At 34.5% G+C, this 71,496-nt stretch overlaps 7 protein-coding genes across 16 annotated transcripts; 2 read left to right on the forward strand and 5 right to left on the reverse strand.

Annotated features, from left to right (window-relative positions):
* The first annotated feature begins 9,388 nt into the window (after positions 1–9,388).
* Positions 9,389–16,845, forward strand: LOC107916647 (protein CROWDED NUCLEI 1). The gene is made up of 8 exons (XM_016845966.2): positions 9,389–9,896; positions 11,146–11,355; positions 11,675–11,928; positions 12,388–12,658; positions 12,914–12,997; positions 13,228–15,314; positions 15,757–15,904; positions 16,260–16,845. Exons 1-8 carry the CDS (start codon positions 9,681–9,683, stop codon positions 16,518–16,520), a joined length of 3,531 nt encoding a protein of 1,176 aa, XP_016701455.1. The 5' UTR covers positions 9,389–9,680; the 3' UTR covers positions 16,521–16,845.
* A 549-nt stretch (positions 16,846–17,394) lies between these two features.
* LOC107916648 (DNA ligase 6) lies at positions 17,395–21,638 on the forward strand. 5 transcript variants are annotated; one of them, XM_041106347.1, is made up of 4 exons: positions 17,395–19,867; positions 20,107–20,229; positions 20,334–20,698; positions 21,010–21,320. In XM_041106347.1, exon 1 carries the CDS (start codon positions 17,621–17,623, stop codon positions 19,493–19,495), a length of 1,875 nt encoding a protein of 624 aa, XP_040962281.1. In that variant the 5' UTR covers positions 17,395–17,620; the 3' UTR covers positions 19,496–19,867; positions 20,107–20,229; positions 20,334–20,698; positions 21,010–21,320. The 5 variants fall into 5 exon arrangements, with proteins under 5 accessions (XP_040962281.1, XP_040962277.1, XP_040962280.1 ...); XM_041106343.1 differs by lacking the exon at positions 21,010–21,320 and adding an exon at positions 21,439–21,638 and having other exon boundaries at positions 17,433–19,867; XM_041106346.1 differs by lacking the exon at positions 21,010–21,320 and adding an exon at positions 21,439–21,638 and having other exon boundaries at positions 17,433–19,867; positions 20,107–20,225.
* Positions 21,467–24,413, reverse strand: LOC107916649 (uncharacterized). 5 transcript variants are annotated; one of them, XR_005921179.1, is made up of 8 exons: positions 24,206–24,413; positions 23,701–23,898; positions 23,499–23,549; positions 22,643–22,887; positions 22,167–22,292; positions 22,011–22,073; positions 21,767–21,934; positions 21,467–21,607 (listed from the first exon to the last, which is right to left on the reverse strand). XR_005921179.1 is itself a non-coding variant. In XM_016845968.2 (7 exons), the coding sequence occupies exons 2-7, from the start codon at positions 23,879–23,881 to the stop codon at positions 21,869–21,871; spliced, it is 732 nt and encodes a 243-aa protein (XP_016701457.1). In that variant the 5' UTR covers positions 23,882–23,898; positions 24,206–24,413; the 3' UTR covers positions 21,687–21,868. The 5 variants fall into 5 exon arrangements, 4 of the variants coding, with proteins under 4 accessions (XP_016701457.1, XP_040962283.1, XP_040962282.1 ...); XM_016845968.2 differs by lacking the exon at positions 21,467–21,607 and having other exon boundaries at positions 21,687–21,934; XM_041106349.1 differs by lacking the exon at positions 21,467–21,607 and having other exon boundaries at positions 21,687–21,934; positions 22,031–22,064; positions 24,206–24,367.
* A 4,268-nt stretch (positions 24,414–28,681) lies between these two features.
* On the reverse strand, positions 28,682–31,802 carry LOC107916650 (E3 ubiquitin-protein ligase SINA-like 10). The gene is made up of 2 exons (XM_016845970.2): positions 31,404–31,802; positions 28,682–29,452 (listed from the first exon to the last, which is right to left on the reverse strand). The coding sequence occupies exons 1-2, from the start codon at positions 31,746–31,748 to the stop codon at positions 28,763–28,765; spliced, it is 1,035 nt and encodes a 344-aa protein (XP_016701459.1). The 5' UTR covers positions 31,749–31,802; the 3' UTR covers positions 28,682–28,762.
* Positions 31,803–48,130: 16,328 nt separating this feature from the next.
* On the reverse strand, positions 48,131–49,333 carry LOC107917479 (disease resistance protein RGA2-like). Its single transcript, XM_016846828.1, has 2 exons — positions 49,051–49,333; positions 48,131–48,273 (listed from the first exon to the last, which is right to left on the reverse strand). The coding sequence occupies exons 1-2, from the start codon at positions 49,331–49,333 to the stop codon at positions 48,131–48,133; spliced, it is 426 nt and encodes a 141-aa protein (XP_016702317.1).
* Positions 49,334–50,405: 1,072 nt separating this feature from the next.
* Positions 50,406–55,069, reverse strand: LOC107916652 (putative disease resistance protein RGA1). Of its 2 annotated transcripts, none has more exons than XM_016845971.2 (2): positions 54,814–55,069; positions 50,406–54,008 (listed from the first exon to the last, which is right to left on the reverse strand). In XM_016845971.2, exon 2 carries the CDS (start codon positions 53,994–53,996, stop codon positions 50,667–50,669), a length of 3,330 nt encoding a protein of 1,109 aa, XP_016701460.2. In that variant the 5' UTR covers positions 53,997–54,008; positions 54,814–55,069; the 3' UTR covers positions 50,406–50,666. The 2 variants fall into 2 exon arrangements, with proteins under 2 accessions (XP_016701460.2, XP_040962284.1); XM_041106350.1 differs by having other exon boundaries at positions 50,406–54,734; positions 54,814–55,025.
* A 9,690-nt stretch (positions 55,070–64,759) lies between these two features.
* On the reverse strand, positions 64,760–66,592 carry LOC107917480 (uncharacterized). Its single transcript, XM_016846829.1, has 2 exons — positions 65,442–66,592; positions 64,760–65,279 (listed from the first exon to the last, which is right to left on the reverse strand). The coding sequence occupies exons 1-2, from the start codon at positions 66,590–66,592 to the stop codon at positions 64,760–64,762; spliced, it is 1,671 nt and encodes a 556-aa protein (XP_016702318.1).
* Positions 66,593–71,496: the final 4,904 nt, after the last annotated feature.

The raw sequence follows: 71,496 nt of genomic DNA on the forward strand, positions 1-71,496 counted from the left end.
TCGATTGAAAATCATCTCTGTCTTAACAAAGCAATTTCGTTAGAGCCCGGAGATATCACATCATCAAGAGTAATAACGTGGCATGTATAGCTAGGCTCACATATGCTACGTTTGGTCCGAGAACCGACTAAACCGTAGCTCTGATACCACTAAATGTAACACCCCTTACCCGTATCCAACACCGGAATAGGGTACGAGGCATTACCAAAACACATGCACTTGTAAACGTATTTAACCGAGTTATAAAATTTCATCAAAATTAAAAATTTCAAAATAATTAACATGTTTCTATAACTTTTCACAATATATCCTCAAAATATTATAATCATAATAATTAGGGCCTGCGAGACCCGATACATACTCATGCAATTTAATGCTTCATTTCCATTTCATTCAATTCGCAATTTCTCATGCTCATAATTTAAATCATATCACTAGAAATTTCCATTTAATTCACGTACAATTCAATGACATCAAATTCAAAACTAATACGTATTTACCATTTAACTCAATGTTTATTGATTATACCATTCAATAACACATTTATGAAATTCTCAATTTAGCAATGAAAATATCACTTTAGTTTGAATAACAACATCGTCCTGATATAAATACACTACCACTTATCCATTTACTTTAATTCTTTTGGGCCCATTTGTCACTTACCATCCTTAATCAAATTAGGGAACGGTCACGGAAAATTGAGTACTTCACTTTCACTTTGCCATAGTATAACTATGGTCTTACGTATGATCACTTATCACTTGTCCCTGATCAGATAAGTGTAGCCACCTATCACTTTGTTTCTTGATCAGATAAGTGTAGCCACTTATCACTTTGTCTCTTGATCAGATAAGTGTAGCCACTTATCACTTTGTCTCTTGATCAGATAAGTGTAGCTAAAGCTATCATTTATCACTTTTCACTTGTCACTTGATCAGATAAATGTAGCCGAAGCTATCACTTATCACTTTTCACTTGTCACTTGATCAGATAAGTGTAGCCGAAGCTATCACTTATCACTTTGTCACTTGATCAGATAAGTATAGCCGAAGCTATTACTTATCACTTTCCACTTGTCACTTGATCAGATAAGTGTAGCTAAAGCTACCACTTATCACTTTGTCACTTGATCAGAAGTACTCAAATCCGGCGTTCCGCTCAATTTGATCATTTATTCATATATCAGGCTTACCAACATGTGTTAATTCATAAACCATTCATGGTATTATTTCATGCCAAATCATATACTGAATATACCATACACACATACTATGAAACTTTATTTTCACACATTAGCTTAAACCATGACCAATAATGCACAAAAATAAGCATCATTCATATTTCATCGTTTATGAGTTATAATCAAACATATGACCATTTATACACGAATCATTCATATATTTCCCAATTTTCCTCCTCCTCCTCTCCATTCCACATCCTTAATGTGTATAACACACTTAAACAACATTAACCATAATTTCAATATTCACTAACATGTATATTCAAAACTATTTATCCGAGTCAGAGTCACTAAATTATTTTTATCTGGAGCTACAGAGCTCCAAATTAAGATCCGTTAATTTTCCCTGAAACTAGACTCACATATCTTCATACCATAAAATTTTCATAATTTTTGGTTCAGCCAAATAGTACAGTTTATTCTTTAAAGTTTCCCCTGTTTCGCTATCTGACAGTTCCGACCACTCTTCACTAAAAATTAATTATCTCATTGTACAGAATTCGGATGATGTTTTAGCTTGTTTCTTATAAAAATAGACTCATTAAGGATTCTAACCATATAAACTATAACTCATAATCATTTTTGTACAATTTTTAATGATTTTCCAAAGTCAGAACAGGGGAACCCGAATTCATTCTGACCTTGTCTCAAAAAATCTATTATATCTCATGATTTACAATTCCATTGCTCACATCATTTCTTTTATAAGAAACTAGACTCAATAAGCTTTAGTTTCATATTTTATTCATCCTCTAATTCAATCTCTACAATTTTTGGTGATTTTTCAAAGTTACACTACTGCTGCTGTCCAAAACTGCTTTAGTGCAAAATGTTGATTTCCATTTTGCCCCAAATTTCACAGTTTATACAATTCGGTCCTTTCTCAATTAACCCCTCAATTAATCTAATTTTCTCAATTAATACTTTACCTAGACATTATAAGTTGTTTCACAACTATTGAAATTCAGAATTTTCACATATAACTCTATCTTCAAACTCTTTTACTATTAGGTCCCAAACATTCACTTTCTATTCAATTCTTTCAATAAAATCAGCATATGAACAATTTAAAGCTCTAATTTCATGCTAAATCATCATATACTTCCAGCACATATTCATATCAACTTTCAACTTCTTTCATAGAATCAAAAACTAATGGATTTAACAAGTGGGCCTAGTTGTAAAAGTCATAAAAATACAAAAATTTCAAGAAATAGTCAAGAATTGAACTTACTTGTAATAAAAATATGAAGAACCAGCTTGAAGAAGCCCTTCCATGGTGTTTTAGCTGATGAGAATTTAGAAAAATGAAGAGAAATCTGGATAATTCCACTTGGGTCCTAACTTTATTAAGCAAAATTTGCAATTTTCCAATTTTGCCCTTAATTCTCCTTACTTTCTTGCTGATTTCATGCCTCTGCCGTCCAGCCCAAATAGACCTTGGGTCTATTTTCCTTTTAAGCCCTCTTCCTTTTATCATTTAAGCTATTTAATCATTTCCCAAAATTTTGCATTTGTTACAATTTAGTCCTTTTTGTTCAATTAATTATCGGAACTTTAAAATTTCTCAACGAAACTTTAATACTAACTTTTTAACACTCCATAAATATTTATAAAAATATTTATGGCTCAGTTTAAAATCCCCGAGGTCTTGATACCTCATTTCGATTCTAATTATTTTAATATTTATTTCTAGTGCACTATTCACTATTTCAAAAATTTTCCTAACTTCATATTTAACTTATACTTACTAAATTAATAATATTTTCTACCCATTTGTCGAATTTAGTGATCTCGAATCACCGTTCCGACACCTCTGAAAATTCAAGCCATTACATTTTTTTTTCGTCGGATTTGTGGTCCCGAAACCACTGTTCCGACTAAGCCTAAAATCGGGCTATTGCACTTCTTCCTACCTCTAGTTTCGTTCTTATCAATTTTCTTATAGATTCAAACAATTTTGTGCCCCTTGGGAAACGAATTGGGCTTAAGCAATTGATCCACTGAAAGCCTCCATGTTATTGTTATGTTAAATTCAATGTCAATGGTGTCGTTTGTGAATATTCTTAGAGGTATTGGGGGAATTCTTTAGGACTATGCTAAGAAGTCCTCGTAAGCATACCCAACAGTAAATTATAAAGGAGTTTACTCCGAGAGTGTAAACCTATAACCCATTTTCGTTGCCAGATTAGGGTTACAAAGTATTATTGGATGATTCAGAACAATCAATAACAGATAGCATCAAGTTATCAAATTAATTAGCGAAATTTCATAAATAATTCAGATTGGAGTAGAACCTACACTTATGGGTCTTAAATCAAGCTTACGAGGCCTTTAAAATAGTTTAGGAACAATCGGGGACCAATTCGAGACAAAACAGAAGATTTGGGGTAAAAGTGAAAATTTTCAAATCAGGGTCATACAACCATGTGTCCAGGCCGTGTGACAGAGCCCAGACCGTGTCGGCCCAGACCGTGTCGGCCCAGACAAGGCCATGTGGCTATCCCACACGTCTGTGTGCTTAGGCCATGTAACTCACTGACTTGGGTTATACGGTCGTGACATAGGCCGTGTACCAGCCCGTGTAAACCCTGCACCTAATACGTTCGGGGCACACGACCATGTGACAGCCTATGTGTACCCAAAAATGGCCCAAAACATGCTCATTTCACATCCAAATGCTTACGAACCCAATTATACACTTACACACATGTTCACAAGACTTTGGAATGCATTTTAAAGCTCTCAAATCAAAGTTAATCAACCATCCTATGTGTCTAACCAATATGCCACCATTGACACCACATTTCAATCACATAACAAATCATTATCAAGCTAAACTTTCAAGTTATTAATGCATACCACGTCAAATAACAAAACTTACCAATTTATGCTTGATTAGAATCAACCACTCACCACTCATGCCTTCACAAATTAAGCATACGTGGCTCAAATAGCTACTTGACACAACAATGATACAAGTACATCAAGATACCACATATGTGCTTAAGACTACCACAAAACATCCACCATTAGCCTATTACATGCCATATAAGCCAAGCTTATACTCAAAGTCTACCAAAAGATTCTCGGATAGTGTGATTCTTCAATTTGATCCAATCTCCCGATTTCCACAAATACATAATCTACAAAGAAAAAGACAAAGACACAAGTAAGCTTACATAAAGCTTAGTAAGTTTTTCGATCAAACGATAAAGCTTACTAAATTAAAATAATAATTCAAATAACAAGGTTACTAACAGAGTTCCTGTCAATCATAGCTCACAACAAGTGAGTAATGCTCAACAATAGTACAAATCAATTTCTCACACTTCAATAACATTCAATGATCAATGAACATTGCCCGATAAATGATATATGGATACGAGTACATAGTTAACCATCCAGAACACACCAGGCATTCATACGAGCTAATCCAATTGATAACACACCTCGGCACCAAGTGCCTAGCCCGAAGGCTAACGTCTGCCCTCGTAACACACCAGATTAACACTTTAATATAACTCAATAGTCCACAACAAATGCTCCCACCTCGATATATTTAGTAAACAGAGGATATACAGAAATCATCGTCACATCTCATACCAATCCTGTACCGTGCACAAATAACTTGTTGGCATGCCAATTGTACTCTATCCAACGTTCATCTGGCTCAGGGCATTTCATTATTTCATTAATCAACATTCAATAAATAGGTTTATATAACAAGCATTTAAATTGTATTACAATTAAACCGGACGAACTTACCTGACCAAAACGAAGACGAAGTCGAGACAACGATCAATCTATTACTTTAGTTTTTCTATGATTTGAGTCTGATCGATTTATTTCTTAAGCTAAAATAATAATTCCATTCAATTATCAACTTCTAACATCAAAATTAACTCATTTTATGCAATTAAGTCCTTTTTACATTTTTACAAAATTACCCCTACTATTTTACTTTTATACAATTTAGTCCCTAAGTAAAAAAATGCAATTTAACCATTTTTAATGAAAAGTAAGTTTAACCAATTTACCTAGGGCCTCACTACAACCCATAATTGTTGTTATTTCACAACAAGTCCTTGTACTTTTACTACTTTCACATTTTAGTCCTTAAATATTAAATTCACCAAAAATCATTTTATAAAATAGTCCTATTTAACAATCAAGCTTAATAATCTAACATAAAACTTCAAGAACAACTCAAACTCATAAATGGCATAATCCATAACATTTTACAGTTTTACAAATTAGTTCTTGGGTTAACTAAATCAAGCTAATACGGGCTCAAAAATATAAAAGTTACTAAATATGTACGAGGTTTACTCGCCAAATTGAAGGACCAAAGTTGACTAAAGCTCTCTCTAGTTTCTTCTAGGTATTTCGGTTGTTTCTACACGAAGAAGAAAAGAAAATGTTGATATTATATTTTAATTTTCCTTAATTTAACTTACATTCTAACTTTTTACTAAATTACCCTTTAATATAACTTATAAAATTACTAAATCATGTCCATAAAATGTCCATAATATAAGTATATGGTATAATTACCATCTAAGGAGGGTTTAATTACACAACTGGACCTTCAATTATTTTAAAATTTAACTAAACAAGCTTAATTTCAATTTAACCTAAAACTAATTAGGACTTAATAAGCAAATAGCCCAAAATCTAGTGGATTAATCCTATCCACCACCGCTTGGACTTTTGGACCATGGTTTAATTACCATTTTGGTCCCTTTACTATTTTAAATCTATAGCAATAAACTTTTACCTCTTTTACAATTTAATCCTTTTACCTTAATTAAGCAATTAATCGTCAAAATTATCGGGCCAAACTTCAATTCACCTATAATATGACTCTGTAAATATTTAATAAAAATGTTTACGACCTTAAATTACGAAAATAATGTCCCAGTACCTCATTTCCAAAAACCACTTGACTTTTGGATTAAACCACTTATACTTATTTATTCGTTCAATTTATAAAATTATTAAACCAAAATTTAATATAATATTATAATTGACTCATAAATATTAAATAACAATACTGACTTACTCATTGGATTTGTGGTCCTGAAACTACTATTTTCGATACCACTGAAAAATGATTGTTATAAAGGGAATTCTTCAAAATGTCGTCTACCGAGCAATGGACTATACATGGATTATACATAGCTCAAGTGGTAGCATGTTTGTAGGTGAGTTGCCTATATGCATTGGGTTAGTAGTTCAAGTCCCTCTACGCGTAGGCAAGTTTTATAATTATTATACATCCTATATTGACACCTCTCCTGAGTTTTACAAGTATTGTTGGGGACTGGAACTTTTTTTTTTTTACTTAAGGTTGTATGTTTGTTGTGTATTTTTATTTTGACTTTTAATTTGTTGTGTTTCAATTTTTGTTTGTTTGAGAGAATATTTGATGCACTATATCGGTGAATAATAATAAAATAATTCATCATAAAATAAAATAAATATAGTAGACGACTTGTAAATAAATACTAATAGTTTTATTTGAATATAATTAAATAATAATTTATTATAAATAAATACTAAAATCCTAAACCTTGAACTCAATATCCTAAACCCTGAGCTTAAAATCCTAGATTTGAGAGTTATTAATAAATTACTATTGAGTTTAGTTTATTTGTTATAGTACTTAGTAGGTAAAGAAAATAAGAGAAAAAGATCATGGAAGAAAATGGAGAGTTTTAACATTTATAGTTTCGACAAAGAAAAAAAAAAGGAATTGCATTACTAAATTTAATTATTAGTTTCTTATGGTTTCAAGTAGAGGTGCTCATGGGCCGGTTCGGGCTGGGCCGATAAAAAAATTTCGGCCCATGTCTTAGGCTTGGGCCAGACCCGACCCGAAATATGGGCCTGAAATTTTGTCTAGGTTCGGCTCGAGAAAAAAAAACCTAAGCCCGAACCTGGCCTGGCCTGACCCATTTTTTAATAAACACCAAAAATTTATTTTAAAAGTAAAAAAAATAAAAAAAGTATTTTAAAAATATTTTAAAATTTTTAAAAAATATATATATATATTTATTATATATCTGGGCCGGGCCGGGCCGGGCTGAGTCCGGACCAAAAAAGTGGTGCTCGAGACTTGACATTTTTTTGCCCAAACCCATATTTCGGGCCTATATTTTTACCTGAATCTCTCATATTTCGGGCGGACCGTCGGGCTGGACTGCCCCATGAGCACCTCTAGTTTCTAAGGCAGAAATTTTTTTAATGCAGTTTTATAGTTTCAACAGGAAGAATAGCTATATATGGAAAGAAAAAGGTTTCTTCCCTCTCTCCATTATCATCTTTCTTAAAAGTGTATTAATTAATTTTTAATTCCCATATACAATTTTTTCCCCTTAAAAAAGTTAATTAATATTCTTAAAAGAATACTGTTTAAGACATTTAAATTTAATAAAAATTGTAATACATTATTTAGAAAATTTCAAATTATACCATTTAAAAATAACAATGCAGTTATATTGTATATGGTTAGAAGACGTTATCAAATTATGAACCATAATTTTTGTTTATGTTTGTAAAAAAAAATATTAAACCATTTTAAAGGACTTATGCAGGGATAAAACAGTAAAAATTTGTATTTTATGCGTGAAATTAGCATTGATTTTGTTTTATTGAATACTGAATAATAAATTTAAAAGATTGCAAAATATGCGTATTTGTGATCATATAAAAGTTCCCAAAGAGCTTTGCAATTCTTATGTCAATGCAATGGTGGAGATTAGCATTTGGAATATTAATTTATATTTGATAAGGAATTTAACATAATTATGAAATGGAATTTTGCATCAATCATTATCATTCATTAATATGGAAACATAAACAGGAATTATTATTTTTTTTCTTTTTCTTTTTTATCATACAAGGATTACTATTAATTTTCATTTCTCAAATCACCTATTTGATGCAATTTAAGGTTGAATTGGTGCTAAATTCTCTGTGAGGTTTAATCCATTGTCTACGGTATAGCTAAAGGATTTTTTTAAATTAAAATTTTAAACATAACCATTTTTAATTCAATATATTTTTAATATTTAATATTAAAGTATTATGTATTTAATTTTTATGAATATTTCACGGTGTATTTTTTTATTTTATTAGAGATTTTAAAAAGTTGACATGTGAATTTTCTTTTAGTATTCGTTTTTTTTAATAATTTACTATACATTTATAGAATATTTGTAAACTTTTAATTTTACTTGTTGAGTTTAAAAAATTTACTGGTAATGTACCAAATAATTGCTCTTTAATTTTTATATAATATAAATTATACAATGTATAAAATAACATGTTATAAAACTAATCGATTGAGTCTTAACTCAGTGTAAAATAACGTAAATTTGATCACTTTTGAACATATTTTTTTTTCAAATTAAGATTTTTTTTTCTTAAGCTAATTTTTGACATAATATCTTTATTCAAACTTGAGGAGTTTTGAAAAAAAAAATACATTTTAAGAATTATCTTTAATTTTTTTAATCAAAAAGATATTTTTTAAAGTTGAGGAAAAAAAGAGAGAGTACAATCTTATTTCTAAAAATAAGATTGAACCAATCGATAACTAATTAAGGTATCAATCTAAAATAAGAGTCAAATTACAAATTGATTGGATCAACAATTAAATCAAATTAAAAAAATTAAATTAGTAATTGAACTATTTTTAATGTTTTTATTATAATTTTTAAATAATTTATTAAATAAAATAAATCAATTAATGATATGATGGATTCCATCACCGGTCCACTTGAATGATTATGGATGGCCATGAATCCACATGGGACAACCGGTCAAAGAGATAATGCTAGTTTACTAATACCAACTTAACACAGCTCTTCCACACTTTTGACCAAAAGAAAAAAGAGCCAGCGCTCCCACAACGTGGCATTTCTTCAAAAATACCTTTTCTTTTTTTCCTAAAACACCCTCCCTTTACCTCCTTATTTATTCCTTCCCTACTTCTAAACGGACAGCTACCTGTCATGGGCAATCCCGTCCTTGACGACATACATCTTCAGACACGCACATTGAAAAATCTTCTAATTTCCCAAAATACCCTACCATGAAACATAAACATAAAGGGTAAAATGGTATGGACACCAAATATCGTTAAGTGATGATAACAAAAGGTGGCTGAAAGTATAGAGAATAAAAAAAAAGGAGACTATGCTGCTTCGAGACGTTATCGGATTTTAAACTCCACTCTTCGCCGTAATTTAGGGCTCTATTTCGAGTCCGGTTCTAGGTTTTCAAATTCTCGAGCATAGAGAAACAAACCAGAAACAGAGGATAAGATTAGGGCTCTAGTTTTCTCCAGAAAAAGTACTTCTGGAATTGGGTACTGGGTATGTAGTTGAAATTTAAGATCATTTGAGGGGCAAATTGAGGAATTCGACAAATGTTTACGCCGCAGAGGAAGGTTTGGTCGAGTTGGTCGTTTACACCCGGGAAGAAAGCAGACGGGTCGGGTTCTGATCCGAAATCCAATGGGGTTTCTGTTGGGAAAGGGAAAGGAGCGGCTTTTGCTGAGCCCTTGACTCCTAATTGTAAAGACGTCGGGTCAGAGGACCAGGAGGAAGGGTTGCGCGAGAAAGTGCTAAGACTCGAAAATGAGGTTATCTGCTACAATATATTTCTTAAGTTGCTATTTTAGGAGCTTTAAATTCGTTATATATATTTTTAGTATGCTTTTTTTCGGTACTTTTGTCCATATTGTTATAGATAAATATTTTTTTGATAGGTTTAGGTGAGGAATTAATATGATTAAAAAAGTTGCCTTTAAAATTAGTCGTTTTAAGTTAAAATGAGTGAGTGAGGAGGTGTTAGATGAAAGTAAACCCTTGATATGGTTTCTTAATTTTGTTAGATTAAACTAAAATCCATTTTACTGCAAGAAGAAATTTTCCTGTTGTTTTTCGCATAATTTTTTTACTATGTCAAAGTTAAAGCGACTTACCCAATTGCACAGTTCGTTTTGATTATTAGTTTTTGACCTTTCTTTAGGTAAACACTATTCGCTTATTCAAACTATAGTTCAGACAAAGATAACTTATTTCACCTTTATTGGTGACATAGCATCTTGCTATTCTATTTTCTCCTATGAAGCTCAGAAGCTTCTGTCAGAGGAGTTTCCAAGTGTCAAACACATTTCTGACATGGAAAAATACATGTCAGACATGCAGCACATAAAAATAGATAAAATAAAATCGAACATGGTCGAGAGGCACGGTTGGATGCTTGATGATTTTTTTTTTTGCATTTCTCCTAAATATGGAACCGACAATTAGTAATTTGATTCTAATGGGTTTTGAAGATTCAAAATTAATTTTAAAAAGTTGAAATGTTTGAAGATTAATATTTAATTGAAAAGAATCAAATTTATATAAAAGAATAATTTTATTGCTGTGCCTGACCATGCTTGTGTGTCGTTCGTAATTTTTAGAAATTCCCATCTCGCTAAGTCCATGTCATGTCATACCTGTATTATGAGTGTCCATGCTTCCTAGCTTTTCTCATTTATGTCTAACTGAAAATTGGGCCCAAATTTGTCACCTTTTTGTCAAGCATCATGTTGACTGGTATGAACTGCTGAAGGCTTTACTGGGAAAGTTGAATGTTTTAGGATTGCTGTCTGGGCTGTGCTTATATCTAGGATGGCTTTCTTGAGCATTCTTCATCTGTATCAAATTGAAAAGTTTGAAATTTAACATGGTTTTAGCTTTATAATGTGATAAACTTTTGCTGATGTACTCTAAAGCTATCTACTCAATTTGGTTGGTCTATCCTATATCATGGTAGAATGGTTTGTTCAATGTCCCACTGTCTCATCTGAACGATCCGTATTATTTCTGTTTCTTCTCCAGCTTTTTGAATACCAATACAATATGGGGCTTCTCTTGATTGAGAAAAAGGAATGGACATCTAAGTATGAAGAACTCAATGAGGCATTGATAGAAGCAAAGGATGCTCTCAAACAAGAACAAGCAGCACATTTAATTGCAATAAATGATGTTGAGAAGCGGGAAGAGATTCTACGCAAGGCCCTCGGTGTTGAGAAGCAGTGTGTGCTTGATGTACGGATCTTATGTCCTGCTTTAATTTTTCCCCTAAAAAGTTGAAAGATATTGATATAATTTCCTTGCATTGGTTTGGTTTTATCCATGTAAAATTTGGCTTTTCCTTTGTATTTTTCTTATCAGCAAGTTGAGGAAAGATTATTTTGGGGTACTTTCTTCTGCAAATTTCTCAGTATAATTTTGAATAAATTAAAATGTACTTCTATAATTTGATACCTTGGAAATTAAAGCTTTCTTACTCCATAAATTCTTTTTGATATTATATATGATGTAATATATTCAAATGTTTGGATAATGGTTCTTTGGTTTTCTACAGCTAGAGAAAGCTTTACGAGACATACGCTCGGAAAATGCAGAAATCAAATTTACTGCTGATGCAAAGCTTTCTGAAGCAAATGCTGTGATTGCTAGTGTTGAAGAGAAATCTTTGGAGGTGGAGGCAAAATTGCGTGCAGATGATGCAAAGCTTGCCGAGATTAGTAGAAAGAATTCAGAGATTGAAAGGAAGTTACAAGAGTTAGAGTCTCGTGAAAATGCACTTCGAAGGGAGCGACAGTCTTTTATTTCAGAGTATGCTTCAACCTATTTGTCATTTATCTGCTAGTGGGCTAGTGGGACTTTTCTGTGTTTAGTTCTCATCCATGCTACTCAGACTAGGGTATGAGTGTTAAATATGGGTATGCTTAACTTCTTAAAAGTGTTTCCATGTATTTTGGAGGGTCCCTGGTGGGTCATATCCCAATACCCATGTTCAAATGTGTTGGTGATGGGTGTTGGAACACAAGCACGTCAAAAAATATGAAGTGACATAGCAACGTAGGTTTTTGGTTTTTGTTTGTTTGTTTGATAGTTGGTGGGTGGCGGTTCCCCTTTTTTTTTTTTTTCTTTTTTCTTTTGTGTGTGTGTGTGTGTGTTACCTTTCTCAATGAATATATACTCTTGTAGAATTCTTTGTTTATTTGTTAATCCAAGAGTTATAATTCTTTTTACATTTAAAGTTCATTGATATTTTTTTTTCCTTTCTTTCAGGCGAGAAGCACATGAGACTACTTTGTCCAAACAAAGGGAAGACCTGCGAGAATGGGAAAAGAAATTACAAGATGTGGAGGAGAGGCTAGCTAAAGGCCAAACATATGTCTACCAAAGGGAGGAGAGAGCAAATGAGAATGATAGCCTCTTCAAACAAAAAGAGCAACACCTTGAAGAGACACAAAAGATGATTGATGCAGCCCACAAAACTTTGAAGGAGAAAGAAGATGATATAAACAACAGGCTAACAAAATTAACTTTGAAAGAAAAGGTAGCCTAACTTTCATGTTGAGCAGTTGCATTTATATGAAATAATAGTATTTTACTTTGTTGCTCCAACTCTTCATTTTTGTTGAAGCACCTATGTCCAACGCATGATATAGCATTTGACCTCCTAGTATCCTCCAAAATACGCGGAAAAACTTAGAAATATCAACCATATCTGTGTCGGACACATACCATATCTGATACTCACATCTGTGTCTGAGTGGCATAGGTATTATTTACCATTTCCATCTGGATGCAGGAATGGAGTGTTGTGAGAGAGAAGTTGGAGATGAAAGAGAAGGAGTTGCTCATTATTGAAGAAAAGTTAAACGCCAGAGAGAAGGTAAGGTTTTGCTAGTGTTTCTGAGACACATTCATTCATCTGGAATTCTTATTTTTATGTAAAATGTTGGTAGATCTATTTTTTTAATTTATGTTCACAAAGGTTCCTTGTCTTTTCATTTATTTGATATTTTTCTCAAAGAGCTCTATTTATTTCTCTTGGAGGGACAGATATTGTTAGAAGGCATCATTTAAGGTCATTTGTTTGATTTTTTTGTTTTTTTTTGGCAGACGGAGATTCAGAAGCTCCTGGATGAACATAATGCCATTCTGGATGAGACAAAGCGTGCATTTGAGTTGGAAATTGATGGAAAGAGAAAATCCTTAGACCTTGAACTAAAAAGCAAGGTGATTGATGTGGAGAAGAAGGAAGTTGAAGTCAAGCACATGGAAGAGAAGAATTCTAAAAGAGAGCAGGCATTAGATAAGAAATTGGAAAAGTTCAAAGCAAAAGAGAAGGAATTTGAATTAAAAGTGAAAAGCCTCAAGGAAAGGGAGCAGGTCATCAGATCTGAGGAAAAGAATTTAGAGATCAAGAAGAAGCATATGGATGCTGACAAAGAAGAACTTTTGACCCTTAAGGCTGAAACTGAGAAGCTAAGGATTGCAAATGAAGAACAATTATCAAAGATGCATGAGGAGAAAGATAGGCTCAGAGTTAGCGAAGAAGAGAGGTCTGAGTATCTTCGCTTGCAATTGGAACTAAAGGAAGAAATAGAGAAATGCAGACTTCAAGAAGAATTGCTTTTAAAGGAAGGTGAGGACTTGAAAAGGCAGAAAGAGAAATTTGAAAGAGAATGGGAAGAGTTAGATGGGAAAAAGTTAGAAATTGAGAAAGAGTTGAAGAATATCAACCTACAGAAGGAGAAATTTGAAAAAGAAAAACTTGCTGAGGATGAAAGGTTAAAGAATGAGAAGCAAGTCGCTGAGGATTGTATAAAAAGAGAGTTGGAAGCTCTTGAAGTTGCTAAAGAAACATTTGCTGCCACCATGGAACATGAGCGGTCAGTGGTAGCTGAGAAAGCTGAAAGTGAGAGAAGCCAAAGGCTTCATGACCTTGAGTTGTTGAAAAGTAAACTTGAGAGTGATATGCAGGATAAATTTGAGGAGATGGTGAAGGAATTTGGAGAGAGAAAAAAGTCCTTTGAGGAGGAAAAAGAGAGAGAACTGGACAATATTAATTATTTAAGAGAGGTAGCTAGGAGAGAGATGGAAGAGCTGAAACAAGAAAGACTTAAGATAGAAAAAGAAAGGCAAGAAGTTAATGCTAGCAAGAGTCATCTTGAAGGACAGCAAATTGAAATACGAAAAGACATTGATGACCTTGTGGATCTCAGCAAGAAGTTGAAGGACCAACGAGAGCAATTGATCAAGGAGAGGAACCGCTTTATTTCATTTCTTGAGAAACAAAAGAGTTGCAAGAATTGTGGTGAGATTACCTCTGAGTTTCTACTCTCTGATCTAAAATACCTACAGGAAATAGAGAATGAGGGAGTCCCTCTGCTTCCAAGTTTGGCAGATAACTATACCAGCGGAAATATTTTTGGGAATTTTGTTGCATCTGAGAGGCAGATGATGTCTGCATCTGTTGCTTCAGGATCTCCAATTTCTGCTGGAACTATGTCATGGCTTCGTAAATGCACCTCAAAAATATTTAAATTCTCTCCTGCGAAAAACATTGAGCCTCATGCTTTAAAAAAATTGAACGTGGGGCCCTCACTCTCTAGTCAACAAGTTAATATGAAAGGCATGTCAACAACTGAAAATGAGCCAGAGCTCACTTCTGTTGCGGCAACTGAATCTTTGGAGATTCATAGGTTCCAGTCAGACACCAGCACAAGAGATGTTGAGGCTGGTCAGGACTTGTCAGTTGATAATCAGAACAACATGGATTGTAAGGAACTGGAAGCGTTGGAAGATTCTCAGAATTGTGATCTGAATCATGGAAAGCAGGTTCACAGGAGAAGCAGGCCTAGAGCTAAAGTAAGACGCTCTGCGAAGGCAGTTGTCAATGATGCTGAGGCTATTCTTGGGAAAGCTTTAGAACCAAATGAACTTGAGCATCCAAATGGTAGTGTTGATTCTGTTCATGCCAATGCTTTAAGCAGGGGTGAATCTGGTCTTGCTGATGGAGGCACATCTAGAAATGAACGGAAGCGGAACCATGCTCAAACATCCCAAATATCAGACAGTAAGCAAGATGTTAGTGAAGGACATTCTGATAGTATTGCAGCAGGCCAGAGAAGAAAGAGGCATCAAAAAGTTGTCTCGGCTATATCTACTGGTCAGAAAAGATATAATCTCCGACGGCCCAAAAAGTAAGTTACTGTTGAGATGGTAGATTTTTCATCTCTTGCTTTATGTGTGTATGAATATTCATTGTGGTTATACAGCTTGATGGTTGATTTGTAATTAAGCTGAAGAACCACTACTTGTTGATTTGTCTTATCTGCTGTTAATCTAAGTTTAGCATAATTTCAATTAATCATTTATAGAATTGCCGGTCCACTTAATTAGAGATGGACTAGCACTTAGTGAAATCAATAATTCTGCAGTGACCGTAAAATAACTATATGGTAGGTTGCTGAATCATTTTATTTCAAATGTATTGTTTGTAATAAGTTGGATTAGATTACAATTTAATTTACTATGTGAAACCTGTGGATGATGTTATTTTGTTGGACAAGGACAACCCAGTATAAAATATTTCAGCAGAAGCAATTTTGATGCAACTAATATGCGGAATATGCTTTGATGTAGTGGGGTCACAGTTGCTAAAACCACATCTGACATGAATAGAGAAACTGAAGGTGCTAAAGATGCAGTGGATCAAGTTAACTACTCTCCAATGCCTGCAAGTGAAACTGGAGATGCAAGTGAGAATAGTGGTGCACACTTTCTGCAGCAGGTAAGGGGCCTTGAAATTTTAATTTTTTGTACTGTGGCATGTGCATGTTTGATGCAGATGGTTACGTGCATGTCAATGATCTCTGCTACAAATTTACGTCAGTTGTCACTTGACAGAATGCTTTGACTCGTTAGTTGAGTAAATTATCTATGCATGGCATGGTCTTCGTTGGTTTTCTGTTTTCTGAAAAGTCGATGAGATGATTTCATGATATCATCATAAATATGAATGAGCTACGAGGCTCATGTTCTAAAGCTGAACTTCACCATTTCAGATTTTGATGATTTATAAAACTCGTCTTAATGATTTTCACCATGTTTAAGTAATCTTGTTTTATATATCTTTTATGTTGCAGGGTGAGACAGGTCCAGACACCAAAGATGGTAATGCTGGTGCAACCAAAACATTTGATGCCAATATGGCATTAAGTGAGGAGGTGAATGGCACACCTCAAGTGGTTGGCGAGTACGGTGATGGAAATGACTACCAGAGTGAATCACACAGCGAAGGGCATAAAGATGAGGATGAGGACGAGACTGAAGGGGAGGAGAATAATTTAGAGCACCCTGGTGAAGTATCGATAGGAAAGAAGCTGTGGAGTTTTCTGACCACATAATGATGCAAATCATATATTGTAATTTGCCAAATTCCGAGCCCAGTTGTGCAGATTTCCTCGTAGGAACAGCTAGTGTGTATTAAAATATAAATGTAATTATTCGCCAGAAATTAATTCAGGTGGTGGTTTGGGGGGGGGGGGTAGGGTTTTCCTTTTGATTCTTTTGCAAGACGGTCCTAGATTAGATAGATAGATACATGATTTATTTGTTGTAGAAATGAGTGGTGGACTGTACGGCTTCCACGACCAAATTGTTTGTATCGGATAGTACTTGTGTATTTCTAAACTTTTCTGGAATTATTGTTTGACTTTTGTCGTCCGTAAATGCCCAACCGTTTTACCCGTCCAGAAGAGTCAAACTGAAGCTCGAATTTTTTATTTTAATATTTGATTTCAAGTAAATTTCTCATAAGATGTTCTTCTTGATCATGTCGCCCTCAAGGCAAGGCTAGAACGTGCTTTTAACATCACTTCTGAAAAGTAAGATCACATTATTTATTTAATCTTGTTAGAGCACTAATTATTTTATTTATATTTTTATTTAAGCTCTTGAGTTGGCATTGATTCGGGGTACTAATTTAGACAGAAAAATTATAGAAATATTCTTTTATAATTAAAATAAAGTATATTATTTAAAAATATTTTAATTTTTTTTATTTAAAAAAATTAATAAAAATATTTATGTAGTTGAATTTGAATTTTTATGTATTTTAATTTTATTATACATAATTTATATGTTTTAAAATTTTGAACTCATAATTTTAACAAGACTATAATGCGTTTCAATACAACCGACATCAATACTCGAGTCAACCGATAAAAATAATATATGATTTTTAGTTTTATTAGTATACAAATGTCCTCTTTCAAGTTTATCTTATTTATTTCCTTCGATTCACTCTCAATAATTTGGAGGAAAAACAACAAAATGATAACAATAAAACAACTACCGCTTTGGCGCCAGTGAGCCTCCGCCACTTGCAAGTGGCAACCACAACACTCCCAAATCAGCCTCGCAAAAATTTTCCAGATCCATTTAAAAGAAAAATGCCCCCTTTTCTCCCATAATTGACCCGACACCACCCTACGAAACACCGCCGATGTCCGCTCAATCAGCGGCCACAGCCACCGCCAATGAGAGAGTCAAAACCTTGACCCTAGACTCCACCCAACTCTACCTCACTGCCCTAAACTCCACCACTTCCACGCTTTCTTTCCCTCCTCTTTCCCTCCCTCCAATTTCATCCCCAACACTCGCTTCCTCATCGATTCCTTCCGCCACCCCTTCACAGCCTTCTCCGCCTCTTACTTCCTCTCCCACTTCCACTCCGATCAGTATTCCGGCCTCTCTCCTTCCTGGTCAAAAGGCATCATCTTTTGTTCCCACCTCACTTCCCTCCTCCTCATCCAAACCCCGTTTCGTCTTCGCTTTGCCTCTAAACGACCCCGTTTTAGTAGATGGCTGCGAGGTCATTCTCATCGACGCCAATCATTGCCCTGGTTCAGTCCAGTTATTATTCAAAGTTCCCACTAAAAATGGGATCTTTGAAAGGTATGTTCACACAGGCGATTTTCGTTACTGCAATCCGATGAAGTTGAATAGTTATTTGATTGGATTTGTTGGATGTGATGCCATTTTTTTAGATACTACATACTGTGATCCGAAATGTATACTTCCTTCTCAAGAAGAATCGATTGATTATGTGGTTAGTGTGGTAGATAGGATAGGTAAGGAATTTGGGAAAAGGAGGGTTTTGTTTCTTATTGCTACTTATGTTGCTGGGAAAGAGAATATTTTGGTTGAGGTTGCACGGAGATGTAAGACCAAGATATGTGTTGATGGGAGGAAAATGGAGATTTTGCGTGTTCTGGGTTATGGGGATGGTGAAGTTTTTACTGAAGATGAGAGTGAGAGTGATGTTCACGTTGTTGGTTGGAGTGTATTAGGTGAAACTTGGCCGTCCTTTAGGCCGAATTTTGTGATAATGGAAGAGATTATGGTGGAAAAAGGGTATGAGAAGGTTGTCGGATTTGTGCCGACTGGGTGGACTTATGAAGTCAAGCGGAATAAATTTGCAGTGCAAACTAAGGATACATTTGATATACATCTGGTCCCTTGTAGTGAGCATTCTAATTATGATGAGCTTAAAGAATATGTGAAGTTTTTGAAACCGAAGAAGGTTATTCCTACAGTTGGTATGGACTTTGAGAAGCTTGAAAGTAAACATGCTGATGAACTGAGAAAGCACTTTGATGGGCTGATTGATGAAATGGACAATAAGAAGGACTTGCTGATGGGTTTTCATCGTGGCAACTGTGAAACTGTAGAAAAAGTTGAAAGGGATGCTAATGAGGAAAGGGTCATGGAGAGAAATAAATATAAGTTTGAAATGAAAACAGTTGAGAGTAATGACATGGATGTTTCTTCGAATGATGTATCTTACGTCCATAAACCTGATTCACAAGATTCAACTATACCAAGCGAGGAGGAAAGAGAGAGAATCATTGAGGAAACCAGGGATTCTTTGCCCAAATGGGTGACCAGAGACCAGATATTAGATTTGGTTAGCTGCTCAAGATGGAATATTGTTGAAGCAGTTTCTAACTTTTATGAGCATGAAATTGAATTCTACGAGCAAGTCTCTGTGTTTAGAACCTTTGAATCTGCATCCCATGCCAGTTCACCAAGCAGCCCTATATTACTTTCAAATTCAGGACCTTTTCGAAGTAGCACTGATGAAAGTGTAAATACTAATTTAAGTCAAGTCAGCAAGTCTCCTAGTTTGAAACTTACACGGTGGAGCAACATATCTCCTAGCAAGAGGAAGAAAAACACTGAGAAGAGGTCAAATAAGAAAGTAAAAAGTAATTCAAAACTGGAATCTAGCGGGTCAAAACAACCCACAATAACTAGCTTCTTCAGTAAACTTTTGCCTGATGACTCTAAAGGTGGCAAGACTGATCAAAAAAATTGAAGAATGCCCTAAAGGTGAAAACATCTTGCCTAGTAATTGGACTAAATCATACATAGAGAAAACAATCAGTTTATTCAGATAATGTATTGTCAAGAAACTATGTTGCGTCCTTGCTTGAGAAAACTCAAGGAGATATCGACTAGGCACTGGATATGTATTATAGTAATCCTGAGTTGAAACATGGTGAGAATACAGAGAATATGATGGTCTACAGCAAATTAGCTTAGGTCCAGAGCTGTACTAATGATTGCTTTGTTAGAAAGAGGAAACATGTACCAGAGGAATCAAGATGTATGGTGTTTTCATATTTGCCAGGACAATTAATCGAAACGTTGACAGTTGCATCCTGATAATGTAAACCTATAGAGCAAGGTTGGTATCTGGATGTCGTTTTTCCTATATGCTTAATATTGTCTTGAAATTCTTCTACTTCTAGAGTATTGTAGCATCTATTTAGAAGTTATTTTTTCTTTTTGAAATACTTGGCATTTTTCTTTGAGCTATACTAGTTTTACTGCATCTTTGGTGTTTCTTTCTTTTAGAAGCCTTTTCATAGAACTTCTCAGCTTCCTTTGTGATACTTTAGAACTTTTACTGAGATGTCTGTGCAGCATGCTGGAGGCATGGTCAGCCTGTTCCATATGTTCATCTTGCATTGGCTTTTGACCTGGTTAGGGGCTCAAAAGGGCAAGACCAAAGCTGCTTCTATGCTTTGCAATATGTTTAGAAAGTTGGTACAGATTATATCCTTATTATTACATCTCTTGTTGGTGAAATCAAACTTTACACTTGTAACTGATTGCTAACCCTTTATCCCTTCATATTTTCTTTCAACCAGTTTGCTAGCCTTGCCCCCCGAGGATGTGCTTCCTGTTGTGTATCTGTGCACCTACAAAGTTGCTCCTGACTATGAAAATATTATTACTCCACAAGTTCTAATTTCCTACAAAGTAATGGATTCGTACTCCACATTTCTGAAAGATAAGTTTTCACTCAGATTGTACTATTGTAGATCACTTACCAAAAAGGTGACAGATTCAAGAGATACAACTGCCAACACAAAAAACAAGGGGCACTCATGCTGTACTAATGATACAGGAATTAAGTAATGGTGGATGCTTGATTACGTCTGCACAAAAAGAAGCATGTGGGGGACAAACCGGTGAAAAGTAAGGGACCTGTCCAATGACATTGGTGATCCTGGTAAGAGCAATTAATTCCTCTCATTGTTTTCTGTTTTCTCCTAGTCCTTCCACAATTTTTTTTGGAGAGCCTTCTGAATACCATATTTTGGTCTAAGGTGTTGCACAAATGTGACTATAAACCCAAACTTTACTTGCTCTTTCACCATACTATTATGAGGACTTATTTTCTGTGCTCTGGAAGATAAAGTTGTGAAAAACCCAGTATTGATCCTCTTGACAACAAATGATTATAAACTGAAACATTGATGACTGATTTGAATTATTTAGAAATAATTGGTTAATGCTCGGATTTGGTGGTGTAAAAATCAGGAGGAACTTGCTACAATATCGGTTTATTAATAAGAACTGGTTTCTAGCTTAACAATTTAGAACCAGAATGTCATTACCACTCTGTTGATGATAAGCAAAGCGTTCTACCTCCAGTGATATCCTCTTGTATACCATGATACGAAACAACACATTGTTCGAGTAATTATTCATGGGCACTTAAATGCTGGATGGATATGATTATACAAGACTTTGCCAGAGCCTCTATTTCCCTTTTTTCAATAGAACGGATAAATTTAGACAAACTTTTTATGTATCGATACCCATTCGTAATTTGATACCATTTTAAAATCTATGTTATGTGTACTCTATTTGTCTCATTTTTCTCATAAATTATTTATTAGTGTTTGCAAGAAATTCGAGTATCTTGTGTTTTGTTAAATCACAAACATTGCCATTCTGTTTATGCAGACTATAGCCAGTATTATTGTTACCAGATTTGGCATTAAAGTGGGTTTCATTAGAGCTTCCAGCCTTGTGTTTGATTCAGCTCGATTACATCCCTGGTCATGATCACATGGTTACCTCCGAATTAGGTTTTTGAACTAAATACTGGGTGCATGCATTTGATGCATATTATCTGCCAGAAAATAAAAAATGCAAGTAGCAAACACACGTCATAACTATGAATGAATGAGCTCAACAAGGCTTTCAAACAATGAAATCAAAAGAGGACTCGGTAAGTTGCCAATGCATTTAAAAGAAAACAAGAAAAAGCATATGGAAACCCCAAAATTACCATGGGAATATGGTTAGTTGGTTGCATTACATAACTCTCTTCTGCAAAACTAGAAGGAAACTATTTCTTACTTTGCTCTCCCGTCTATTCTTTTAACAGCTTTCAGTTTTCGTCCTTACGCCCCCTTTTGGCTCCATCTTTTGTAGACTGCTTTTCATCTCTCATTCTCTGCAGTTTATATTACAAATTAGCCTAGGTTCTAACTTAAACACTGAAGAAATACATGAAAACTAAAACTTTTTACCTTCCTTTTTGAACCCTTACCCCTTTGATGGCGTCCTCCTTTATGTTTTGTTTTCTGTTTATCCTAGTACAAGACAATGGAGTAAAACTTATGTTTCTGCATATGGATATTCAATTTTCAATCAAACTGAAAAAATCATATTTCAGCCAAATCAACCTGTTCAATAGCGACAACTGGAGAATGCGATTCTGCAGCAGTCTCCTGATTCTCAATTTCCCCATCACTGTTAAGCATAGTCTTCAGTCTACCTTCCTTTAGTAATTTCTCAGATCGAGCATGCCTCTACAACGATAAAGGAAGTTCTGTTAGATGCATATTGGTTTATGTGAAACCAAACAAGCATGATATTCCTTTAATCCGTTCCGGCAATCAACGGACAAAACTGATGCCCACAGAACCATCAATTTACATACAATCACCACATATAAAATGGTGAAAGTGTATAGTGTCACATCAGATTTCTTATCATTTCCTCAATTCAAAGGTCGACAATGACTAAATAAATTTTTTTTTTTGGTGATAGTCTAAACTTTCCAGGATTGGATTGAACCATATGGTTTCTCAATCGTTGATGTGGTGTGGTTATACAGTATTTTGCTACAAAGAGAGAACTAGCAAGCCAGATGCCTTACCTTGGAATTAAAGTGAGCCCTAACAGTCTCCTCGTTCAAACAGACAATCCTTGGGCATAACTTGCACTTAAAAACTGACTTGCATTTCAGTATACAGGCTGGGAAATCATCTGGCAGCGGTTCTTTGTTGCATGGGACATCCCACTTTTTTCCCCGAATTTGAGCACCATGTTCAGCATGTAACCTATTGGTGATAAATATTTGTTTATCATCTTCACTTTCATCATTATCATCATCTATAAGACCTGCAAAACCAGGTCATATTAACCACAAAAGTAAAGGGATCTTTTTTAGAATAAACATAACAATGCAGTTCAATATTGCATAATGTCTAAATGAAATCATGACAGCAGAAGACAATTGTTGTATCAAGGATTTAGTAAATGAGATTGTCATGTGTTCTTTTCCCATTTACAGAGAAAGAATCAAAGTGAACTTATGACAGATTTTAATGGCGTCAATCAAACTTCAAACATATCCAAGTTCCAAATATGGACTAGAAAGACAACTAAAAGCTGAGATTCATAGCAAATGTGAGACATGGTTTATATTCTGACATGAAATACACAACACTTTTCCCATTTATAGACAAAGAGTCAGCTTATGACGGATTTTAATAGTGTCAATCGAACTTCAGACTAGCCAGATATCAGGAACAAGTTCTAAATAGGAAAAGACAAATCAATATCTACGATTCTCAGCAAATTTCAGACACGGCTTCTAATGTTTGACATGAACAATGCAACACTTTTTTTTTTCTAAACCATATGCATGCAAAACTCAAGAACCCAAGTTTTATTTCTCATGCAAATGACCAAATTATGAAGGTTCTCAATTCAATCAAGTAAAACTATACCTGCCGAGTCCACACCAACTTCATTCGCTGAGCTATCCTCGCTTTCATATCCTAAAATCAAACAAACATACAAATTGTAAATCAGTAAAATTAGTAATATTCATAAAAGGAAGTTGAAAACAGTATAAACATCATCAATTAAACGCATACCAGTTTGACAAATCAATATATATAACCCATCACAAAACCCTAAGAAACTAACCGGAAGAAGAGGAGCAAGCTTGATTGTTTTGATTTACTTGAGCAGCAACTTCTTGTTCTGGTTCTGATTCAGATTCTTCCGAGGCTTCCACTTCAAGTTCAGAGTCCGAAGACGATGAAGATGAATCCGACACATTATCTTTGTCCGCATGTTCAAATTTATAAAACCTCCTCTTTATCATTTTTTTTTACAAAATTTCTGGATATTGTGATAACATAAACAAGGTTAAACGAGAGTGCATAAATCTATATCAAGGGATTAAATTTTTTTCCTATAATGAATCGGCGAATTCGTATTTCAAATATTCGAACCGTTTTCCAATTTTTTGGGCTAAATATCAATACTTTTACTGGTAAATTAGTAAAGCGGGAGAAATCAAACAAAGGATTTTCAATTTACGCTTAAAGCTTTCCAAATCATTCATTTATAAAGATATTTATGGAAGATATTAAAATAAACGGAGTGCATAAATTTCCTGAAAGTCAAAATGAATGGGAAAGCTTACGCAGAGATGGCGACGGCCTCAGGCAGAAATTAGATTATTGAGCGTTGCAGGGTTTTAGGTTAAAGAGGAAGAAAGAGTTTAAACATGAAGAATTCAAGTGTGAAGTTTGGGCCTTAGATCTGCACCGAATCCCATCTTCTTCAATGACCCATGAAATTAGAGGCGTCTATGGGCTGACCTCGGTTTCTAACTTTTAAATATCTTTCTTTAGTACGAGTCTGTTGGTGGTTGGTGTTACGCTATTAATTTCATTTTTTTTACTTTTTTTTTCAAGGCTTAAGAATAAAAAAAATTAGTAAAAAACTAAAAAAGTAATTGTCCTTATAAAAAAAAATACTAATTTGAGTCTTCATTGACCTTAAAAGAAATCAATTAATCCCTTTAGTTAATAGAAACTGTCAGTTAAACTTTTAATCTCGTTGATGTAAATTTTTTAAAAATAATTTTACAAAAAATTAAAAATAATTAAAATATACATGTAGAATGAATTTGAATAAATTATTGTCTAGATTCATTTGATTCTCATGTAAAACTAAAAAAACTTAAAAAATTATTTTAAAAAATTCTAAAATATATAATAAATTTAGAATCAGTTATTAAAATTACTTATTTTATTTTGACAATGAAGCTTATTATAAACTTAGGCACCACCTTGATCAAAACCTTACTGTTGGCGTCTTTAATGTACTCGAAAGGGCGAGCACCGAAGTTGATGGGGGAAAGTTTAGGGCTAGACTAAGAGTTCAAAGCTGCAAGAGATGAAGCTAACAAAACATTGCATGCAAAGCGATCGAGAGGGGGGAACAAAGTAAGTTTGGCCAGGCATGAGACAACTCGTCCATGGATATAGTTGGGATAAGGTGACCATGGAGAAAGAGTCTGCATGGCAAACCATCATGTCGACGAACTCAAACATGACCTCGCCAGCAATATGTTTTTCGTTTAGGGTTCTTGTATTTCCTTCCCTGAAGAAAAAGACATCAGGTTTTGAATTGGTTGGAAACATGGAGCTACTGAACTGCCCATTAATTTATATATAGATATAGATATACAGATGAGGAAATGTGGGAAAAAATGATATAAAATAAAGAGAGAGAGAGAAGGTTAGAGATTGATCATTGTATATATACTAAAAAAGAAAGCAGACAAGAGGAAGGGTTTTGTAGTTTATGTCAGAAAAGAAAGGTGAAGAATTGACTTGGAGAAAGTCCTCTCCGAGTCCATTTTTATTTTGTTGCAGTTAGAACTCATCTTGGCCGGACAACCGTCGAAGCTTGACATGTGATACGGCTTTGATAAAAATATAAATCCAAAAATTGAGCTTTGGACAAAAAGTAAAAAAATATATGTGTCGAAATCGTTTTTTTAAAACAAAAATTTTAATTTCGACTTAAAAATAAAAATTGGAGTCGTCACCGATCAAACCCGATTTACCTTTGTATTTTAGAAATTTCTGTGTTTTTTTGCTTCTATTTTCGTATTTTTACACCGAAAATTTTCTTCCCTTCAATGCAAAAGATCGGCTGTTTTATAGCCCAAAAAATAACCTATTTCCTTGTTTTTTTGTTGATTTACATTGTTTGGACTCTTTAAAATCCGTCTTGCAGGTGATCGTGGGAGCACACGCGGGGAAGGCGCGCAAGGGGCGGCGGCGAACGTGGCTGCTGTTGAAGGCGGCGGCTAGTGGTTTTCTTCTGCTTAGGGTGTATGTTATTTTTTTGTTTTTTGGGCTAGGTTTAGTTTGGGCTTAGGTTTAGTTTATTGGGTTTGTTTATTTGCTTGGGCCCGGGCATTATTGAGCTTGTACAATATGTTTAAACAGGTCAAAGCCTTGGATAAAAATTTTTAGTTTGGGCTTGGTCAAAATTTGCTTTAAGTTTTTTTTGATTGTTGTTTTACTGTCATTTTGTTTTGTTGTTATTTTATTGTCATTTTATTATTATATTATTATTATTTTAGAGAAATTTGCTTGTTAAATTCCAACTATCTCACTATTTTAATGTTTTTAATTTAATTTTGTTTTTATATAAAAAATTTAATACAAGTAGGTTAGGTCAAACTCGGATTTAGTATTTTTAAATGGGCTTAAGCCTAAAACACGGTTAAAAATTTTATATTGTCCATAAATATTTAATAAAAATATTTACGGGCTCGGTTTATAGAAATGAGGTCCCGAAACCTCATTTTTTAAAACCACTTGTCTTTAGAGATAAACCACTTAGACTTAACTAATCATTCAAATAGTAAAAATTATCAAGTAAAAATTTATTATAATTATATATCTAATTCGTAAATATTAAATAATAATATTTATGAACTCACTTGTTAGATTTGTGATCTCGAAACCACTTGAAAACGAGCTGTTACAATATATAGATACTGCTATCATACGTGGTTTCCAACCCATGCTTTGTGTTGGGTTTTTTTTTAGTTAAATCTATGGAGTAAAAAAAATTAAAGGTTATAATATGTTTCAAGTTTCTAAACTTTTTGTATATTTGGAATATAGTCCCCATACTTTTACTTCTAGGAATTTAGTCCTTTTGCTTTTCAAATTTAAAAATTCAAGTTCAATTGTTAACATCGTTAAAGTTTGGCAGTTACATTAGTTAGTGTGAGATTCTGAAACTAAAAAAAAAAAATCTCTTGGTAGACATATAAATGGCAAAAAATGATATTGTAATGGACTCGAATTTAACAAATCTTAATATTCACATTAGCATTTTAATTAGAATAAAGTACTTAGATTTACTAATGATATTATAAAAATTGAGATATCAAATTATATTAAAATCTCAAATTTAAGCATAATATAGGAACTAAAATTGAAATTTGGTCATTGATCTATAATCTTAAAAAAAGAAGAAGGATCAAAATTAAAATTTTTCTATTATCCTATAATGTAAAAAAGGTGGATATATGTCCCATAGAAAGGCCTTAAGGTAGGTAAAAGTACCATGGAGACCGTTATACTAGAAGTTGGATTACGTTTTGTCTTCTTTACACAAAAAATGGAAAAAATTAACTTTGTATGTTATATCAAAGAGCAATTTGATTCTTTCGTTAAAAATTCCATCTATTTTTACCATTAAGTAATTATATGAATGATGGAGCAAGTAGGCAGTGACACATGACGTGTCACATGTACATCAACAAATATTTAAGAAAATAAAAAATCCTAATAAATAAAAAAATTTAATAATTATTTAAAAACCACATCCAAAATAACATGGACAAAGCCTAGAGAGCCATTTATCCGAGGATGTGCTTTTTCAAATAATTATAAAATATTAAAAAAATTATTAAGAATTATAAAAAATTAAAATTAATCTTAATTTAAAATAAATAACCAAAATTAAAATAACTCAAACCAAACCATAAATTTGTAACTTTCCTTTTGTGAATGAAGAGTAATTATATTTCGTGTCATTGACCATATTCCCTTTTATCCAAATCTGTAACATTTGTTCTCATATTGATCCACTTAACAATACACAATATGCGAGGCAAACAATTCCTTCCATTAAATTTTACTTGATTTTTCCACTTATTTGTTATTTTAATTTTTTAATATTTATAGTAATTCATCATAACAATTATTAAACCTTTAAATAAGTTGTAAATTGATGATGATAATTAATTTCCAAATATTTATTGTAATTTTAAATGTTTTTATTAAATTTTAATATTTTTTTATAATTATTTAAAAGCTTCCATTGAAGATAAATTTTCCATGATGATGAACCTAGACAACTTTTTTTTTCAAATGTTTATTAAAAATTTTATTTAACTTTTAGGTTCTCATTTATTTTTTAAAATATTTAATGACCTGATAAAATGCTAGTAAGGATTAATTTATTCATATTTTCAATTAAGAGGTTAAACACAATCAAATTCTTAATATTTCGAGCGTAGTTTCAGTATGTAGCAGCCATTGATTACATTTTGCAATAAATTATTTAAAATGAAACAAGTTCAGCACTGCTGTGAGGGCAGCGATCATGACAGTATCTTTTACGTCTACCACACCACCATAAAAATACAATCCGATATAAAACGTCTTTGCAAGACCAATTACTATAATATTTTTTTAAACATTTTTTATGTTTATTTTATAATCCAAAAAATATATTTTCTTTTCTCTGTATTTGAAGCTTACAGTTACCCTTTCAAATAATATCGTTGTTCTATCTTTAAAAGTTTAATGTATTTTACCATTACATCTAACACTTATTACAATAATATACATCTGCTATGATATAACTAAAACAAAAAAGAAATATACTTTTAAAAAGTTATTTAATAATTGATAAATAGATTAATATTTATAAATGTTTTAACCTGTAAACAATTTATAGAGAAGTATTTTGTTTTCAATTAATGCATATATATTACCCTTAATTAATGTAAAGGGTAACTGCAAACGATGTTCATATGCCCTTTTACCTTGGTGTATTTAAAGACTGATATGATAGATTAAAGAAAAAAACTTGCATGACTTAAATAACAAATGCTACAACTGGAGTTCATTAGCTTATGCACCAAGATTTACAATAATTATGCACCACCAGGTCTCTGGTAGTAGGAAAACCGATCAGAACGCCCCAGGCGGAGGTCCATCTTGATCTGCCGCGAAATGCATGAGAACTGACTTGGAACCAGGAGAAACCCTAATGACTGTGGGCTATCAACTCGTTTTGGAGTGCTCTTTGTGAAGGACTGTAATCTAAGATTACTTACATCAGATGGAGCTTTCACAGTTAGTTCATAGAAGAAACCTCTCTCCGTTGAGGGCCCAATCCGGCTCAAAGTAACTACATTCCCCAAATTCTCAACCTTGTTGTGAAGAATGAACAAAGAACCATCTGTCTCCTCTCGAAGAATAAGGAATTTCTCAGAAACTCCTAAGGTAATGGGTGCTAGACGATCATAAAGGAAACGTGTTGCAGAATACTTGTGTACATTGCCAAAGTGTGCACTTAACTCCTCTGATGAACCCTCAAAGTCGCAATCAGGAAGGGGGCATGAACATGGCGCGAAAAGGCATGCCTTTCCATGTTTCTGCTTCATGCTATAACTGAATGCTTCTTTGCACCCGTACTTTGTGTTTTGGCATGTCACTTTGACAGATTCCAACACCTTCTCAATCGCCCTGCAGCGACTATAGCCGATTGGAGTCATACAGGATGGACATCTATTCCTCATTTTGATGCAACAGGTAGAGCAAGCTATATGCCCATTCTCACACTGAATTGCCAATCACAGACATACAGATTGATCAGGATGCATTTAATATATGAAAGAATGAATAATATCATTACAAAAATATGGGACTTATTTGATATTTCAATTCTATTAATTTCATGTGTGCTGTCAATGATATCCTTTGATCAGACAATGCCAAATCCACACACCAAAACAACCTCAAGTTCAAAAGGATAAAAGAAGTACAAATTTTTCATACTAAACCACGACAGATCTTTTGTTGGACATCAAAGATTGGCCATTCAAGGGATCCCCACAAGAAGCTAAGTATTATGCATTATAAAAGTCGTGGTTTTTTATTTATATTCACAAATTCCAGAGTGAACTGGTACATGGCGACAAGTAAAAGAGGTCTTGAAGTTTATACGTACATGTCCAAGTATGAACAGCACATTAAAACTCACAAATAGCTTCCCCATCTATGTTACTAGGACTCGTGTGAGTGTCAAATACAAGTATCTGTTCAATTTCTTAGTTTTTCCATATGTATGGAGAGTCCTCAGAGGGTCATATCCCCATACCTATATCCAAAAACGTGGGTGCTTCAATAAACCTAAAGAGTCAAAACAACATAGTTCCCCATCACCTTAAGAGGATAGAATCTCAAAGGGGTCATCCTTCCTCTTTCTACTACTTGTTCAAATATTGGCAACACTTCTAGGAAAACACTCTTGCAGGAGCCAGAATGCGTTAATTACACGGTAAAAGAGAAATAGGAATGACCTATTCTTCCATTATTGCTTATACCTAGAGATGCAACCAAGATCACACCATTTGAAAAAGGTTACCAGCCTACTAAATATCACTATAATGCTCTAACTCTTCATTTTATTTTTCTTTAGGTACTCGTGTCTGACATGTATTTAAAAAGAGTATAGGGATATGACCCACCAAGAACCCTTCAATTACATAGAAAACCTACAATGCATTTCGAAACGGTTATTTCCCCTTACAAATTCAAATAACGAACAAGAAATATGCAAATTCTACATAATTCTCATGATTATATCTATAAATTTACAAATCATCCTCAGCCATTGAAACTAACAATCACTTGTATGCTTTTTCATCGGCCATATCCTTCCCTTCAGCAGTCCATTAAATAAGAACAGACCATAAACGTCAAGCCTAGTATGCATTTATAGAATTGAAGCAGAAATTACAATGCAGCAATTCTCAGAACAACGATTTCACTTATTCCCCCCCCCCCGGACAAACCCTTATGGGGAACAAGAAATATGCAAAATGAACATCATTCTCATTATTATATCTATTAACTGAAATACTATCCTCTGTCACTAAAGCTAACAATCACTTAATGCCTCTTCAGCAACCATATAGTTCCTTTCAGCAGTCTATTAAATAAGAACAGACCATAAACTTCGATTCTAGTATCCATTTCTAAAATTTAAGCAGATTTGCTAAATCAAAGAACCTTAACTTCATAAAAGAAGGAACAAATCAACAATACCAACTAATAAATCGAAGTTCAATTCTAAGTAAGTTCTATCCAATCACAGTCCTCAAATCAATCTTCAAAGTTTTGCATCAATATCTAGTGCTAATGGAGATATCTAAGAGAGGACAAGTCTAAAAGAAAAACACAACGAAAAATGATTTAGAACATACACAACGAAAAATGATTTAGAACATCTATTTGAAACCAAAACCAAGAAATTAAACAAATTTACAAGCATTTCAGCTTTTCACCTACAAGGAAAAGAACCACAGGTGCAAATTAAAGGGAAAAAACTGAAAAAAAAAATTTGATGCAAAAATTTGAAGCCTTTTAACCCAAAAATTAAAACCCACTCCAAAAATCCAATCTTTTCAGCGTAAAAGAAAGAAATTGAACGAAAATTGAACGTTTTTTCACCAAATAAAAAGAAAACCATATCCAAAATCACCTGATAACCGATTATTAAACACCAACCTGAAAAACAGGGATAGTCAAGGCCTCATAACAGATAGAACAATCAAGAACTTCAGGGTCAGTTAACGTGATAGAAATGGATCCATCTCGAGAAGTCTGAGGGCTCATTGCTCCTTGCTCAGCTCCACTTTCCTCCAATTCTTCTTCTCCTTCAGATTCTTCGGAAGCTTCTTCTTCTCCTTCGGATGCTTCTTCGCCTTCAGATTCTTCGTCTTCTTCCCCTTGCTCGGATTCTTCTTGACCAGAGCCTTCGATATCAAGAACACGCTCCGCCCTTTGACGCTTAGGGACTCGATTGCTTGGCCCTTCTCCGTCTTCGTCGATCCCCACAGAGAACTTTGCCATTCTCTTTTATTTTTTTCTCTTTCGCCCTGTACTTTCTTTTTATTTTACGCTTATTAGTCTTTTCCCCTTTATTTTATTTTATTTTATTTTATTAACTTGAATATTTTTTTGAATAAAATTCGAATACACCTAAAAATTGTTAAGATTTCCATTTGAATTATTATTTTGGAGTTTTTAAACTTCATTACACCATAATTAAATGTTTTATTAATTAGGTTTATTAAATTTTGTAACCATTTTTATTGAAATATTAACTTTCAATAAGAATTTATTATATTATTTAAAAATTTTAAAAATTTCAGAAAATTTATATTTTACATTTAGATACGTTTTAATTAATTTATTTATTTTTTAAAATAATTGATAAACTTTCTTATGTTTTATTACCCATCTAAATGACAATGAAATTAGAACAGTACTTCCTCAAACTAGAGAGTCTTTTAAGATAATTTATTAGAATATTTTTGTTAATATTCATTCTAAATTTTGTAGAATTATTATAATTTTTATAACATAAATTATCAGAATATTCTCTATGGACCATATAAGTGCATTACAAAGTTAACTATACTATCCGGGTGTAGCTAGGGCTCGCAGGGGCTCACCGCTTAAAATAAAAAAAATTTCATTTACCTTTTTCAAAATTTTTAAAATTTTAAAAAATTATATTTTAACCTCTTAAAAATAATAAAAATAATAATTTAATTTTTAAAAAATTATAAAAATATAACTTATTAAAATAATAAAATTAGATAAAAACTATAGTTTAATTCCCACATCTAAAAATATATTTCCTTTCAATTAGAAGAGATTCACGAAAAAGCCAATTGCAAAAAATGGGCTAAGAAAAAGTCAAGGGCTAAAGCCGACCAATATCAAGATTCCGAAACCTCTAGCTAGTAGCCACATCATGCCATTGCCTTGATAGAGAGGAAGAGGAAAGAGCACCCATAGAAAATCAAGTGCAAAGTCGACGTAATTGACCAACGGCATGCATAGCCTCCTACATGCACGCCTCTGTTGGAGGCTATGCCACTACGAAACCCCCCAAAAGAGGACGTCAAAACCTCCAAAAAGATCAGCTAAACTCCAGCGGAAGCAAGAACCAAAACCAATATAACGACTATGATAGTCATCAAAGAACATATTCCGATGCGATCACTTCAGCCACTGTCAAGAAATCAATCGGCAATAACTCAAGAGGACGCCGACGTCATATCCTCATGAACGCAGGAGGTCTTCGCTAAAAGGAGAAGCCAAAGAAAAATCTAGCAAACCCAAAAGCCTTGTCAAAGACCAAAGGGCTAACAACAAAGCCATGGTATGAACCATGGAGCAACAAGACCCATACTTCCTCTCATTCTGGCCTAAGGTTGAACAAAGAGAAAGAGAGATCTTGAGGCTATTATACCGAAAGCATAATAAAAATATGAGAAGAAAATAAAATAAAAAGATAAGTGGAAAAGAGAGTGGCACTGGCATGAGAAGGATGAGTGACGGCTCACAAAGAAATCCAAAAGTTAAAACTTGGCTTTTTTCAGATATAACCCAAATAAATTAATTATTTATAAATATAATTTCCTTTTAAAATTTAATGTAAATAACCTTTTGAACAGGGATCTCAGTGTCGCTCTTGCTATTAGCGGCACCACCTTTCATAATGGGCTAATTATTGGCTGATTTTATTAAAACATTTTGAGTATTGTTGATGCTATTAATGACACCAGACTGAAGTGTAATTATATAAAACATTTAGGGACCTGATAAATTAATTATCCTTTTAGATTGGATGAAAAGAAGGGCCGCATGCACCAATTAAATCAAATTTATCCCCTTTTAAAATTAAATTTAAATGCTCCTTAAGAATATAAGATTAACAAAAATAAATCATTTTCAATTTTTATTACTTTTTAAAAAACAATAAACTTAAAAAACTATATAAAATTCTTATTTAAATTCCTCAAATATATCCCTCAAAACTTGAAAAGTATTTGGAAACCGATCTCAATTTCATCTTTCTAGAGTTCTCTATTATCTATAATTATAGAAATTTTATACCAATTTCGAAATATTTATACTTTAGTCTCTATGTTCAAAAACTAGTAATTCAACTTTACAAACTAGTTCTTTTTCATTTCTAAACTTGAAATTTAATAAATTAACACCAAAAACTTCAAGCATTCATCAATAATAAATTTTAATGATTTTAACAATTTTAAAAAATCAAACACAAATTAATTAAATCGAGATTTTATGACGTCAAAAATATAAAATTTACGAAAAACTAACCAAATTAAGCTTACGAAGCGGAACCTTTAAAGTTTCTTCATTTCTTTTGATAGTTTCGGTGGAGAATAAAGAAAATTACATGGATGACAACATTTCCATTTTATGTTTTATACATATATTATTAGTTTAATTAAAAAATATAATATTATTCTATCCATTCATTAACAAACCGTCCACTAATATATTAAAGTGGACTAATTGCCACCTTAATCTTTAGTTTAATTACTATTTTAGTCCTTTCGCAATTAAAAATTTTTAGTGATTAACTTTTACTATTTTTATAATTTAGTCCTTGTACATTAATTAGTCACTAATTCGGCAAAATTACTTCTCCAAAATTTAATTCACTTGTATAATAACTCTATAAATATTTAATAAAAATATTTACGAGCTCGGTTTACTAAAACAATGTCTTGATACATCATTTTTTGACATCACTAACTTTAGAATCGTTACACTTGTACCTTAGTTAACTATCCATTCAATAAATTTACTAGACCAAAATTCAATATAATACCATAAAAGACTCATAAATATTAAATAATAATATTTACGGACCTGATTATCAAAAAATAAAGTTTCAAAACTACCGTTCCCAGTACCAGTGAAAAATAGGTTGTTACACAACCTACCTTATGGTCAAATCACATTTATATAATTCTATTAACCTAACTCAAATTTTCAAGACAGACATTTGGATTAGTCAATTTGCATCTCAAACTAGCACCGCATTGCATCATCAGATAAATCGAAGGAAATATACTGGCACACATAGTGCATCATCAGATAAACCAAAGTAGTTATACCACGCATAGTGCATCATCGGATAAACCGAAAGATGAATACTGACACACATAATGCATCATCGAATAAACCGAAGGATGAATACTGACACACTATACTAACACACATAGTGCATCATCGGATAAATCGAAGCAGTTATACTGACACACATCATTGGATAAACCAAAGTATAGACTGGTACATTTAATAGAGCAACCAATTTCCAATTTCATCACATAGTTCAATTCAACATCAATTTATCATATAATATAACATAATTCAGCTCAATTTCATACCAATTTCCTATATCAGTTAAGTCATACAACTTTTTATTCTATTCAATTTAGTTCATGTCTTAATATTCAATATCAACCATAGCATTTCAACTTAGTAATCATTAATAACTCACCTCAATACTATTTAATGCAATATGTCATGAATATGCAATAACTAGATTAGTCTCGAGTTATAGAGATGCAAACCGAAAGCTCACACGTCACTTGTCGTCGACTCTTGTTTTTCCTTCCTCTATTGATGGTCTTACATCGTCTTTAGCTAAGAGTAATAGTTTAATAATAATACAGTATCAAATTCCAAGAAAATCATAATTAAATACTAAATCTCACACATTTTTACAAATTATTCAATTTAATCCCTAAAATTGAAACAAACATAACTTCCAATTCAGAGCCTCGAATTAAAATTCAATTTCACCAAAACTCATTAGGGATTTTCAAATATTCAGAGCCTCTATTTTCTATCCCTACCGACAATTTTTGACAATTTTTTATTTTATTCAATTTGGTCCCTAATATACAAAATTAACCATTAAGGCTTACAATTTAGTCATTTTCACATATTAATCTTAATTTCTAACAATTTGATACCTAAATCATTCAATACTCAACAATGAAAACTTTCAAAAACTTTATCACGTTTGGTTCGCTGTATTGGATTAGAGGTGTATTGGATTAGAGGTGTAATGGAATAGAGGTGTAATAGCAAATCAACTGTTTGGTTGAATGTAATGGAATAGAGGCGTAATAGTAAAACTGTGTTTGGTTGAATGTAATAGAGGTGTAATAGCATAATGGAGAAAACTAAAATGACCAGAATACCCTTAGCATAAATTTGTTTTGGTAAATGATTATTGTTATTGTTATTTAAATTTTAATAAGATTATTTATTATCAAAAATAAATAATTTAATCATATTTAAACATAATTATTATTAAATATATTAAATATATTATAATTAAAATATATAATTTAATAAAATTCTTAATAATTAATATTCTTATATGAATTTACTCAAATCATAATATATGATACTATAAAAGATAATTTGAAATGATTAATATTAAATATATTTTAATTAAAATATATGATTTAATAAAATTTAAAATAATTATAACTAATAAATTATCTTATATGAATTTGTATAATTTAAAATAATTATTATTACATATAATTTAATAAGATATAATTTCATAAAATTATTGATAATAAATTTTCTTATATGAATTTATATAATTTAAAATAATTTATATAATAAATCTATTGTATAACTTTCTCAAAGAGGTTCTTTCATCGTCGGGCATGGGTGTTGAAACCAGATACTTTAAGAAAAATGAATACTCTGACAGGGGTATAAAAAAGGGATACTTCAAGCAAAATGAAGAGTCGGAGAAACATAGCTCTGTATATTCTCTCAGTTGCTATATTTTTTGGTTTTCTTACCTTATTCTCTGAATTTTCTTCCTCAATGAGGTTCTTTTTTATTTTTTGATTTTAGCTTTGCCCCTATGGCATGAACCTTGTGATGAATTAAAAAATTAAAGAAATATATAAAAATGGGTAAAATTACAATGAATCATTACTCCAAAGTTATAAACTAGTTATTCTAATATGATATTAAAATGCCAAGAGTGCAAAACAAATAATTTTCCAAGGATACCAGATCAGAAGGGACTTAAAAGGCCAACTAGACAGAGAAATTCAAGCAGATGCATCGCCGTATTTCATCATTGATATGTTGCATTTTGGATCATAATTCAAATTCAACTACAAATTATAGGTTAATGGGTTTGAAGCAGCACCAACAACTGTAGCCATGGGATTCGACAAATTGGGAGCAGCAAGAATTGCAGTAGTGGTGTTTGATGGAACTGTAGTTCCTACATTCAAACAAGTTCAGTCAGTTAAGTAGCTAGCATTTCAATATGATTCAACAAGCATACAACTATGATAAAGAGGAGTTACTCTTAGCAATTAGGAAAAATATGACATAAAAAGACATCAACTTATTTTTCCCATAAAGCAAAAAAAGAACATCTTAACACCATACATCAATGGCAAGCAAGACCAAGTCATTTTGCCTCTATATTAATGGATTTTCTAGCAGCAATCTGAAACACAACTCCATAAGTTAAGCTATCATAAAGATACAATTATGGCTATAATAGTGGACCTTTATAAACTTTAAAATATAGCAGCCAAGTACATTGATTAATAAACTTGAGCAAAAGGCTGCAGAAGAAAAAAGCAAACTGATTTCTATGATAGAGAAATCAATGCCCGTATTGATAAAGAGAAGGCCAACAACCACAATAATAAAGAGACATTTAAGCCATCTAAGAAAAAACATAAGCATCCATGTTAATCAGATTCACCATTTTGACCATGCAACAACTTATAGAAAGATATAGAAAAAAACGCTTATGAAAACAACTAAACATGAAAAAATACCTGCATATATCGCACAACAATACTAGTATAATCAACAGCTCTCCTTTGGGTCAGCCTTCTCATTCTTTTCGCAGCAAATTTGTCACCATGAGCTGAAAGAAGTATTTAATAGAAAAAATAAAAGAATTTTGTCAGAACTAAAATTTAGATAGCCTAACTTTCCAATCATTTCAAAGGAAATCCGTAAACTCAACAATTTCAAGGATTAAACTGTGGGGGTTTTAAGCATTTTAACCATCTACTTTGAGGCCAAGGAAGTATACAGCAGTAAAATTTTGCAATTTTCTCTCAAGGTCTGCACATATGTTCTATGCTTATAATCAGATTTCCTTCTAAAAGTGACAAACAATCCAAACTAGAAACACAGTCTAATTTGAAGTAGAAATCTATTAGACTGTTGTACCAACGACGATTTAGCACCAAAACTTAAGATCATAGTCAAATATGGTTCAATGACAAATATATAATTGCAAAATCATCACATCAATGTCTCCTTTCACATCCTCTTCAACTGTCATTACAATTTCTTCAAACAAGATGTTCCAGAACCAAACATCCATTACTCATCATCATTGGTTTTTCAACAAAAAAAAAACATAAACAGATCAATAAAAGTAAATGCATTGAATTTCTCCAGTAAACTGCATCATCATCCCACACGGGAGCAACTTCCTCTTTCTTACACTCCCACAAGAGGGACCCTAAATACTCCCTACAATCTTCAGCACTGTCGATAAAATCACAGAAATTTACTTAAGAGCATGAGTCAAAACACTCTTGAAACTACTTGTGCTCCATGCAATAAACTATAGCTCAACAAACAACCCAATTTACCTTGTATTATTATCGAAGAAACCGACAGTGATACTCTGATTAGCAACTGCCAATTTGTGTTCAGCAGAAGCTCTGACTTGTTCTTCAACAGTTTGAACCTTATCAAAGAAAATATAATCAAACACAATTCAAGGTAAAACAAAATGGTACGCAACAGAAAACACTACTTAATGATTAGGAACATACTGTTTCAAAACGTAAAACAAGTACATCATTCTTCTGGCCTAGCCTATGAGCTCTTGCTTGTGCTTCAAATCGAGACAGAGAATAATTGTCGTTTCGCATCCATTCTGAGTTATCAATGCATATCATGGTAGCCTAATTGACCGATTTGAAAATTGAAAACCAAAAAAGAAAAATCAACAAAACCCTTTTGAGTAACGAAAAAAGAAGAAAAAATACTAAAATAATTGATAATTTAGAAGAAGGAGATCAAAAGAGGAATCTAAAATTGAATAGCTTACCTCGAGAACCATGGCTAAAAAACCGACAAAAAACACAGAATAGAAATGTTAAAAAGAATGGAAAAATCAAAGAAAAAACGCTTCACTCTTTCTTCAATGGATTAAGCTAGAATTTCCAATTTTGTGAATATATTGAAGAGAAAAAGAGAGGGTTTTGGTGTGCGGAGCAGATAGTGTTGGGAGGAAATGGGGAAGGGAAATTTGATGCCGAGACGAGAAGAAACGATGACGACAGATTAATCAACGGAATCAGTGGGAAATGGGAGGAGAAAATGATTAGGACGGAAGAGGAGAGGGTCGGGTAGGGAGGGAGGGTAAAACAGAGAGATGGGGAGGGAGGCCGGGCGTAATGGCTAATACAACGATTTGGGAACGGATTGTAAAACACGGGAATTTGGGGATTAGGGGCGTAATGTAATACGCGCGTAATGGCTAATACAGCGAACCAAACGCCGGATTAGGGGCGTAATGTAATACGCGCGTAATCGGGGCGTAATGGATTGGGTAATACGGCGAACCAAACACGCTGTAATAGTTTTGCAAACTGGTACACAAGCTAACTAAATCAAGCTCCCATGACCTCAAAAATATAAACATTATAAGAAAATGACTTAATTGAACACACCTATGGAAGGGCTGAATATCAAAAGCTTCAAGGGTTTTCTTTCTTTCAAACCTTCGACCAAGTGAAGAAGATGAAGAAAATATATCATCTTTTTCTTTATTTTGTCTTATATAGTATAATTAAATATTAATTAATACAAATTGGTTTAATCACCATTTGGGACATTTGGTTAATTGTAATTTAAGTCCTTAAATATTTGGCTAATTAAAAACTTATAGCAATAAGACTTTTTACAATTTAGTCGTTCTACCTTAATTAAGCAATTAATAGACAGAAGTGAATGATCAAACTTTAATATTCTTTTATACTAACTCTGTAAATATTTTAATTTAATATTTACGGACTTAATTTATGGAGACGGGATCCCGAAACTGTATTTTCTGACACCACTGACTTTCGGGTCGTTATAGAATGTGGATTATGTTGGGCCAATCCTCTCATCTTGCTTTCTTATATCGTCTTTCTAGATGTGGGTATCTTTTGATCCTCAGCCTTTTCAAAGTCGTGAGGCTCTGTACCCCTCGAGACAATGACATCAAATTAAGACAATGCTTAATCTCCAATTTTGAAAGTAAGGTTAGGTGTTGTATCTCATTTGGGAGAGAAATTACTCTACCACAATTCCAAATACTCAGAGATCGAAGAGAAGAGAGATGTTGGATACTTTCCGGCAATGAAGTTAACTTTGGACATTCATTGATAAGCAAGTCTTAAAGTGAAGTTAGATATCGCGACCCCTAAAATAAAGAGATTAATTTCTTAAAATTTTGAATTCTTAACGAAGATGAGGAATGTAAGCCTTGCAACCCATTTACTGGTAAAAGGCTGTCACATTGACTTAAACCCAAAGTTTCTAAAGAGTTGAGGTCTTGTAGTCTTGCTCCCAACATTGGAAACACAAGTGTATAAGGGTGGATAGATTATTTGGCAGATTACATGAAGACTTTAAAGTAGTTGACACAATTGTCAAGCTGTCAAGGTGCTTCTGATTCTACAATAGTCCATCTAGTAAATCTGTCAACTCATAGAGTTCTCAAATCTCGAGATATGTAAGAATAGTGGTAGTCATCATCAATGATTTGAGTAAAGTAACATTAATTCCTCCAATTTCTAGCTTTTTCAGAGATTAAAGAATTGGCATATTAATTAACTAGGACTACTATAGATAGTTAATGAACTTAAGAGAGGAAAATGTTCTCCACCATTCACTGTTGTCCATTCCTCCAAACATGGTGCCCCACGTATTTTGAAAACCTCGAGTAATGGAAAAGAACTTCCCATATCTCCATAGAAGCTGCTGCCAATATGCTTCAAAACATCTATTCTCCTAATAGTAAGCACCTTAAGAAAGCGTAATTTCCCTAGACGTGGAAGTTGATCGCATCTTTGATAATATTCTAGTGAGATTTCAACAAGGTTTGGTAGAAGCAGATCCATCATCTAAGACGAGAACCTAAAACATTGGTAATCATCTAGGTGTAACTTCTTCAAGCTAGAATGAGGTTGGAGAATATCAAGAATCTCTTCATCATTCCCATGTTTACAATGAGGTTTTTCATCTCTTTATTCACCAATATAAGCTTAATGATATTAAATTTTTCTTCTTTATCAAATTGGAATTTTTAGCTTCGGTTAAAATCTTCACATTCCCAAGTCCTACGATGCTCAATTCCCCCTCTAGGGCCAACTCTTTCAACTCATCAATGCCACAACCATTGTCCTTTCCCACAACGAACTTGCTAAGATTACGCAGGTAAGACAATTGTCCCAATCCAACAGGCATAGATGCCTGTGCATCACACTCTCTGAGGTCCAAGTACCTAAGGTTTTTCAAGTGCTTCATACATTTTGGTAACATTTTAAGTTTATAACACATTTGTAAAATTAGTGTCTATAAGTTATGAAGGGAGCTTGTTGATTCAGATATAGCTTTCATACTATAATTACGAATGTGTAAATACCTCAGCTATTTCAAACTTTCAAATGCAGTATTGCTAAGAGAATAGATACCCTAGACCTTCAGATACTTTTGTTTATTGAAGAAATGTGAAGGACTAGAGAGGTTACCGCGAAAGATGTGTTGACACCATTTTTTTTATAAAACGGGGTCGACTTGAATTTTAAAAATGAAAGCGAATATGGGATTCGCCACCAATCCTTTTTAATAAGGTGTGATCGGGCCACCTTGAAAGTGGTTGTTTTTAATAAACGATTTGATTTTATTAAAACAACGATTTTGGTTCATGAAATTTAGAAAAATGGGTTCGGGAGTCGGTTACGTACGAGGAAGGATTAGCACCCTCGTAATTCCCAAAATTGGTACCTAGTTGATTAATTAATGTCTTAATGTAGAAGATTGAAAACTTTAAAGAGATTTAAAGTACGATCCTTAAAAAAACTCGAATGACATGAATTGAGATTTAAGAGGATATTTAGCTATTTGGTTAAACGAGAAATCGAAATCCAGCACATTAGGGCACGTTCCTCGAATTTCCAAACGCAAAATATTATCTTACTTTGAAATTTTAAAAGGATACTTGGCTATTTGGTCAAACGAAAAAATCGAAACCCAGCACATTAAGGCACGTTTTCTCGAATTTCCAAACGCAAAATATTGTCTTACTTTGAAAAATTTTCCTTTTTGAAGCATGGTGTTAATATGCATAATGGAATAATAAATATGATAATATGAATGAAAATAATATGAGCAAAAATGAAAAAAAAAAGAACAAATCAATCATGTATATACAATAACAAGTAAATAAATAAATAAATAAAAACTAAAACATTAAAAAAATGGACATATAAATAATTAAATAAATGAACATAAAGTAAAAAATAATAATAATAATAAATAAAATAGATAAAAATTATAAAATATGAAAATATGTATGTACATATAAGGGAAATATATATGTATGTATATACATAAAATTATAAAAATATGAAAATATATATACATGTTTTAAAGTTATTAAATATAAAAGTTTATGTAGGTATATATATACATGTATATGTATATAAAAATTATAAAAAAAATATATAAGTATGTATATATATGTATTCGTGAAAGGAAAAAAATGTATATGGATATATATATAGATATGTAGATAAATTATAAAATATATAAAAAATATGAGTATGTATGTATATATTAAATAAGTTATAAAATATATATACGCGTACATATATAAGCAATTATATAATAATAAGAAACATATATTGATTTTAATAATAAAATAAACAAAATAACAAAAAAAAGGGCCAAATTAGATTTTAAAACAAAATTCGGGGCCAAATCTATAAATAAATAAAAGAGGCGGGACTACATTGAACGTGCGAATAACATAGAGGGGCTGGAAGGGCAATTTTCCCTTCTCCTCTAAAACGGTGTCGTTCGAATAGTACTAAATTGAAATCGGAAATAAACTAAAGGGGCAAATTTAGAAATACAAAAAAACCTGATTGAGAAAACATTAAAAAGCGGAGGGGTTAAAAGCGCAATTTACCGCTCCGTATAAAAACACGCGGATCCTAGAGCAGGCGGTCGAGTTCGAGTCGGTTAGCCTTAAACAACGTTGTTTTGGACGTTCTGGGGCTAGGCTAAGTCGTTTCATACCCCTATAAATTCTAAGAATTTTTACAAAAAATTCATTTCTTCCTTCTTTCAAAAAAAAAACTTTCAAAACTCTCTCAACTCCCCAATTTTCCCAGAAACCAGCTTGGGAATCGGTCGTTGGCCACTGTGCCGGCCGCCAATCATCGGGGCCGGCGCCGTCGCATACAGCGGTCGGGATCTGAAAAGTTCCCTGTTTCTCCCCAGTGCCTCTCCGATGTAAACCCTCGGTTTCCAGACTCTCCGGCGACGACCAAAAGAAGTAAAATGCTTCTTTTTATTATTTTTCTTGTTTCAAAATAAAAAGAAAAAATAATAATAACAATAACTTAAACGAAATAGCAAAATCACCTTCAAATTTTATTACTTATTTGTTCTTTCTTCTTAAAAAAATTGTAACCCTAGTAACAGTATTTTTCTGGGATTTTATAGCTGAAAGAAAGAGGAAAAACATGATTTATTTTTTTGTTTCTGCTTGCTTGTTTGCCATCTTCTTTGCAGGTGAGTGATGTGACGATGGCGGTGGAGTTGGTGGCTACCAGAGGAGTGGCGGTAGCAAGTCGACGGTAGGTCAGGGCAAGTGGGCGATGGGACGGTGCGGTGCCTGAGCTAGGGGGCAGAAGGCTGTGGCGCTAGGGTTTTAGAAAAGCTGAAACCCTAGTTTGACCCTTGACACTTGGGCTTGGGTCTGTTGGGTTGTTTTGGGCCTGTTGGGCTTCGGGTTTTGGTCTAGACTATTGGGTTTCTGGTTGTAATTGGGTATCTGGTATTGGGCCATGGATTGTTTTTGGGTTTGTTTAGGTTAGGTTTAGTTTGGTTTGGGTTTTGGGCCTCGGGCTAAAATTGGGCTTGTACAAGATGAACTTACTGAGACTTAAGCAGCAACCCGTGTCATATAAATCCAACGATCCTCAAGAAGGAATAAATCTATTTGTGTTGCTGTTAAGAACAAAATGCAAGTAAGTTAACAGAGACTTAAGCAGTAAGGCTCGAGGCTTGCGAAGAAACAAACAAGAATTCAATACAGAAAAGAAAGTAAAAGCAAAGAAAAATAGAGAGTATATGGAAGGAAATGTGATTGAATTCATTCAACTATAATAATGGCATAAAGCCAATATATAAACCAAGCATTTAGCTTGTCAAAATCAGTATATGTTCACTTAATCAATACCTACTACAACTAATACATTGTAACTTGAAAACAAAGCTTGTACACATAAACAAAGCTGAGTTAACAGCTCATTCACTATCAAATTACATCAAGCATCAACCTAACATAGATCAAAATGAACTTGAATACATTTCATCAAACTATGGTTACAAAATGAACAAAAAAAAGCAACTGCACTTGCTTCAGCAGCTTCTGTATGGCTCGGCTTGTTCTTGACTGCTCCTGGTGTTACATGCTGACCAAAGTTCAACACTCCTCTATTTCCCTAACAACATGGAGTTTAATGTTGAAGTGCTTTGTCCTTCCATGAAAAACTGGATTCTTAGCAATTGCAACAACAGATTGATTATCACACATAATCTTTGTTGCTTCCCTTTAGTGAAGATTCAGATCAACCAAGATCTTTCTTAGCCAAATGGCTTGGTTGACAGCTCTTGCAGCTGCCACATATTCTACCTCAGCAGTATATTAAGCAACAATATTTTGCTTCTTCAAACTCCAATAAAAAATAGCTGATCCAAGTGTGAAAACATACCCTGATGTGCTTTTCATGTTATCCATCAAACCAACCCAATCACTATCAGTATAGCTAACCAATTTCAGACTTTCAGCTTTGTTATACATCATTCCATACCTTAAGGTACCTTTGATGTATCTGAGCACCCTTTCTGCTGCTTGAAAATGCTTCTCATTGCAACAAGGCATGAACCTTGAAAGCAAACTTACAACAAACATTATGTCTGGCCTAGTGGTGTCAAGTATAGCAAACAACCAACTAGGCTTCTGTAGGTTGATTCACAAATCTTTTTAAAATCACCATGGCTCGATAGTTTTTCTCTAATAGCAACTGGAGTGTTAGTTGCTTTGCAGTTTTGCATAGAGAACTTGGTCAGAATCTTAGAGGCAAAGGCCTTTTGACTTAGGAATATCCCATTCTGTGTTTATCTCACCTCCATGCCAAGAAAATAAGTCATCCTTTCTAGATCAGACATCTCAAACATCTACTTCATTTGGGTTTTGAAATCGATTAGCATTGCTTGGTCTCCGCCCGTCACCAGCAGGTCATCAACATACAAGGATACAATGAGCTGAACCTGGACTTCATCCTTCTTAACATACAATTTTGGCTCACTAATGCTCATTTCAAATCCAAAACTGACCAAGTAGCTATCGATCCTACTATACCAGACCCTAGGTGTCTGTTTTAAGCCATACAAGGCTTTCTTTAGTTTGTAAACCATATCTACTTTACCAGCCACTTTGAAACCTTGAGGTTGTTTAACAAAGATCTCCTTTTTAAGAAATCCATTGAGGAAGGCTGACTTCACATCAAGCTGATAAATTTTCCACTGCATTTGTGCTGCTAAGGCAACTAACAGTTTGATGGTGTCAAGCCTGGCCACTGGTGCAAAGGTCTCCAGATAGTCTGTGCCATACTTTTGGCTAAACCCCTTCACAACTAGCCTAGCCTTCAACTTGTTCAAGCTTCCATCAGCATACTGTTTGGCTCGATAGACCCATTTCACTCCAATAGTCTTCCTGTTGGTTGGTCTTTCAACTAGATCCCAGTTCTGATTTTTCTCAATCATGTTGATTTCATCTACCATGGCTTGTTTCCAGCCTTGCTGAGCTTCAGCCTCTTCAAAGCAAGTTGGTTCGACTATGGCTACATGAGCTCTTTCATAAATCTTAGCCAATGGTCTAGTGCCCTTGACTAGTTCATCATCAATGTCCATTTCAGGACCATTCTGATCAGTTTCAGCCTGATCTGCTATAAGTTCTTCATAAGCTGCCTTTGGCTCATTCTTTTCTCAGTTCCAGCTCGACATCTCATCAAATACCACATCTCTACTTACAATTATCTTGTTTGTTGAAGGATTCAAAATCCTGTACCCCTTTTTGACTATGTTGTAGCCCACCAGAATACCAAGTTGAGCCCTCTTGGACAACTTGTCACTCTTCACAGCTGGAACATGTACATAACATATGCAACCAAATATTTTCATGTGTGCAAGTGAAGGTTTGAACCCAAATCAGGCCTCAAATGGAGTTTTGGGAGCCAAAGCCTTGATTGGGAGTCTATTTTAGATATACACAACAATGTTAACTGCCTCAGCCCACAAGATTTTGGGCAAATTCTCCTCAAACAGTAGGCACCTGCCCATATCCATCAAGCTCCTATTCTTTCTTTCACTTACACCATTCTGTTTAGGTGTATAAGTGTTAGTAAGCTGATGTTTAATGTCTGCTTCATCACAAAAGGCTTGAAACTGAGCTGAAGTGTACTCAGTTTTATTATCAGACCTCAGGGTCTTAAGTTTGCAGCCTGTTTCAGTTTCTGCAACAGCTTTGAACTTTCAAAACACAGAGGCAACCTTTGATTTCTGTTTTAAAAAATAAATCCAGCAAAATCTCGAGTGATCATCAATAAACAAAATGAAATACCTGCTGCCATTCAATGACTGAGTCTTCATGGGGCCACACACATCAATGTGTACAAGCTGCAGCCTGGCCTGCTTTCTAGCTGACATACCTAACAAACCTTCTCTTTTTCAACTAATTTGATGAAATTCTCAACCAGATCTTCTTTGGTTAGCTGGTCCATTGATTTGTAGTTGGCATGACCATGCCTTTGATGCCAAAGCTTAGATTTATCAGATGAGGCTGTATAGGCTGAGTCTGAGCCATTTATCCAGTCAACAACAAAGCTTTTATCAGCCATAGTGACTAACATGAGCTTAGATCCATTTGGATCACTGATTTGGCACTCCCTACCTTTGAACACTACAGAATAGCCTTTCTCTAGTAGCTAAGCTATGCTGAGTAGGTTTCTATCAATCTCAGGAACCAATAGAACATTTGAGACAAGCTTGTTACCTGTGGGAGTGCATATCAGCACATCTCCCTTGCTTTCTGCCTTAATGAAATGGTCATTTCCTATCTTCACCTTTGTTTTGAAGCTTCTATCAACTGACTTGAAGATTGAAGCATCTGGTGTCATGTGATTTGTGTAACCACTATCTATATAAGCCATCCCTTTGTGACCTTTTCCTTAGTCGCTGAGCATGAAACTGTAAAAACTTGCTCCTCATGGTCACTACCCTCTTCTACTATTCGAGCTTCAACCTTTGGCTGTTGGGGTTGATTCTGCCTTGGTCTGCCCTTGCTTTTGCAAACCTTTTCAACATGACCCATCTTTTTGCAGTATTGGCACTGCACATCTGGTCTAAACTAGCAATTTGCCTCTAGATGACCAGGTCTTTTGCAATGCCTGTAGGGTTGGTCACTTCTTCTTGTAGCATCTGACTTAAGCTTGTCTTTTCAAGTTTTTTTTGCCTTTGTAAGTAGAGGTGGTCGAGGCAGGTTTGGTTTTTGCTTGGAAGGTACCTTCTTGGTGCTCCTCTAGTCTGCTGGCTCTCCTTTGCTCTTGTGCATAAAGAGCATTGATCAGCTCTGTCAATAAGATGCTAGTGAGGTTCTTTGAGTCTTCGAGAGAAGATATTTTTGCCTCATACCTCTCAGGTAAGGTTGAGATCACCTTCTCCACTATTCTTGCTCTACTGAATTGCTCTCCAAGGAGCCTTATGCTGTTCACCACAGCCATAATCCTATCTGAATACTGTTTGACAGTTTCTTCCTCATTCATTTTCAAGTTCTCAAAATCCCTTATCAAGTTCAATAGCTGTTGCTACCTTGTTCTTTTAGTTTCTTGGAACTCCTCTTTTAATCTGTCTCAGGCCTGTTTTGGTGTCTTACAGGCCATGATCCTTGTAAAGATCATATCTAACACAGAGTTTTGAATGTAGGACATGGCCTTGAGCTTCTTGGTCCTTTCATCAGCATGCTGCTTGATCTAAGCCACAGTTGGATTAGCTCTAAGTGGCTCTGGTTCAACATCAGAGTTGATCACTTCCCATAGGTCGAATGCCTGCAGGTAGGTTTTCATTTTGACCACCCATATGTGATAGCCCTCTCCATTGAAGACTGGTGGTGCAGCTGGTTAGAAGCCTGATGAAGCCATCATTTTAAATACTGAACTATAACAGGTCCACTGAGATTATAGCTCTAGATACCAATTGTTAGTGTTAAAAAATGCAAGCAAGTTAGCTGAGACTTAAGTAGCAAGGCTCGAGGCTTGCAGAAGAAACAAACAGGAATTCAAGACAGAAAAGAAAGTAAAAGCAAAGAAAAATGGAGAGTATATGGAAGGAAATCCGATTGAATTCATTCAACTTGAATAATGGCATAAAGCCAATACATAAACCAAGCATTCAACTTGTCTAAATCAGTATATGGTTACCTAATTAATACCTACTACAACTAATCCATTGAAACTTGAAAACAAAGCTTGTACACATAAACAAAGCTTAGTTAACAGCTCAATCACTATCAAATTACATCAAGCATCAACCTAACATAGTTCAAAATGAACTTGAATACATTTCATCAAACTATGGTTACAAAATGAACAAAAAAAAGCAGCTACACCTGCTTCAGGAGCTTCTGCATAGCTTGGCTTGCATGGCCTGCTTCTTGACTGCTCCTGGTGTTACATGCTGACCAAACTTCAACAATTTGCCATCCATAGTCCAATCAACTCGTCCTTTTTCATGACAAAATCTTTAGGAAATATTGAGCAAAATGAAAACCATTATTTTATATAGGGTGGAAGATGCTTATAACTCAACTTCAATACAATCAACGTTCTTTTCCCCTCGTCTTCCAAATCCCACATCTCGCTATCTTTGACACATAACCGTTCGCTTTCCTAACTCTTGAAACACAGTATGCTTCCAATGGCATTTATTGCCAATGGTACCCCTCCACATCTCTGCACAATCTGCTTCCCAATTGTTTCATGGTTGACATTACCTTCATTTATTCCCATTACAAAGGCTCTTTTCTTGAACGAGGACCAAGAATCATCATCTGACAAACATAGCAAGCAATGAAAAGGGACTTTAGCCATTATAAAAGCAACTTTCTCAAGTCGAGTGGTGACAATGACTTCACTTCCTCTTCGTCCACTCTGTAGCGCTTCTTTAGTCTGTCCCATTTGTCATGGTATTCATTCCACACATAATCCAATATGAGCAAAAATCGTTTCCCAACAAACCTCTTCATCCACTCCATAGCGCTTGCTTCAGTCTGTTCCACTTGTCATGGTATTCATTTTGCACATAATCCAATATGAGCAAAAATCGTTTCCCAACAAACTATTCTACTAAGTGCCTTTGCAAGGGATCTAGCTCTGGGATATAGCCTGATTTTCCTTCGATGGACTCCACAATAGTTTTAGTCAACCTTTTTATATCAAAATCATCGGATACGCATAGAAATAAGACAACAACGATAACATAATGTTTTAATTAACTTAATTTATAACTCAAAATAAGTCATCTATATTTTGTTATTTACAAGGGCAAAGAAAAACTCATGAAGTTGTTGGACTCTGATTGAGTTTTTGATACAGCGGAAATTTTTTTGGGTGGCTTTGTTCCAGCCCATTTTAGATGCAGCCATCCTTAGCGTTTTGAGTGCTGTGAGGCTGCTTACTCGTGAAAGCAAAGACATCAAATTAAACCCCCACTCAAGGTTGCAGTTCTAGGCATGGAATGAATATAATACAGAAAAAATCAGAAGTAGCCTAAAGCGCCATGTTCTGACTGTTAATAATCAAGAAGAAAAACAAAATTTAATGCTAAAAAGCTCCAAAAAAAGAATACAAAGCATCAAAATTGGTAATAGTAATACTAAACAAGCCTTACTATATAATTCTTATCAACCATATAAATCATATTGATTTTATAGAGTCCTTAACTGATTGTTAATTTTTTCAATAAGGGCTTTTTCTAATTAAGTCAATCTGGCATTTTCAATAAGGGCATTTTAACCCAAGAAATGTGCTCTGCTATATGATTGATATCCTGAAACGAAGTTGAACAAAACAGTATTTGATGAGCATAAGAATTTAGAAGTAAAATTATTTGACATCAATTTATTCTGTCCTGGTCTTATAGGATAGAAATTGCTCTATCAACTAAATGCAATGTTCTTTTCTCAAATAGCAGAACTGAGCTTTCAGAACTTTCTTGAGAGGTAACATGTCCAATCACCCATCCTGTGAATGTATTAAGACAACCAAATCCTAAATTCATCAAATCAAACCATTTGCGAATGTCCAATGAACTCTGGATAGTAGTGAACATTATTAACAGAAATGGATGAATGAATGATACTGCAGATGTCTTATTCACAAAAATGCAATGCTAAAATCCTTTCTCATAATCCTTGAATGTTATTTGATAATTGCAAGACTTAAGAGATAGCCGATAGACAGGTTCCAAAGCGTTCTTCTTTAGACATAACTTCAATGAACGGAATGTGGGTTATGTTGGGTCAATCCTCTCCTCTTTCTTACATTGCTTTTTCAGATGAGGGCATCCTTCAATCTCCAGCGTTTCCAGTGCCGTGAGGCTCCATACCCCTTGGGGCAATGACATCAAATTACAGCAATACTTAATCTCCAACTGTGAAAGCAAGTTGAGGTGTTGTATCTCATTCGGAAGAGAAATTAATCTCACACAACTCCAAATACGCAGAGATTGAAGAGAAGACAGATGTTGGATACTCTCTGGCAATGAGGTTAACTCTGGACATCCATTGATAAGCAAGTCTCGGAGTGAAGTCAGATATAGCACCCCCTCAGATAAAGAGGCTAATTTCTTACAATTTTGAATCCTCAATGAAGACAAAGACAATAACCCTTGCAATCCATTTGCTGGAAGGGATACAAGGCTGTCACATTGACTTAAATCCAAAGTTTTTAAAGAGCTGATATTTTGTAGTCCTGCAGGCAAGCTTTCAAGTTGTAAGCAACTTTCAAGTTCCAAGTGTTTAAGGGAGGATAGATTATCCAGCATACCAGATAAAGACTTTAGAGTACTTGACACAATCGTCAAGCTGTCAAGGTGCTTCTGATTTTGCAATAGTCCATCCGGTAAATCCGTTAACTCATCAACTTCATTAATCCAGAGAGATGAAAGAATAGTGGCATTCATCATCAAAGATTTAAGTAAAGTAACATTAATTCCTCCAATTTCTAGCTTTTTTAGAGATTGAAGCATTGGCATCTTAACCAACTTGGGACAACATTTGATAGTTAACGAACTTAAGAGAGGAAACTGTTCTCTACCATTCACAGTTGTCCATTCCTCCAAACATGGTGCCATAGCTATTTCGAGAACCTTCAGTGATGGAAAAGAACTTTCCATATCCCCATGGAAGTTGCTGTCAATATACTTCAGAGCACCCATTTCCTTAATAGTAAGGACCTTAAGGAAGCGCAATTTCCCTAGGGGTGGAAGTTGATCGCATATTTCACAATCTTCGAGTGAGATTTCAACAAGGTTTGGTATAAGCAGTTCCATCATCCAATATGGAAACCTATCACCTTGGTAACCAAATATGCATAGCTTCTTCAAGCTAGAATGTGGTTGGAGAACATTAAGAATCTCTTCATCATTTCTATGTTGATGATGACAGGATTCCAAGCTGTCTACTCGCCAAGATAAGCTTAATGAACTTAAATTTTGCTTCTTTTTCAAATTGGCATTTTTAGCTTCTGTTGAACTCTTTATGTTGTGAAGTCCTGTGATGCTCAATTCCCCCACTAGGGCCAACTCTTTCAAGTCATCAATGCCACCACAACCAATATCCTTTCCCACAACAAACATGCTGAGCTTGCGCAAGCATGACAATTGTCCCAATCCAACAGGCATAGAAGTTAGTGAAGAGCAACATCTGAGGTCCAAATACTTCAGATTTTTCAAGTGCCTAGTATCTTTAGGTAACATTTCAAGGCTGTGACAATACTGAAGATTTAGTGTCTGCAAGTTATGAAGGGAGATTGTTGATTCAGGTAGAGTTTTCATATTACCATCATGAAGGCATAGGTATCTCAGCTGTTTCAAACTTTTAAATGCAGTATTGCTAAAAGAATAACCAAAATCCAACACCTTCAGATTTTTTTGTTTACTGATGAATTGGGCAGGATTAGAGAGGTTATAAATACCACAAAAGCTGATCTCATTGCCTAGGATCAAAGAATGCAACGGTTGCAACTTGGACAAGTCCATAATGTTTGTTGATGAACTGCTATTATGAACAAACAAGTGACGTGCAGTTTTTGGTATTTTCAACCTCTCATTGGGCTCAATCACACAGCATTCATGTCCCATAATTGATGTTGCAATGTCATGGATTAAATCATGCATTTTACATGTAACAGTTCCATCAACATCCTCTTTGATCTCTTGGAGAAAGGACCTCCGAGTCAATTCAGAGAATATTTCACAACCCGTATCATGCAAATCCAACAGTCTTCGAGAAGGGATAAATCCATTTGCCATCCATAGTCCTATCAGCTCGTCCTTTACCATGACAGAATCTTTGGGAAATATTGAGCAAAATGAAAAACATTGTTTCATATATGGTGGAAGATGCTCATAACTCAACATCAACACAGCCAAGATTCTTTTTCCCTCATCCTCCAAATCCCATATCTCACTATCTTTGACACATAACCATTCACTTTCTTGACTTTTGGAATGCAGTATGCTTCCTATGGCCGTAATTGCCAATGGTACCCCTCCACATCTCTGTAGTATCTGCCTCCCAGTTGCGTCCAGGTTCACATTGCCTTCTTTTATTCCCATCCCAAAGGCTCTTTGCTTGAATAGGGACCAAGAATCATCATCTGACAAACATCCCAAGCGATAGAAAGGAATTGTAGCCATCATGAGAGCAACTTTCTCAAGTCGAGTAGTGACAATGACTGTACTTCCTCTTGCTCCACACTGTAGCGCTTGCTTCAGTCTATCCCACTTGTCATGGTATTCATTCCACACATCATCCAAAACAAGCAAAAATCGTTTCCCAACAAACATCTCTACTAAGCGCCGCTGCAGGGGATCTAGCTCTTGGATATCGCATGACTTCCCTTCAATGGATTCCACAATAGCTTTAGTCAACCTTTTTATATCAAAATCATCAGATACGCACACCCAAGCTCTCAAATCAAAGGCTTTTGCCATATTTTTGTCATTGTAGACCAATTGGGCAAGTGTGGTCTTTCCAAGACCTCCCATGCCACATATTGCATAAACAGAGAGGTCATCATGATGACTCGCATTGCTAACCAACATACTAACTATCTTTTCCTTCTCATCTGCTCTGCCTAATATTTCCGATTCTTTCACAAGGGAGCTGGTTTGCCTGTCCTCATTCCATTCAATTGCAGCTTCTACCACACACTCTCTCAAGTGAAACTTGCTTTTCTCCTCAGCAATGGCATCTAATTTCTCTCTTGCATTCTTAAATTTACGTGCCATATTTAGGCGAAACACAAGAGGGTTCTGAAGAGAAAAGAAAGTGGATACCTTACTTCTACGCCTCTGAGCTTCAGTTTTGAAGTCATCAAGCACATCTTCCAGATCATAAGCTGCTTGTTTAAGTTTTCCAAGCCAATTCTTGATAGCTTCACTCTTCCACTGCTTCTCCTCGGCATCATGGAGCACAGCTTGGATTGTAGTAAGAGTACTTTCCAGGCTCTGAAGTTCTTTTTTGAGGCTCCCAGCAAGTCCCATCTCCTCCAGGAACAAGGAGTTCAAGTTGTCTAAGATGATATTCACAACAACTGAAACAAGCGCGTCTGCCATATCCACTCTCTCCTAATATTTCACAATCAGCAAAGCAACAACAATTGGAAACTGAAGAAGAATTTAACAACCAAGTGAACAAAGAAAAGTTATTGTTAGAGTTAGGAACCACACGGTATATCTTCAATGTTTTTCTTTTTGGTACAAAGCATATATTCAATGTTTGAAAAAGAAATAAAGCAGAAAGTGTATAAAATGATAGACAAGACTGACTGACTGACTGACTGTGACTACCCACCACGCAATTATGCGGTAAAAGAAAGAGAGTTTCTATGGATGCAGATGCTTTGGCAATTATATGAATTCCTTTGGCATATTCTGAGAAATAGAACCGCTTTCGTGTTTGCATCTACATTTACCTTTCCATTTATATATTTATAAAATAGAGGTTAAGTTACCAACATAAAACTGCAATTGTGAGTAAAACACCAAACACTTCTTAATCTCAACCAAGAAGAATTGCAAGTAAAACATGATCGAGCAAATTAAACTCAATCTTGTTTAAATTTTGAAAAACCCCAAGAAGGGGAAAAAGAAAACTATGCACCGGCACATACTTAATCGAATATTTATATATTTTTTATAATATCTGAATTTAAAAAGTCCGATATTTTTTTATAAAAAAATTAAAGGTAAAGAGAATTCAGATTCAGATACCATCCATTGCCATTCCATCGCCTACTTAAGCAATTCTCTTCTACCTCATAGAAAATACAAAGATTGCCAACGTATGAATTTCTGCAATGATGAAAAAAAGAAGGAAACAGGAATGGTCTCAAAACCTTAGCCATCCACTAAACTTAAAATCTACTAATACCTTTGTTCATAAAACTTCAAATTCCTTCAGCAAAACATATCCTGGACTGATATGATAGGAGTAAAGAAACCAGAATCGGAGAACGGCATGGAAGTCACCCACCCACCTGAAATCAAATCAAAATAATATTGAACTCAAATGGCTATCGCAAAGCTTTGTGGTAGGGTTCAAAGACCAAAAATATCTCATATTTCATTAACAAGTGTATACTGACTAGAAAATGGAAGTTCATATATTTTACAAACCAATGGAAGTTTGAATTTTCACAACATTTTACCGGTAAACTGGCAGCTAGGTTAGTCGAAACTTTTTATTTTATTTTCTTTTTGAACTTTTTTTTATTGGGTAAACTACAAAAATAATCACTTTTGTTTATATTAGATTATATTTTAGTCATTTATGCTTGAAATGTTATGTTATAGTCACTTGTATTATCGTTTTGTTATAAAGTAGTCACTCTATCATTAAGCTCCATTACCTCCTTAACAGCGGTCTTATGTGGTAGTCCAAATAGGTTTTAAATGTCAACTCGAATGTTCAGTTGTTTGGATGAAAATAGGTTTTTAATTAAATAAATTTCAATTGTTAGGATGAAAATATATTTTTAATTAAATAAAATTAATTTGGATTGCCATGTAGGACGTCTAAGTTGGCATTTAAAACCCATTTAGACTACCACGTAGGGTTACCGTTAGGGAGATAACGAAGTTTAACGGTAGAATGACTACTTCATAACAAAATGATAATATAAGTTACTAAAATGTAACATTTCAAATATAAGTGACTAAAATATAATACGAGGTAAACAAAAGTAACTATTTTTATAGTTTACCTTTTTTTTATTTTGCTTTTTGTTTTAGGAAAAAGTAAGTAGTTTTTAAACATTTTTATATGAATAATGTAAGAAAAATTTAATATATATATATCTTTAAATGTTATTTTTCCTAATTTCTTTGACGGGTACATCAACATTTATGGATAAAAACGAGTGCAATATCAAATTATTATAAGGTCGACGTGTTGAGATTTACGAATTTTCTTATCTCATTCTCTTCTATTTGGCGAAAAGTTGTTTTTAAAAAAATCTAACATTCTCTTACCTAAAAAAAATTAATTTTTGTTATTAATTTTTTTATTTTATAATATTATAAATTTAATCTATTTATTTTAATTTGGTCCTTTTTAGTTAATATGTTTTTTCAAGATTTAAAATTTCAATTCTCACAAAACGGTTATTAAATTCATTAAGTCCTGCTTTTTAAAAAATTTGATGTGAAAAACATATTATGATATGTAATATATCAGATCGTTATTGTCGAAACCTTTTTTTTGAAAACCAAAAATGGCTTGTTGACTTTAAAAAAAAATTGGAGTCGCCACCGATCTTTTATTAAGGTGTGATCGGCTCACCATAAAAATAATTCTGGTCTGCAAAATTTGAGAAAACAGGTTCGGGAGTCAATTACGCACGAGGAAGGGTTAGCACCCTCGTGACGCCCAAAAATCGGTACCAAATTTGATTATTTTATGTCCTGATGTCGAAAATTTGAAAAGATTTTAAATAGAAAATTTTAACCCGTGAATGGATTTAAAATGATAAAACATTCTCATTTCAAAGAAATAAAACACCACACCCAGTAAGTTAGGGCACAATATTTTATATCTTCAAAATATTGAATATTGCTTTTTGTTTCAGAAATTCTTATTTCGAGATAACGAAATGTCACGACCAGTAAGTTAGGACCCGACATTTTGAATTCCCGAGAATAAGGTTTTATTTGAAAATTGCAAATTCATTGTAAAATAAATACTTAGCTCGTTAAATTCATTGAAAAAATGATCGCGATCCAGTAAGTTAGGATACAATCTTTCTCGAGAACCATGATTGCTAAATATTTAAAAATTAAAAAAAAATTTAATACTTTCGCGAAGCAAAAATAGATTTTTCTTTAAAAGTATGATAAAATGCTAATGCGTAACATGAAATCATTACTCTAATTTAAAATATACCTATATATGTATACAAAAATTATAAAAAAGAACATAATTATAAAATATAATAAGTAGACATAAAAATAAAAACGTAAGCATAATATATTAATAATTATGAAAATATGGGTATATGTGTATATAAAAATATATGGAAAATATATTTATAAAAGTTTTGAATAATATATATGTGTATATATATATAAAAGCATGTATAAACATATATAGATTATATCAATATTGTAAAATAAAAATGTATATACGTGTATATATATATATATAAAATAATAATAATAAAGTATATAAAAATGTTTAAAATATATACATATAAATATTATCACATAAATGCGCATATAATATATGTATAATAATAATATAACATAATAATAATAAATGCTAATAATAATACAGTAATAAACAATTTAACAGTATTAAAAAACAATAACAAATTAAGGATTAATAATGAAAATAAATAAAATTTAAAGGCTAAATTCGAAAATTGAAAACGTGAAAAGGAGCAAATTAAAACGCGCGTAACATGAGGAGGACCTAAAAAGAAATTTACCCAAACCTCCCAAACACCGCACAGCAATGAGGACCGTATTGAAACAATATTAAAATATGCAGTAAAATTTAAAAGAAACAATAAATTTAATTTAAACAACCCCAAAAAGCAAAGGACCAGTCGCGCGAATGGCCCCTTTTGAACCCTTATAAAATCCCATTTTAAAACCCTAAAGCCATTCCCTCTCTGCCATTTGAAGATTTGTGTCGCAGCCCCTCTCCCTCTCTGCTGCTTCAGACTCCAACGAAGCAAAGAGACCCTCCGACGCCTCTCACAATGGTTAGTCCTCCTCCCCTCACCCTTTTCGTGTTTCGCTCTTAGGAAGAAGGAAGAAAAACCACAAAACAAACAACAACAAAAATAATAAAATAATAAGAGATCTCAGAAAACAAAATTAATCACCTCTCGAATCCTTGCTTTTCTATTTTTCCTCTTTATTTCCTTTAATTCTCAATACCAAAATTTGCTAACCTCCTTTACAGATTTGATTACCCCCTTTATACAACCGAAAACCCCTGTTTTTCGTTTGCCCCCTACCTCCTGTTCGTGGCTTATTTGTTGCAGGTGGATACTAGAGGAGGCGTGCGCGACGTGCGTACGGGGACTGAACATGGGTGAAGACAGTTGCCGCGACGTGGGCAGTTACTGCGACGCGAAGAACATGTGTGGCACGAAGGCTATCTGCTGCTTAGAGTTAGGGTTTGCACACTTGGGCCTTATTAGGCCGAATGTATTAGGATTTAGCCCAAATTTTATTTTGGCTGTATAATGAACTGTCTTTTTATTAAAATTTTTTTTATTTTCTGCTAGGCCCGGGCCCAAAATTGGGTATTACAGCTGCCCCTTTTTGTTCATTGTCGTGTAACGGAAATAGAGCAAAGACTTTAAAATAACCAATTTTGCCCGGTTATGCTAGACTTTGGCGTTCTCTTCTTCAAATAACTTCATTCCATCCTACTGCATCTTCAGAGGTATAAGAACTAGTGTTTTAATCCACTCCACTGCAACATCAGGGAGATAGGACTTAATCTTGTAGCCTCTCAAAAGGATAAAGTTTGCATCTTTAGTCTGCTCCACTGCAACTTCAGGGAGATAAGACTTGTAGCTTAAACTTATTAATTGCGCTGTCGGAGAAAACCAGATCCGCCGCTGTGACTTCAATCCGCTCCACTACACCGCCAGAAAAGTAAGATCCGCCATTGTCACTTCAATCTTTTTAATTGCGCTGTCGAAGAAACCAGATCCGCCGTTGTGACTTCAATCTGCTCCACTACACCGCCAGAGAAGTAAGATCCGTCGTTGTGGCTTCAATCTTTTAAATTGCGCTGTTGGGGAAACCAAATCTGCCGTTGTGACTTCAATCTGCTCCGCTGTACCGCCAGGGAAAGTAAGATCCGTCGTTGTGGCTTTAATCTTTTAATTGCGCTGTCGGGGAAACCAGATCCGCTGTTTTGACTTCAATCTGCTCCGCTGCACAGCCAGGGAAGTAAGATCCGCCGTTGTGGCTTCAATCTTTGAAATTACGCTGTCGGGGAAACCAGATCCGCCGTTGTGACTTCAATCTGCTCCACTGCACCGCCAGTGAAGTAAGATCCGCCGTTGTGGCTTTAATCTTTTAAATTGCACTGTTGGGGAAACCAGATCTGCCGTTGTGACTTCAATCTGCTCCACTGCACTGCCAGGGAAGTAAGATCCGCCGTTGTGGCTTCAATATTTTTAATTGCGCTGTCGAATAAACCAGATCCGCCGTTGTGACTTCAATCTGCTCCGCTACAACGCTAAGGAAATTAAAAATCTACTATTTTCAACCTACTCCATTGCTGCTCAAGGAGATAAGGCTGAAGTTTTATTGGTTTGTTCTCTAGGGAACATGACCTGTAAAATTCAAATTATGAACCTAATTATGCCTAGTGATTAGGATGTCATGATCAAAATGAATCAAATGCTCCTAACTAGATGTGTATGAATGACATTTGAATGAATGTAAAATATTTCGAGAATGATCCCGCTCAGGTTGTCAATACTCAAAACTTATTAAGACTGTATCACTGACGCACTACAATGTCCTCTTGCTCAGCTCGCATATCCAAATAAACGCTTAATCAGATTGCCCCCCACCGTGAACTTCAAAGTTCAATCCACTGGGATGCATCATTTGTACCATCTTTCTCCTACTGTAACCCAAGGGTAGAAAAACCTGGCCTTTTCTCAATCCTTTCCTATCATAAATCAAGGATACATAATGTAAAGCTCTTTGGTCTTTTACACCAATTCTACGGCGCCATGCCAAATGCTCATGCACCAATGAAGGACTTTCTTCTCCACGGGAACCTCTTCCTATCACAAGGTAATCACCGCTTATTTGTTCAATGAGGCTTTGTCACCAGCACAACATCTTGTCATTCTGTTCAATCAATGCTTTTGACAACAAAATCCAAAGAGTAGGTCTTAATTTAGACCATTCCTTATCAGATTTCCAACCTTTAAACCTAGTGCGTTCTGAACAATAGTCCTGTTTCAAGTTACTGTATCATTTAGAAACTTTCAAAGTAATATGCAAAATTTCCCTTATAAAAGTAGTATTATCCTATTGCCCCAATGAAAAATGCTTGAACAAGACTATCAAAATGGACAAGATGAAATTCATTAAGAATAAAGCTCAAGATGAGTAGATTACAAAGAATAGTAAGAAGAAAAGAGGAATGGATTGGAAACATGAATCTTGAAAAGGAATAAAGTATTCCAAGATATAAATACTGAGAAGATTAGGTGCCCCAGATATCGCAGTTTGAACTTCTCTGCACAAACCTCCTGAAGACCACTTTGAATCCGTCATGTACTTTAGAAGGTCTTACAGTATTCTGTCAAAGCCCCAAGATGTTGCGTCTCCTTTCCCACTGATTCAACCATTGCAAGATCACCAGATGCGTCATCTGATCAGCATTTGAGCCGTCCTTTTTCGGGTTTTCAACTCAAATCCCCTTTGGTCTCAAAGTGCCTTTTACAGGTTTTCACATTGGCCTCTCCTATTTTCTCTCTCTCTTCTCTTATTTTTTCTCTCTCTTTTTTTTAAAATAATTTTTTTAAGAAAAGTATTTCTTAACCGCATCCGAGTTTACAGGGTTTGGCAAATCTTTACCATCCATCTCACTCAAAATCAAAGCTCCCCCTGGGAAGGCTTTCTTTACAACATATGGACCTTCCCAATTCGGCATCCATTTCCCTCTGAAATCCTTTTGTATAGGAAGGATATTTTTCAACACTAGCTCTCCCTCATGAAATTCTCTGAGACAAACCTATTTAATGTAGGCTCGCATCATCCGCCTTTGATACATCTGACCATGGCGAACAGCCTTTAGCCTTTTCCCTTCAATTAAGTTCAATTGATCGTAATGAGATTGACCCATTCTGCCTAATCTAGTTTCAACTCAGATAATACCTGGAGAGAGGGAATTTCTATCTCAATAGGTAAAACCGCCTCCATCCCATAAACCAAAGAGAAATGTTTTACCCCAGTCGAAGTCCTGACAGACGTTCTATAAGCAAAAAGAGCGAATGGTAATTTTTCATGCCAATCTTTGTAAGTCTCAGTCATCTTTCCTACAATTTTCTTGATATTCTTATTGGCCGCTTCTACTGCACCATTCATCTTTGGGCGGTATGGCGACGAGTTATGATGTCTGATCCCGAATTGACTGCAGACCTCCGCTATTACACTATTATTCAAATTCAACGCATTATCAGATATGATCCTCTCAGGCATTCCATACCGACATATGATTTCTTTTTTCAAGAATCTGCTAACTGCTGACTTCGTCACATTTGCATATGAAGCAGCTTCCACCCATTTGGTAAAGTAGTCAATAACCACAAAGACGAAGTGATGCCCGTTTGAAGCCTTTGACAATATTGGCCCAATGACGTCCATACCCCACATAGAGAAAGGCCATGGAGAAGTCATAACATGAAGAGGTGAAGGAGGTGCATGCCTTTTATCGCCATAAATTTGACATTGATGGCACTTCTTAGCATAACTAATGCAATCCCTTTTCAAAGCAGACCAATAATACCCAAATCTCATGACCTGCCTGGCCATTGTGAAACCATTTGCATGTGTTCCACAGATGCCTTCATGGACTTCTTCTAGAATTTTTCTAGCTTCCACTGCGTCCACACATCTTAGCAGTACTTGATCCTTCCCTTTTTTGTACAGGATTTCTCCATCTAGAACATAGTCAATAGCCAATCTTCTCAGTGCTCTCTTATCATTCTCTGTTGCCTGATCCGGATACTTACGATTCTTTACATATCGCAAGATATTCAAATACCAAGGATGGTCATCCTTTTCCTCTTCCTCAACATTATAACAATGACCCGGGGTTTCAGAAATACTCATCTGAATAGGCTTCATACCCTCTAACCTATTCACTCAGATCATAGAGGCTAAGGTAGCCAACGCATCAGCCATCTGATTCTCATCCCGTGGAAGATAATAAAAAGTAACAACATCAAACTCATCCATCAATTCGAGAACCATCTTTCGATAACTGATTAGTTTAGAGTCCCGTGTCTCCCATTCTCCTTTGAGTTGATATATCACTAGTGCAGAATCCCCATACACTTCTAACACTTTGATTTTACGCTCGATGGCTGCACCAATGCCCATAATGCACGCTTCATACTCTGCCATATTATTTGTACAATCAAAATCCAGTTTGCTAGCGAAAGGATAATGATCTTCACTTGGAGATATTAGGACTGCCCCTATTCCATTACCCACAGCATTTGAGGCTCCATCAAAATTTAACTTCCACACCTGATCCATTTGGGAATTTCCTTCAGTAGTTGCCACATACATCAAGTCCTCTTTTGGGAAATCAAAGTTTAAAGGCTCATAATCCACCAAGGCTCTGCTAGCTAAAAAGCCAGCTATTGCGCTCCCTTTCACAGCCTTCTAACTCACATACACTATGTCAAATTCAGAAAGCAAGATCTTCCATCTAGACATCCTCCCATTCAAAGCAATCGACTCCATCATATACTTTAAGGGGTCTAACTTTGAAATTAGCCATGTCGTATGATACAACATATATTGCCGTAGTCTTCGAGTTGTCCAAACCAAAGCACAACATAACTTTTCAATAGCCGAATATCTCGCTTCACAATCTGTGAATTTCTTACTGAGATAGTATATTGCCCTTTCCTTTCTCCCTGTCTCATCATGTTGGCCTAACACGCACCCCATGGAATTGTCAAATACTGTTAAATACAGTATTAACGGCCTATCCAGATTAGGTGGTGATAGCACTGGAGGATTAGACAAATATTGTTTTATTTTGTCAAAAGCCTTCTGGCATTCTTCATCCCATACGCCCGGATTATGCTTCTTTAGAAGACGGAATAGGGGATCACATTTCTCAGTCAGTTGTGAAATAAACCGAGAAATGTAATTTAACCTTCCCAAAAAACCCCTTACTTCCTTCTGTGTGTGCGGTGGAGGCAAATCTCGTATTGCCCTGACTTTGTCTGGATCAATTTCAATTCCTTTCCCACTGACTACGAAGCCCAAAAACTTCCCCGACCTAGCTCCAAAGGTGCACATTGTTGGATTAAGCTTGAGCTAGAAATTTTTTAGTCTCAAAAATAATTTTCGCAGAACTTGAACATGCTCTTCTTCCGTTCTGAATTTTGCAATCATATCATCAACATAAACCTCAATCTCCTTGTGCATCATGTTATGAAACAAAGTTACCATAGCTCTTTGATAAGTTGCCCCCGCATTCTTTAATCGAAATGGCATCACTTTGCAACAGAACGTTCCCCACAAAGTGATAAATGTGGTCTTTCTTATATATTCTGGATGCATCTTTATTTGATTGTATCTAGAAAAACCATCCATGAAAGAAAACAATGAATAGCCTGCAGTATTATCTACCAAAGTATCAATGTGAGGCAACAGAAAATTATCTTTTGGACTGGCCTTTGTTCAAATCCCTATAATCTACACACATTCGTACCTTCCCATCTTTCTTAGGGACAGGGACAACATTAGCTACCCATTCTGAATACTTAACTTCTTGCAAGAACCCAGCATCGAACTGCTTTTTGACTTCTTCTTTTATCTTTAGCACAATGTCAGGCCTCATTCTTCTAAGCTTCTGCTGAACTGGCTTGCAATCCTCTTTTATGGGAAGACGGTGCACCACAATATCAGTGCTTAACCCAGGCATATCTTGATATGACCATGCAAAGACATCTTTGAATTCCCGGAGTAATTCAATGAGGTCCTGCCTTGTCTTGGCAGAAACGTCAGTTCCGATCTTTACCTCTTTTCTCTCCTCTAGACTCACAATCTCCAATGATTCTTTATGAGGTAAGATTTGCTTATCCTCCTCTTCTACCATTCTCAATAAGTCCAGAGATACATTACAGTCTACGTCATCTCCAAAATTCGGTGATCCCTCTAAACACCTGTTTTGTTCAAAAGGTGATTCTGAGTCTGGAGCAGCGTCATTCATATCATTGATATCTGGGGACCTATGATAAGTGCCAAAGAATATACAAAGAATGTATGAATTTATGAACAAAATATGATTATGAAATGAATAAAAGAATGAAAGAACAATTACTTGAAAAAAGAATAAAAGAATACTGGCTCAAAAATGCATACGAAAACGTGTATTTATTGAAATTATAATATTCATCATGTGCATAATCAATAAAGAAATTATATTTTAAGTTAAAACAACAAGGATGTTCTGCATATTTATTCTGAACAAGTTCTAAAAACTACAGGAATCTCTTCCACAGTCCAATTGTTCAGATCACTTCCAGGCTCGTAAGGGCGAATCTCTAGCAATGTCTCTTTTTCCTCTGTGTCTAGGGCATTGACGTAAACATCTCTTAATACTTCTTCAACACCTTCCACTTCAAGCACTCTTCGTTCCGGATGAATAAACCCTCCTGACATGAAAGTCTTGGATATGTGAGGAAAAACCATAGGCTCCCACCTAACTTCATTTCCACTCAGGCGTGCCCTTCTTCTCTCCTGTCTTCTCTCTATTTCATTTCTTATTTGTTTTATATCTGGTCTATAGCCCAAACCAAAACGATCAAACTTTTCTTTCATTGTTGGTGCTTCAACTCCTTATTGCAAATATCTTCCCAATCCTTTTCCGGGTACAGCTCATTTTCCCACCATTAATTGAAGGCCCATTCTTGTAGTCCTGGATATCTTCGGTACTGGAATTCTATTCCCCTTAGCAATAAATGTTGTATTTACGAACTCTAAAGATCGAAAAGAGCATTCCACCGCTTCTTCATCAATCTCCACGTATGGTGCATCACTGGTTACTAATGCATAATACTCTCATCAGCATTTATTGTCACCAATCATCCCTCTGACACTAACTTTAACTTCTGATGTAGCGATGAAGGCACAGCCCCTGCCGAGTGTATCCAAGGTCTCCCTAATAAGCAGTTATAGGAAGGCTTGATGTCCATTACAATGAAATCTACTTCATAAGTATCCGGGCCAATCAGCAACGGTATCTCAATTCTCTCCAAAACCTTCCTTTCCGTTCCATCGAACGCCCTTACCACATTTTGACATGTTTTCATATGTGAGCTATCTACAGGTAACCTATTGAGAGTAGATAAGGGCTGTACATTCAATGTAGACCCATTATCAATTAAAACTCCCGACACCAAGCTTCCTTTACACCGAGCAGTAATGTGCAGAGCTTTTGTGGACCTCATACCTCCAGATGGTATTTCATCATCATTGAAGAAGATAAAATTATCAGCGCTTATATTGTTGACCAACCGATCCAATTGGTTGATAGAAATATCACTTTCCACGTAAGTTTCATTTAATGCCTTCATCAGCGCATTTCGATGCACCTTTGAACTCCTAAGCAAAGTTAACACAGATATAAGAGCTCGCTATTTATGCAGTTGCTCTACAACACTATACTCACTGTGTTTTAAAAATTTCAAGAATTCAGTGGCTTCTTCTTCCTTTATTGGCTCATTAATCAATGACCTTAATTCAGCCTTCTTCTCTTTCTTTTACTCTGCTGCAAGGACTTTTCCCTCCACCGATTCTGTTTCAGTATTGATCCAACCACAGTACTCTTCAATATTCGTATAAAAACCCGTCTTTTGGTTTTTTTCCACAACACTAGCTGAAGCTTCTATCCCCGAAATTGCTACCTCGCACTCATAATTCCAGGGGACCTTCTTGTTATTCTTATACGAAAACTTCATCGGCTTTTGAATAACAATCTTCGGAGTCACCTGTGCCCTAACTTCAACCCTAGAGCGTGAGATGATAATCTTTGGCAATCTCGTCTCTAACTCCGGTACGCATATATTTCCTTTTCTTTCTTCTTCTTCAAAAAACTCCATTTCTCCACTATCCATCATACTCTGAATCAGAGGTCTGAACTTCTCACATCTTTGAATTTCATGTCCCACATCATGATGGAACTCACAATAATTTTGAGTCTTGCCACCCTCCACAAAATCTGAAACAATTAATCTTCTTCTTACCATTTCCTTCCAAACCCTCCTCAAAGGGATCTTTACCTCAGCAATATTCTCCTTGACCCTCTTCCCCGTAGCTTCACCTACCATGTTTACCCCTGCATTAGTATGTTTGGGTAATGGATTTTTCGTACCTGATGAATCATCTATCTTGACAACGCCCATCTGAATGAGCTTCTCAACAAGTTTTTTAAAAGTAGTACAATACTCTATGGAGTGCCCCGTAACTCCTGCATGGTAATCGCATTGTGCATTTGCGTCATACCATTTAGGATATGGAGACTGTAAAGGGGTCAAATAAAATGGGGCAACAACGTGCGCGTTGAATAAATTTTGATACAAGTCTTTATATGACATAGGAATAGGTGTAAACTGAGGCCTCTCATTACTTGGCCTCGTACCAGATTCCTGTTTTGATGAACCCGATTGACCTGTCACTACATTCTTGGGCTGATTCACCGTAATTGACTTATTGTATCTATTCACGTTGTTTACCTCACTTTCTTTTTTCTTTGAGTTTTGCCTTCTGCTGTTATCTCCAACATCAATCTTCCCACTCTTTACAGCACTTTCAATCATCTCACCACTCATGACAATGTCAGCAAAGTTTTTCGTGGCACTGCCTAACATGTGTGTGATGAAAGGGGCCTTCAGCGTATTAACAAAAAGCATTGTCATTTCTCTTTCAATGAGCAGTGGTTGGACCTGCACCTCTGAGCGTATTGTCTAAAATCTTCATTCGACTTTTTCTCCATGTTCTGTAAAGTAATCCTATCAGGAACCATTTCTGCCACATGACCGTACTGCTTCATAAAAGCCTATGCTAAATCCTTCTAGGAGCTTATCTTAGCACGACTTAATTGATTATACCACTTTGACGTAGCTCCCGTGAGGCTATCCTGAAAATAGTGTATCAATAACTGGTCATTATTGACATACCCAGTCATTCGCCTACAAAACATAGTAATGTAGGCTTCAGGGTAAGTGGTCCTATTATACTTATCGAAATTCGATATTTTAAATTTGTACGGAAGTACTAAATCCGGTACCAAACTTAAATCGTTAGCATCAATCCCGTGGCATCTTTCAGTAGTTTTCATCACTTTGAATTTCTCCTCAATCCACTTCCATCTTTCTTCCAATTGCTTTGGTAATTATTCTTTTGTTTTCTCTTTTTCAACTGCTTCATCGAAATCAGGAACAATAGGATTGGCAAGATTATTCTCAGGACTGGAGCCTGATCCGGCCTGAAAATTCATCGATCTTGAAGCATCAGCTTGAAATTGCTGAGGCCTAATCGTAACAGAAGATTTACGCGGGTACACTTCCGCTTGGTGCTGCACATGTAGAGGAGTGAAGCCTGGAGGATACTGGAGTCCATGCTCGCCTTCCTCTTCCATATTTGTTACAGGGCTCTTTCCCTTAACTTTCCCTTCGGTCAACAATCGCGTTAACGTTGTCATCTACTTCCTTGTGATTCCTCCATTTTATTCATCAAACTTTGTTGAATCTTCTCGAGTTGTTCCTTCATTTGCTGCTGAAGCTGATCTTGCATTTCTTTTTGGAACCCTTCGAGCTTTTCCAACCTTTGGTCCATATTTTTTAATTTCACTCTTGTACCGTAACGGTGCTGAGTTGGCTGGCTAGATTCCAGGTTAACTGAGGAATGATTTTGATTAATCAGAACCCTTTGATAATTTTTAATGCATGTAATGCGATGTATGAAAATGAATGCAGAAAAGGCATTGATTCTAATTTCAATTACTTTCAGAAACTTTATTAGAAAATAAATCTCTTTACATAGAATGGGCTACAAATATGGCTTTGCCCTAATACTTAAGACCCTTATCTTTTTAAGCAACGATGCTAATTCTTGTCCCCGATCTGACTCTAGCTCATACTTCACGCTCAACGTGTCAGCTTGTACGACCAAGGTTTGCAAGTGATCTGCTACCTCCCGAATCTGGATCACAGTGTAACAACCCGGTTTTGACTCTAATCGGACATAGTGGTTTCGGGACCACAAGTCCGAGTCAAAAAAATATTTTAATATTATTTTGTGTGTTTATTATGTGTGAATTTAATTGTGTGAAATTTTCGTGTTTTAATTTTGTCATTTGAGTGTCCGATTAAATAAAAGGATTAAATCGCTTAAAATAAAAATTTAGGGGTTAAATCTAAAAGTACCTAATTGTTGTTGTCTTTTTAAAATGGGGGATTAATGATGCAATTAGACTAAAACATAGATAGTGGGTGGCAAAGGACTAATATAACCTTATTATATATGTTTTGTTTATTAATTATTAAAGGTTAAATAAGTAAATTAATAAATAATGTATAATATAATAAAACAAAACATAAAACAAGCCATTATCATCTCTTTTGTTGGCCGAATGTTGCAAAGAAAGAAAAACATCCATGGCATTTAGGGTTTCGACACTTTACTAGCTTGATTAAGGTATGAAATTGTTTCGGTTTTTGATAATTTTTACGTTTTTGAGATCGTTGCTTTGAATACTTCAAAACCCATGTATTAATTTTGTGAATTGTTGATGATTTTGAAATGTGCCATTGATGAATGTTTGAGTTTTATCATGTTAGTTGATGAAATATGAAATATATGTGTTAGATTAACATGTTTTGTCTTTAAATTTTTAGTGAATTTGTGTAATTAGAGTTAAATTGTGAAAATAAATTTTTGAAGGACTAAAATATGAAATAAATGCAATGTGTGGACTTGTATGAGAACTATGAATATTCGGCTCTTGTGTGGTATGGGCAAATTTTGTGTATTTTGTGTTTTGTGCAAAAAGGACTAAATTGCAAAAAGTGCAAAATGTTAGGGGTAAAATGGTAATTTTCCCATTTATGTATTTTTCAACTTAATTGAATGTTTTGATGAATAAAAAAAAGTTAAATTTGATTATGTTTAGATCAAGAAACGAAGAAAACGAATTTGGATTGGGGAAAAACGAAAGTAATCGAATAGTCGATCGTGTCCGCTGATATCCGAGGTAAGTCTATTAGCAATTAAAATTTATTATGTTAATATTTATTCATGTATACTAATTGTATTTGGAGTTGAGCTATAATTAAAAGTATATTGATTGAGTAAATTTTTAAGTATGGATGATATTTATATATATAGAATGTTCGAATATAAAAGTATAATCTTGTATAGATTTATGGGTTGAAATAAAGGTAAGAAATGTATAAGAGTATAGTTGATATTCGAATAAGCATGTATATATATATGTATATATATATAATGCTAAAATATATATATATATATAGAAAAGTTATTGAAATTAGTTAAAGTATGAATATTGCATAGGTATAAATTCTTGATTTTAATTAAAGAATTGTATAATATATATGTGTATAAACTCATGGATTTATTTGAAGTTATGTAACCCATAATTGTAAGAGAAGTTTTAAATAGATATGTACATGTGAATTATAATTTATATATATATGCTATTTTTGAATAAGCATGCTTACATATATGTATATGTTCTTATAATGAATTTTAAGTATGAGTGTTATATATATACATATGCATAAATTAAGTTCGAATATGTATATGTATATATATATAAATATAAATGTATATCTATTATATATTTGATGAGCTAAAAATTTAAAAGTATATGTATTGAAATTAGGTATGGAATTATATATTGATATACATGGTTGATTGTATATATATATATAGGTTTAAGATTTGCATTGAATTAAAAGTATAAATTTTAAATGCTTGCATGATTCAAACATGTACTACCAATTTTCTTGAGATAGAGTTGAGATTGTGAATTATATATAAATGTTATGAATGTATGTTGTTATTAAGAAATATACGAGAAATCATCCTTGTATCTGTGAAATTGAGATTTTCAGGCTAAGCGCCTAGCAGGCTACGTGCCGGTGATTTGAATCGGGTTATAAACCTAGCAGGCTACGTGCCGGTGATTTGAATCGGGTTATAAACCTAGCAGGCTACGTGCCGGTGATTTGAATCAGGTTATAAACCTAGCAGGCTACGTGCCGGTGATCTGAATCAAGCTATAAGTCTAGCAGTCTATGTGCCATTGAATCTGTTTTAATTAAGTGATTGTATACATTGAATATATATATGTATATGATTTGGTTATTTATATCGGATTAATATATGAACATCTGTTGCTATGTTTTTGAAGAGCATTTAAAAGCTCGAATCTTTGTGTCTGGTAAGTATATATATATCTATGCGTTCGGCATATGTGAACTAAAGTATATATACATATATGTGTGCACTCGGCACGTGTGGCCGATAAGTATATTTGGAATATATATATGCAATTAATGATGATGTATATAACTTAATTTTTTATGTATATAATGATAATACAAGTGATTGTTAATATGTATTTTGGATATGCTATAAACTTACTGAGTTTTAGAAGCTTACTTTGGTTATTTTGTTTATTTGTTTATAGATTTTGGAGACGCGTTACGAGTTCCGGGATCGTCAGCTTAGTCTATCACACTATCGACCGTTCTTGGTATTTTGTATATTTTGAACTCGAACCTATGGCATGTATAGTCTAGTTAATATGTTTAAATTATTTTTTTTGATATGTAAATATGAGCCATGCGAAATGGCTGTCTCTTTTCGTTTTGAATTTGGTATTAAGGAATATGTTTTAATAGTCTATTTCTTATGCTTAATTTCGGTTTAGTTAAAAATGGCTTGATCATTATGTTTAAACTTAGTTTTTTTATATATTCTAGGTTGAATGTTCAGTGTGATTGATTTAAATGATTCGACTATGGCATAGGTCTATTTGTATAAATGATAATTAGTATGATTGATAGCTTGATTATATTTCTTGATTGGTTGTGTTTGCTCGGTAATGCCTTGTAATCCTAATACGGCAATGTATACAGGTTAGAGGTGTTATATTTTATTGGTATCAGAGCTACGGTTTAGTCGATTCTTAGACTAACGTAGCATGTATGAGTCTAGCTATACATGCCATATTTTTATATCGAGATAGTGTGATGACTGTTGACGTCTAAAAATGTGTTTTCGTATAGTAATGGATCCCGATCGAGTCGTAGCCGATGATGTTGAGAGTATAGCGCCTGCTCCCACACAAGGGACAGAGCCGGTAGATTCTCGACCGACCTTGAGTAACCAGGAGGGAGAGGCTAAACAAGCCTTCTACCAAATGATGAATGACTGGTTTACTCAATATGTCCGAACTAACCCGGTTGCACAACAACCTCCACCCCCGACTAATCCACCTTCGATTCCTGTTATACCTCAAGTAAGTGATCCGATGAGATTACTTAAGCCTCCTGTTGACAAAATTTGAAAACACGGGGCTGAAGAGTTCAGAGCTACTGATGATGATGATGCTGAGCGAGCTAAATTCTGGCTTGATAATACTATTCGAGTGTTTGATGAGTTATCTTGCACCTCTGATGAGTGCTTGAAATGTGTCATATCTTTGCTACGGGACACTGCATATCACTGGTGGAATACACTAGTATCGGTGGTTCCGAAAGAGTGAGTGACCTGGGAATTCTTTCAGATTGAG

The sequence above is a fragment of the Gossypium hirsutum genome, chromosome D11 (assembly GCF_007990345.1).
Source record: "Gossypium hirsutum isolate 1008001.06 chromosome D11, Gossypium_hirsutum_v2.1, whole genome shotgun sequence".
Lineage (NCBI taxonomy): Eukaryota > Viridiplantae > Streptophyta > Magnoliopsida > Malvales > Malvaceae > Gossypium > Gossypium hirsutum.

Coding starts and splice junctions, on each gene's coding strand:
- LOC107917479 (XM_016846828.1), bottom strand. CDS start 49,333: ATGGGACAGACTAAAGAAGCGCTACAGAGTGGACGAAGAGGAAGTGAA. Junction 48,274..49,050: donor AAGCATACTGTGTTTCAAGA/GTTAGGAAAGCG, acceptor GCTTCTAACCAG/CTGCACCACCAGTCTTCAAT.
- LOC107917480 (XM_016846829.1), bottom strand. CDS start 66,592: ATGACAATGCTTTTTGTTAATACGCTGAAGGCCCCTTTCATCACACAC. Junction 65,280..65,441: donor GGAAAAGTCCTTGCAGCAGA/GTAAAAGAAAGA, acceptor AACTTTGCTTAG/GAGTTCAAAGGTGCATCGAA.
- LOC107916650 (XM_016845970.2), bottom strand. CDS start 31,748: ATGGCAAAGTTCTCTGTGGGGATCGACGAAGACGGAGAAGGGCCAAGC. Junction 29,453..31,403: donor TGACTATCCCTGTTTTTCAG/GTTGGTGTTTAA, acceptor TTGGCAATTCAG/TGTGAGAATGGGCATATAGC.
- LOC107916648 (XM_041106347.1), top strand. CDS start 17,621: ATGTCCGCTCAATCAGCGGCCACAGCCACCGCCAATGAGAGAGTCAAA.
- LOC107916647 (XM_016845966.2), top strand. CDS start 9,681: ATGTTTACGCCGCAGAGGAAGGTTTGGTCGAGTTGGTCGTTTACACCC. Junction 11,929..12,387: donor CGACAGTCTTTTATTTCAGA/GTATGCTTCAAC, acceptor CCTTTCTTTCAG/GCGAGAAGCACATGAGACTA. Junction 12,998..13,227: donor AGTTAAACGCCAGAGAGAAG/GTAAGGTTTTGC, acceptor TTTTTTTGGCAG/ACGGAGATTCAGAAGCTCCT.
- LOC107916652 (XM_016845971.2), bottom strand. CDS start 53,996: ATGGCAGACGCGCTTGTTTCAGTTGTTGTGAATATCATCTTAGACAAC.
- LOC107916649 (XM_016845968.2), bottom strand. CDS start 23,881: ATGATAAAGAGGAGGTTTTATAAATTTGAACATGCGGACAAAGATAAT. Junction 23,550..23,700: donor AGCTTGCTCCTCTTCTTCCG/GTTAGTTTCTTA, acceptor GTTTGATTTTAG/GATATGAAAGCGAGGATAGC. Junction 22,888..23,498: donor AGTTGGTGTGGACTCGGCAG/GTATAGTTTTAC, acceptor CTGGTTTTGCAG/GTCTTATAGATGATGATAAT.